General features: G+C 33.4%; 1 protein-coding gene across 2 annotated transcripts; it reads left to right on the forward strand.

The window, feature by feature from the left end:
• Positions 1-655: 655 nt before the first annotated feature.
• Positions 656-48605, forward strand: PGRP-LA (Peptidoglycan recognition protein LA). 2 transcript variants are annotated; one of them, XM_075305144.1, is made up of 5 exons: positions 656-1166; positions 47439-47633; positions 47694-47929; positions 48052-48258; positions 48332-48605. In XM_075305144.1, the coding sequence occupies exons 1-5, from the start codon at positions 866-868 to the stop codon at positions 48470-48472; spliced, it is 1080 nt and encodes a 359-aa protein (XP_075161259.1). In that variant the 5' UTR covers positions 656-865; the 3' UTR covers positions 48473-48605. The 2 variants fall into 2 exon arrangements, with proteins under 2 accessions (XP_075161259.1, XP_075161260.1); XM_075305145.1 differs by lacking the exon at positions 656-1166 and adding an exon at positions 20610-21357.
• The last annotated feature ends 23484 nt before the right edge of the window (positions 48606-72089 follow it).

Raw genomic sequence — 72089 nt, forward strand, 5'->3', positions numbered from 1 at the left:
GATGACAGTCTTTCGTAGAAGTTTCTACGCAATCCATGGTGGAGGGTACATAAGATTCGGCCTGACCGAACTTACGGCCGTATATACTTGTTTTTATTTCGTTTTGTTACATAGTAATGCAACAACACGAAATTTTATTTTTAGAAAGCTAATTTGTTAGAATTCACCTAAGTACTGTTCAAATTGAAAAAAGGCACCAAAGGCACTAAATGAAAACGCCAGAAAGCCCCCAAGTTGGTGCTTTTTTTTAAGAAAATTTGGTGATTTTTGGAAATCAAAAAGCACTATATTTGGTGCTAAAAGCACCAAATTGCCATCACTTTAATGTGTGTGTCGGAAATATGATCACTATTTGCAAATGCCATTTCAGTAGACCCTAATATATTCTTAGCACTTGCTAAAAGAGCGGAAGCAAACACACGATTCTACACGAAATAAGCTTAGATAAATACGTAGATATTGATTTTATTAATTTGCGCTGGCTGTTTGTTTCTTTGTACCAGAGACGTAACAACGTTTTAACACTCCAATGTATAGGCTTCATTCGCATCATATCTTCGTTAGGGGACGAATGCAAGAGAAATGAGCATTTACTCTCGCAGCGGAATTCGTGTTAAAATTGCAAACGCAGTTGGCCTGAAATACGAAATGCATTTTTAGTAGAAATTGTGATCACTTTCAAGCCGGTTGGTGTGAGGCGAGTTATCGGTTGTCTCCGTCAAATTAAGGGAACATTTTATTGTGTGAATTTGTAATTGTGCTCCAATGTGAAGTTCTACAATAATTGAACTGATTTAGTAGCGATTCTAAATACCATAGTAGAATATATCGGCATTTGGGTAACATTTATAGACTGTTGTGGACAATGTACGAGCAACGGAATAGCTCCGAGTCAAATGTCTATGGAAATAATCCAGCAAACACTGCACTTTGGAATCTAACCGGCCGTCCTGGTACACACCAGAGTTCAAATGCTGCAGCCTTGCCCACATCCATACCTCACAGCATATTCTCAAATCCCAGTGTACAGCCATCATCTGTGGTCAATCTTTCGAACTCCAGCGATGTGGTTATAGGGCCAATGACCCAATATCAGGGACCCGTGACAATTTACCAGTATATGGATGCAACAGTTGAAGCGCGATCGATGCAAGCAAATGGTGGTGGTATGTTCCAAGTTATCATAAATGCACACATCAATCTTCGATTCTAAGAATATTCATTTACAAATAATTACAACAAAAGCAAATAATACATCGGGATATTTTGTTTGTTGTGTATAGAACGCGATGAAGCATGTCGAGTGCTACAATGACAAACAATGATAGCTATTTACCTGGAAGAAGATAAATAAAGACGAAGTACATATGTGATTATTTGTAGACTTACCTTTCTGTTTCTGTTTCTTCTACAATTGCCTTCGTTGATTTGCTCAAAAGCTTTCGTAAAGCTCTTACACATTTCATTATAAAATTTTACAAAATCTCAAAAAAAAAACAAGTAAGGAAAGCCTAAAGTCGGGCGGGGCCGACTATATTGTACCCTGCACCACTTTGTAGATATACATTTTCGATACCATATCACATCCGTCAAATGTGTTGGGGGCTATATATAAAAGTTTGTCCAAATACATACATTTAAATATCACTCGATCTGGACAGAATTTTATAGACTTCTACAAAATCTATAGACTCAAAATTTAAGTCGGCTAATGCACTAGGGTGGAACACAATGTTAGTACAAAAATATGGGAAACATTTAAATCTGAAACAAAAGTTTATTTATGATTTATCGCTCGATATGTATGTATTAGAAGTTTAGGAAAATTAGAGTCATTTTTACAACTTTTCGACTAAGCAGTGGCGATTTAACAAGGAAAATGTTGGTATTTTGACCATTTTTGTCGAAATCAGAAAAACATATATATAGGAGCTATATCTAAATCTGAATCGATGTCAACCAAATTTGGCACGCATAGCTACAATGCTAATTCTACTCCCTGTGCAAAATTTCAAATAAATTGGAGTTAATAATTGGCCTCTGTGGTCATATGAGTGTACATCGGGCGAAAGCTATATATGGGAGATATATCCAAATCTGAACCGATTTCAACCAAAGTTGAAAGATTTCAATCAAATTTTGCACACTTGACTATACGACTAAGTTTTATGTTTGTACAAAATTTCAAGCAAATCGGTACAAAACTCTGGCTGCTGGGTCCATATTAGTGCATATCGGGCGAAAGATATATATGGGAGCTATATCTAAATCTGAACCGATTTCTTCCAAAATCAATAGGGTTCTATTCTGACCCAAACTAGGAACATGTGCCAAATTTGAAGGCGATTGGACTTAAATTGCGACCTAGACTTTGATCACAAAAATGTGTTCACAGACAGACGGATTCACAGGACGGACGGACAGACGGACATGGTTATATCGACTCAGGGACCCACCCTGAGCATTATTGCCAAAGACACAATGTGTCTATCTCGTCTCCTTCTGGGTGTTACAAACATATGCACTAACTTATAATACCCTGTTCTTCGCAAAAGTTTATTTATGATTTATCGCTCGATATATATGTATTAGAAGTTTAGGAAAATTAGAGTTATTTTTACAACTTTTCGACTAAGCAGTGGCGATTTTACAAGGAAAATGTTGGTATTTTGACCATTTTTGTCGAAGTCGGAAAAACATATATATATATGGGTGCTATATCTAAATCTGAACCGATTTCAACCAAATTTGGCATGCATAGTTACAATGCTAATTCTACTCCCTGTGCAAAATTTCAATTAAATCGGAGTAAAAGATTGGCCACTGTGGTCATATGAGTGTAAATCGGGCGAACGATATATATGGGAGCTATATCTAAATCTGAACCGATTTCAATAAAATTTGGCACACTTGACTACACTACTAATTGTACTCCTAGCGCAAATTTTCAACTAAATTGGGGGTAAAACTCTGGCTTCTGGGACGGTATTAGTCCATATCGGGGGAAAGATTTATATGGGAGCTCTATCTAAATCTGAACCGATTTCAATCAAATTTACCAAAGATTGGTAGAATGTCAATTCTACTCTTTATGCAAAATTTCACGAAAATCGGTAGTAAACTTTGGCCTCTGTGGTCATATGAGTCTAAATCGGACGAAAGATATATATGGGAGCTATATCTAAATCTGAACCGATTTAGCTGATATTTTGCAAGTTTTTCGAGACTCATAAAATATTCCGATGTACTGAATTTGAAGAACTTCGGTTGATAAACACGCCAATTATGATCAGATCGGGGATAAATAATATGGCAGCTATATCTAAATCTGAACCGATTTCAAAATCAATAGCGATTGTCTTTGTCCCAAAAAACGACCCTATGCCAAATTTGAGGACGATCGAACTTAAACTGCGACCTGTACTTTGCGCACAAAAATACATGAACATAATCTAATTCTAAGACGATCGGTATACTAAGCGATGGGTCTCAGACTTTTCCTTGTTGGGGTTACATACAAATGCACAAACTTATTATACCCTGTACCACAGTAGTGGTGAAGGGTATAAAAACAAAATGAGTTAGGCCAGGCAAGAGGGTCGATACATGCGATACATTACTTATACACGAAACAAAATCGGCATCGGAAATGTTACAAATTTACGTAGTTTATTAATTTACATCTCAAAGAAATTGTTTTATTACAAAAGTGTACATTTTTGCCGTAAATATTTCTATATCCAACACGGATTGTTTTACCCAGCAAAAAGTCACATTACAAAATCATGTTGGTAACTTAGTTCAAATGGAAATTTGGCTTACTTTCGCAAGGACATGTCCTTTGGAGAAGTACAGTAGTTTTCGCTTATAGTCCATCGCACATATATTAATATCATATACGTATTTTCACACATAGTCCAAATATCATCCTTCTAGTATCATTATGACATAAATTTCACACATGTACTTTGCTGAATAATAAATTTCACTTATAGACCGATTTTGCATATATTCCATATTTTATTGTGCTGATAAAAAGAAATCCACATAGACTATTTAAGATATAGTCCACAATAAAATAAAATGTGGGAAGCATTATGAAAAAAATTGCAGATCTGGTTGTTAACCATATATATATTATAATTTAATTCATTCTGCTTTCGTGAAAATGTATCTCATCGATTTAAATATACTTTAATGAGAACATAAATCGTCTTTTACTTATTTTTCCTTTTATAGTCATTTTCCTGGTAATGTGCGAACGCAGTTATATACCAAAACAAGTGAGTAAAGAAGAAAGTCGGGCGGGACCTACTATATCATACCCTTAACCACCCATACTGAATTAGTAAACATAAGCATTTGTTGGGTATCATTGAAATAGGGTTCCACATTGAATAGGGTTCCCTGCTCCACACTGTGGAACAGGGTATAATAAGTTAGTGCATATGTTTGCAACACCCAGAAGGAGACGAGATAGACACATGGTGTCTTTGGCAAATATGCTCAGGGTGGGCTCTTGAGTCGATATAGCGATGTCCGTCTGTCCGTGAACACATTTTTGTAATCAAAGTCTAGGTCGCAGTTTTAGTCCAATCGACCTCAAATTTGGCACAAGTATGTGTTTTGGCTCAGAATAGATCCCTATTGATTTTGGAAGAAATCGGTTCAGATTTAGATATAGCTCCCATATATATATATATTTCGCCCGATATGGACTTATATGGCCCCAGAAGCAAGAGTTTTACCCTAATTTACTTAAAATTTTGCACAAGAAGAACAATTAGTACTATAGTCAAGTGTGCCAAATTTTATTGAAATCGGTTCAGATTTAGATATAGCTCCCATATATATCTTTCGCCCGATATGGACTAATACGGTCCCAGAAGCCAGAGTTTTACCCCAATTTGGTTGAAATTTTGCGCAGGGAGTAGAATTAGCATTGTAGCTACGCGCGCCAAATTTGGTTGAAATCGATTCAGATTTAGATATAGCTCCCATATATAGCTTTCGCCCGATTTACACTCATATGACCACAGAGGCCAATTTTTAACTCCGATTTAGTTGAAATTTTGTACAGGGATTAGAATAAGCTTTGTAGCTATGCGTGCCAAATTTGGTTGAAGTCGGTTCAGATTTAGATATAGGTCCCATATATATGTTTTCTGATGTCGACAAAAAATGGTCAAAATACCAACATTTTCCCTGTAAAATCGCCACTGCTTAGTCGAAAAGTTTTAAACATGACTCTAATTTTCCTAAACTTCTAATACATATATATTGAGCGATAAATCATAAATAAACTTTTGCGAAGTTTCCTTAAAACTGCTTCAGATTTAAATGTTTCCCCTATTTATACCCTGCGCCACACTGTGGAACAGGGTATTATAAGTTAGTGCATATGTTTGTAACACCCAGAAGGAGATAAGATATACACATGGTGTCTTTGGCAATAATGCTCAGGGTGGGTCCCTGAGTCGATATAACCATGTCCGTCTGTCCGTCCGTCCGTCCGTCTGTCTGTGAACACATTTTTGTGATCAAAGTCTAGGTCGCAATTTAAGTCCAATCGCCTTCAAATTTGGCACATGTTCCTAATTTGGGTCAGAATAGAACCCTATTGATTTTGGAAGAAATCGGTTCAGATTTAGATATAGCTCCCATATATATCTTTCGCCCGATATGCACTAATATGGACCCAGCAGCCACAGCTTTATACCGATTTGCTTGAAATTTTGTACAAACATAACACTTAGTTGTATAGTTAAGTGTGCAAAATTTTATTGAAATCGGTTCAGATTTAGATATAGCTCCCATATATATCTTTCGCCCGATATGGACTAATATGGTCCTAAAAACCAGAGTTTTGGCCCAATTTGGTTGAAATTTTGCACATGAAGTAGATTTAGCATTATAGCTATGCGTGCCAAATTTGATTGAAATCTGTTCAGATTTAGATATAGCTTCCATATATATTTTTCGTCCGATATGGACTTATATGGCCCCAGAAGCCAGAGTTTTGGCCCAATTTGGTTGAAATTTTGCAGCAGGAGTACAATTAGTAATATAGTCATGTGTGCCAAATCTGATTGAAATCGGTTCAGATTTAGATACAGCTCCCATATATATCTTTCGCCCGATATGGACTAATGTGGTCCTAAAAGCCAGAGTTTTGGCCCAATTTGGTTCAAATTTTGCACAGGGAGTAGATTTAGCATTGTAGCTATGCGTGCCAAATTTGATTGAAATCGGTTCAGATTTAGATATATATCCCATATATATGTTTTTCTGATTTCGACAAAAATGGTCAAAATACCAACATTTTCCTTGTTAAATCGCCACTGCTTAGTCGAAAAGTTGTAAAAATGACTCTAATTTTCCTAAACTTATAATACATATATATAGAGTGATAAATCATAAATAACTTTTTGCGAAGTTTCCTTAAAATTGCTTCAGATTTAAATGTTTCCCATATTTTTTTACTAAAATTTTGTTCCACCCTAGTGCATTAGCCAACATAAAGTTTGAGTCTATAGATTTTGTAAAAGTCTATCAAATTCTGTCCAAATCGAGTGATATTTAAATGTATGTATTTGGGACAAACCTTTATATATAGCCCCCAACACATTTGACGGATGTGATATGGTATCGAAAATTTAGATCTACAAAGTGGTGCAGGGTATAATATAGTCGGCCCCGCCCGACTTTAGACTTTCCTTACCTGTTTCATTATTAATTTATTTATTCAGAAGTAGCATGTAGTTTGATTACTTATTATTGAAATGGAATGATTACGTATTGTTGAAATTGTACCATAATAGAGTGTGTAAAATATGTAATGTTTGCTTGCACAACATTATAACTATAAATAAACAATGAATTGGTTTATAAATAAATAAATAAAGTTAATTTTGTGTTATCTTTTCCTAAGTGGCGTCCTTTTTATACCCTCCACCATAGGATGGGGGTATATTAACTGTGTCATTCCGTTTGTAACACATCGAAATATATTAGTATATGGTCTCTAGCATCCATGCAAAAATTAGTCCATATCGGTCCAAAATTACATATAGCCCCCATATAAACCGATCCCCCGAGTTGGCTTGAGGAGCCTCTAAGAGAACCAAATTTCATCCGATCCGGCTGAAATTTGGTACATGGTGTTAGTATATGGTCTCTAAAAACCATGCAAAAATTTGTCCACATCGGTCCATAATTATATATAGCCCCCATATAAACCGATCCCCCGATTTGGCTTGCGGAGCCTCTAAGAAACGAAAAGTTCATCCGATCCGGCTGAAATTTGGAAGATGGTGTTAGAATGTGGTCTCTAACAAACACGCAAACACGCAAACACCCATATCGGTCCATAATTATATATAGCCCCCATATAAACCATTCCCCAGATTTGATCTCCGGAGCCTCTTGGAGGAGCAAAATTCATCCGATCCGGTTGAAATTTGCAACGTGGTGTTAGTATAAGGCCGCTAATATCCATGCCAAAATTGGTCCATATCGGTCTATATTTATATATAGCCGATCCCCAATCACACAAAAATTGGTCCATATCGGTTCATATTCATGGTTGCCACTCGAGCCAAAAATAATCTACCAAAATTTTATTTTTATGGAAAACATTGTCAAAATGTTATTTCTATAGAAAATTTTGTCAAAATTTTATTTCTATAGAAAATTTTGTCAAAATTTTATTTCTATAGAAAATTTTTTCCAAATTTTACTTCTATAGAAAATGTTGTCAAAATTTGATTTTGTCAAAATTTTATTTCTATAGAAACTTTATATATACTACGTATGGACTACCTTGTAATTTAGAAGACAGTGTTAGGAAGTTTTAAGATACCTTGCCATCGGCAACTGTTACCGCAACCCAATCTTCAGTAGAAGTTTCTACGCAATCCATGGTGGAGGGTACATAAGCTTCGGCCTGGCCGAACTTAAGGCCGTATATACTTGTTTTTATTAAGAAAACAGTTTTTTACATAAAGATCAAAACATTTTAGGTTGTGACCATGTTATCTTAACTGGAAGAAAAACATTTTTGACGAATACCATAAAATTTTAGATCGTGACCATTGTCTTTTGATTCACACAAAATTCTTTTTATCAATATAATAACATTTTAGATGAGGACAATTTTATGTTCCTTAGAGCTATGTTCACTGAGCCAACATGGTTGCAGGTGAAAATGTTACATGGCCGCCGTAAAAATCATGTTTCTTCTCTACGTGTGGGTGTGGACTATAAGCGAAAACTACTGTATTTTTTTGCAGCATTACCACGAGTTCAATTGTAAGCGTAGACGAGATGAGAGCAATCTAAGTGCTTTATGTGAAATAAACAATAACTGTATGTGCAACGTCGCACAGTGGTTGCAAATCGTTTTACGGGCTGACATGTAGGCGTTGAAAGTTGGTTATCTCGGGGGTATGCTATTTTGTTTTAGCTGTCAACTCCGCAATTATGCACCGATTTCGATGATTTTTTCTTTGCTGGATAGAACGTGACTTTAGGTCTCCATATGTTTTGCTCTCTCTCGCTCAGATATATCTAGACATATGTATATGTATGTCTGTACGATATTTGTAAATTAATATATGTTTAATATTTGTTTTTAAATAATTTGCACTATTTTATTACCCAGCAAAAAAATTTGGAAGATATTCCAAAGGCACAACTTTAAAAGCACTTCCAGAAGATGCACTCCCAATGATGTTCTTTATTTTAACTACCCAGGAAGTTCTTTTAATTCAATTTTTTATAACTTGGTTTTTTCATACTTTTAATAGGTAATTTAAAATTTTTTGTTTCAAAGAGGTTAAAAACAGGGTAAGAATTCATAAAATGGTTCAAATCATTTCAATTTTGTCGATAAAAATGATAAATCTAATCTGAAAAAATTGTGAATTTTGAAAATATTTGAGGTCAAACGTTTCCGACAAGCGTTTGAATCCATTAAAAATTATAAAAAATTATAAAAATTATTTATTTGACAAAATCTCACAAAATTTTTTAATTTACATCCAAAACATTGAATTCGGATCACAACTAAAGAAGTGATGCAAATTCAGTGCATCGGCTGTTGAAATGGAGGACTTCCGTCCTATGACAAGCCCATGTTAAATTCATCGCTTCTGCGTCAATTTGGCACCACTTCCGGATCCAAAAAGAACATTTTCATTACTTTTTTGGCGACGCTTTTTTGCTGGGTAATTCTTAATCTGTTTTCAAATGGGTTAAAACAATAAAATTTTAAATTTCCCATTAAAAATATGAAAAAAGCGAGTTATAAACAAGTAAGTACATTCTAAAGTCGGGCGGGGCCGACTATATTATACCCTTCACCCCTATGTAGGCCAAAATTTGTATTACATCTCAACTACTTCACATTTGCTGGAAGCTATATAAAGGAGACAATTTTTTACTTCTACAAAATCTATAGAATTAAAATTTAAATCGGCTAACGCTATCCAGTTAATTGGAGGAAACTTCCATTGAAAATGGGTCTAAAATGTGTAAGTCTACCATATTTCCCCAACTCTGATGCACGTATATATGGGAGCTATATATAATCTGAACCGATTTTGACTAAATTTGATATGTATAGTTAGAATAATAATTCTGCTATCTATGCGAAATTTCACGTAAATGGGAGTATATCTTTGCCCCCCTGGTCATATGAGTGCAAATCGGACGGAAGATATATATGGGAGTCACATCTAAATCTGAACCGATTTAAACCAAAGTTGGCACAATTACCGATACTACTAAACGTACTCCTTGTGCGAAATTTGAAGCAAATCACGGCAAAACCATGGATTTTGAGGCCATATAGGTTCAAATCGGACGAGAGATATATATGGGAGCTATATCTAAATCTGAATCGATTTTAACCATATTTGGCACATACAATAGTATCGTTAAAAGTACCGCTTGTTCAAAATTTGAAGTAAGTCAGGGCAAAACTCTGGCTTTTGAGACCATATAAGTCCAAGTCGGGCGAAAGATATATATGTGAGCTATATCTAAATCTGAACCGATTTTAACAAAATTTGACACACCTAACGATACTATTAAACGTACCCCTTGTACAAAATTTGAAGCAAATCACGGCAAAACACTGGCTTTTGTGGCCATATAAGTTCAAATCGGACGAAAGATATATGGGAGCTATATCTAACTTTGAACCGATTTCAATTAAATTTACCAAGCATTGGTAGAAGGTCAATTCTATCCTCTCTGCAAAATTTCACGAAGATCGGTAGTAAACTTTGGCCTCTGTGGTCATATGAGTCTAAATCGGACGAAAGATATATATGGGAGCTATATCTAAATCTGAACCGATTTGGCTGATATTTTGCAAGATTTTCGAGATTCATAATATATTTGGATGTACGGCATTTCAAGAAAATCGGTTGATAAAAACGCTAACTATGACCAAAACCAATAGCGATTGTCTCTGTCCCAAGAAACGATTTTCTTGTGAAGAATATTGGCGTGTCTGCTGTGAGCACATTCATATGATTTGGGTGCCGATCACGGCAATCAGTATTTGCACGAGCATTTTGTATTGAAATACGTTCTTCAACAAATCAAAACACCTTGGGTTAATTTATTAAAATGTATATAATATTTGATTTAAATGATTTTGATTGAGTCGGTGTCGAGATTGAGTCGGCTTATTAAGCACTCAACGCCTTCAGCGAAACATAACATAGGCTTATCTCACAAATAGGATTTAAAAACATATAAATTGTTTTCTTTAGTTAAAGATTTTAGGTGAGTCTGTATCGGGCTAATTAACATCACTATAAACTGATCAATGACTCCACGCATTCAGCGAAACGAAGCATAGGCTTATCGCGCTAATCTCCATTGAACAAACCCCAAAAAACATATTTTGCTATGGTTCAAAAGCAAAAATACAAAATAAGTAAGTATTGCGCCATCTGTCGGACGAACTCCTAAGTACACAGAAACACTTCTCACGGCCCAAGGAGCATGCACATGCGGTTACGATGCAAGAACACAAAAATATTGCCCCGTCTGTCGGAAAAACTTCAAACTACACAGGAACACTCCTCACGCCCCATAGAAATTGGATATGAAATTTCATTCAAATCGGTTCAGTAGTTTTTGAGTCTATCGGTCCCGAACATACACCCCATGTTTACTTATATACACGCACAAAACACTTTCTGAAAACGTGTACCGAAAACGGTTTTCTTTTGTTAGAATTTTTGATTTTCTTCGAAATTTTCAAACTTCTATCACCAGCAGAATGTTTTTGTCTAAAATTTTTATTTTTGAAATAAAAAAATAATTTTTGATCCAAAAAACAAAGTCCATTTTGTTTACATCATGCACTGCTCTTTTCTGACTTTAATAACACCCATTTTGCAGTTTCATTGTAAACATTTCTAGTAAAAATTTTGTATAGTAGTATGGAATGTCGAACATCTTTTCGGAATCTTCCGAACAATTTGGGAATATATGTAAAAATAAAAAAAAAATTGGTGTTTGATCGAAGGAGGAAATGAATCCACGACTCTTTGTTTGGCGAGCAGGCTAACCATTGCTCCACGGTGGCCATTTGTGTTTAACAGAATGTCTGACTACATTATAGTTTTACTACACCCTCACAAAAAATCGCTTCTGTAACATATACTCCCAAACATATTTTGCTTCAAGCATATACATTTTTGGGTATTGCCCAAACATTTATATGTTTGATCTCTTCCAATATATAATATGTTTGAAAGCATATTGGTCTAAACAATATATGTTTGGGTAGTCTAAGTTCAAAACATTTTGTATTTTTGCATCCAAATTCAATAATGTTGTCTTCCAAAAAACAATATGTTATTATGTGAACATATAATATGTTTGGAAGCAGTTTGCACCCAAAAATATTATATGCTTAAAAAAAATTCTCCCAAACAGTATTGTGCTCAAAATTTTATTTATTTATTTATATATTTACAATCATAATGAATTATGAAAATAAACAGGTAATATAGGTGCTAACAACATAGGTTTTCGACCTGAATGCTCAAAATTTTGTTTCTGCCCAATTGTATATTCCCCGACATCTTTCCCACTTCCACGACATTTTTTAGTTATTAGCACCTTTTTCTGTAATACAAACATTGTAGAAGAAATTATTCAATTGTATGATTTTTTTATTTTAATTTTACCTTTTGCCGGACGGGGATTCGAACAGCGGACCACACAGTTTGTAAGGATCAAAGAAATAGCTGATCATTTGCCCAAGGAAAAATAAAATGTTAATTTTGTAATAACAAGCAACAACCACCAACTTAATTCAATATCGCTCCCTGTTAAATAGCGCTCCAAGCTACTAAACACATATATGTTTATAGGCTATTTCTAAATTAATATATGTTTGCATCCAAGCATATTATATTTACAAACATTTTATGTCCCAAACATAATATGTTCTAACATATTAACATATATGTCCCAAACATGTTATGCTAGTTTATGAACATTATATGTTTGCACTCAAAAATATTGTGTTTAAAAATTTGTGTTCCAAACATATACTGTTTATAGCCAAACATATGAAAAACAGTCTTTTTCAACCGTGTATGAAACTTCAAAATGTGTCTTATTAAAGTCTTAAAGTCAGAAAACAACAGTGCTTGATATAAACCAAATGGCCTATGTTTTTCGTTAAAAACTTAAATTTTTTTATTGCTAGAATAAACCTTTTGTAACGAAAAAAATTGTTTGGTGATAAAAGTTCAAAATTTTCGAATTCAAAAAACTCTAACAAAAGATAAACCTTTTGCGGTACGCGTTTTTAAACCCTTATTTTCTTTGCGTGTAGTTAGCGAAGGATATTACTTTCCTACTTTTTAAAGTACATCGGTAACGTACTAGTATTTTTTTTTTGTCAGTTGTACATGGTCTCCAAAAGTCCGTAACAATAGACTTTACAGTGCTTCGACGAATACTTTTATGTCATGATAATTTTTTAGTTTGAGCCAGCGCGTGTCGAACGTAGTAGAAAACGTTCAACGTGAATGACTTAAATCCATAGGGAAAGAACAAAGAAAATATCTATGAGGTATATTCGGTGCGGTTTAAATGACTGTGCCATAATTTGTATCAAAAGTATTGTTCATCGATTTAAGCAGATATAAAACCACAGTTTTGGATTGGAGAACAACTGAAACTGGTTGGCAAGAAAGAGTTCAAAGTTTCCATTCTCCAAATAAAGAGAACTTGCGGTTTATTAAAATTGTTCATGTTTATTAAATTTGTTCATGTCTAGGTATGGCTTTCACTGATCGTCATGTGTTTGCAAATAAGAAAAATCCTTGAACGCGCACATTTATATTTTTAGGCCAGATTTAGCTGACCTAAAAATGTTTATAATTTTTTTTCGGTAATTTTAAGACTTATAAAGATAGCTTGCCGTAGTGTGGAATCTCTTGCGGTTAAGCTCAATGCGTGAACTCGCACTTTCATTTCCGTATGATTCCACACTTCCATATTAAAAGGTAGGGCTTGAATCACATAAAGTTAAATTCGCGGTACAATTCATGTCATTTTTATGACAGTAGTTCAAAGATTATTGTAAGTAAGCAGACTAAGTGGTAATATGGCCTATGAAGATTGAAGGAACTGTGTGGGTCCCAGATTATTCCGGTAGCGTATATGGCGCAGGGTACCAAAACAAAATAGATAATACCCCAAAACTGCAAACGAAAAAGAGAGTTTTTTCTAAGTTTCTGTGTAAACATATTATGTTTCACTTTAGGCATATATATTCTTAATGTGCCAATTGGTTACTTCCATTTTGGTACTTGCAGCAAAATGCAATAAACATACTTGTGTTGGATTAAAAAAAAATATGTTTATAATTTATTTGAATGTTATACTTTTATATTTGAATGTTATATTAAGAATAAACCAACAATAACAAAACAAAAATACTAAATATTTATTTATAAACAAAATATAATTCGACAGGCAAACACGAACACTTAAGTTTTAGATATTCCTTAATGTTGGACATTTAACCTCACTGTGTTGTGTTGATGATGGCGAATGAGAGAGATATTTGCCATCTTCAGTTTTCCTTTGAACTCTCTCGGTCTTTCTTTCTAATCACATACACGCAAAGAAGAAAAAAGTTTGGAAAACTTGTGCCGAAAACTTTTTTTTGGTAGAGTATTTTGAATTGCTTCGAAAATGTTAAACTTGTATCACCAAACAAAAAAAACAAAATAGTTTGTTACAAAATTTTTATTTTTTCAAAAAATATTTTTGAACCAAAAACACAGTCCATCGTCTATATCAAACACTGTTCTTTTCTAACTTTAAGTCTTTAATAAAACACATTTTACAGTAAAGTTTAATATAGGAGTATGTTATGTTGAACATGTAAAAAAAAAAACAAAACAAAAAAACTTTTTGTTGTTCGGTCGAAGCAGGGATCGAACCCACGACCCTTGGCATGCAAGGCGGACCACTGCTCCACGGTGCCCAACTAAATGTATGTTTGTGTTAAATAAGGATAGTTTAAACGGCTCGTGGACGCCGCAAGCTACGCTATATAAATATAACTTATATGGATAATCTTCTATTGATGACAATAACAGCTACATAGCTCAGTGGATAGTGTGTTGGCTTACAAATTGCATGGTCCGCGGTTCGATTTTCCGTTCAGGCGAAAGGTAAAAAAAAAAATTTTTAATTTATAAAATCGTATCATTTCTTCTACATTGTCTGTATTGCAGAAAAAGGTGCTAAGAGCTAAAAAACCTCGTGGAAGTGAGAAAAATGTGAGGGAAAATGGAATTAGCTAGAAAAAAAAATTTTTTGAGGTAGTCTTTATGAAATTGTTTTTACATCCTGGAAAAGAATAAACGTTTATCACAAAAAGTATAGACTTTTCTTCCAAATACACTTCCTTTCAACGAAAAGCAAATGAGAAACGAACTTTGTTTGTCAAAAATTTCGTTTGGGAGGAAAGAATTATTTTTTTGCGTGCAGTACACTTCCCGAAGATAAATTCAAAGATTTTACCTACACCCTCACAAAAAATCGCTTCTGTAACATATACTGCCAAACATATTTTGCTTCAAGCATATACATTTTTGGGTATTGCCCAAACATTTATATGTTTGATCTCTACCAATATATAATATGTTTGAAAGCATATTGGTCCAAACAATATATGTTTGGGTAGTCTAAGTTCCAAACATTTTGTATTTTTGCATCCAAATTCAATAATGTTGTCTTCCAAAAAACAATGTGTTATTATGTGACCATATAATATGTTTGGAAGTATTTTGCACCCAAAAATATTATATGCTTAAAAAAAATTCTCCCAAACAATATTGTGCTCAAAATTTTATTTATTTATTTATATATTTACAATCATAATGAATTATGAAAATAAACAGGTAATATAGGTGCTAACAACATAGGTTTTCGACCTGAATGCTCAAAATTTTGTTTCTGCCCAATTGTATATTCCCCGACATCTTTCTCTCTTCCACGAGATTTTTTAGTTCTTACACGGATGAAAAAGACTGTTTTTCATATGTTTGGCTATAAACATTATATGTTTGGAACACAAATTTTTAAACACAATATTTTTGAGTGCAAGCATATAATGTTCATAAACTAGCATAACATGTTTGGGGCATATATGTTAATATATTAGAACATATTATGTTTGGGACATAAAATGTTTGTAAATATAATATGCTTGGATGCAAACATATATTAATTTAGAAATAGCCTATAAACATATATGTGTTTAGTAGCTTGGAGCGCTATTTAACAGGGAGCGATATTGAATTAAGTTGGTGGTTGTTGCTTGTTATTACAAAATTAACATTTTATTTTTCCTTGGGCAATTGATTAGCTACTTCTTTGATCCTTACAAACTGTGTGGTCCGCTGTTCGAATCCCCGTCCGGCAAAAGGTAAATTTAAAATAAAAAAAATCATAAAATTGAATAATTTCTTCTACAATGTTTGTATTGCAGAAAAAGGTGCTAAGAACTAAAAAATCTCGTGGAAGTGAGAAAGATGTGGGGGAATATACAATTAGGCAGAAACAACATTTTGAGCATTCAGGTCGAAAACCTATGTTGTTAGCACCTATATTACCTGTTTATTTTCATAATTCATTATGATTGTAAATATATAAATAAATAAATAAAATTTTGAGCACAATATTGTTTAGGAGATTTTTTTTAAGCATATAATATTTTTGGGTGCAAAATGCTTCCGAACATATTATATGTTCACATAATAACATATTGTTTTTTGGAAGACAACATTATTGAATTTGGATGCAAAAATACAAAATGTTTGGAACTTAGCCTACCCAAACATATATTGTTTAGACCAATATGCTTTCAAACATATTATATATTGGAAGAGATCAAACATATAAATGTTTGGGCAATACCCAAAAATATATATGCTTGAAGCAAAATATGTTTGGGAGTATATGTTACAAAAGCGATTTTTTGTGAGCGTGTAGCACCTTTTTCTGTAATACAAACGTTGTAGAAGAAATTATTCAATTTTATGATTTTTTTTTTTAAATCTTTAAAATAATTTTACCTTTTGCCGGACGGGAATTCGAACAGCGGACCACACAGTTTGTAAGGATCAAAGAAGTAGCTGATCAATTGTCCAAGGAAAAATAAAATGTTAATTTTGTAATAACAAGCAACAACCACCAACTTAATTCAATATCGCTCCCTGTTAAATAGGGCTCCAAGCTACTAAACACATATATGTTTATAGGCTATTTCTAAATTAATATATGTTTGCATCCAAGCATATTATATTTACAAACATTTTATGTCCCAAACATAATATGTTCTAACATATTAACATATATGTCCCAAACATGTTATGCTAGTTTATGAACATTATATGCTTGCACTCAAAAATATTGTGTTTAAAAATTTGTGTTCCAAACATATAATGTTTATAGCCAAACATATGAAAAACAGTCTTTTTCATCCGTGTATGAAGCCTAGATCAGCTTCTGGATTTATAAGAACCATATTTGTTTGAGTTTTAGAGGAATCATAAACATCGTGTGCAAGTGTCCAAGAAAATGAAATGAAAATGAAATAACGCCTTGGTTTAAAATCTAACACCTGTAGATTTTTACCTTCATTATTTAAATGATTACCAGAAGTAAAATCTGGAAACTATTATTCAGTTTCAAGCAATTTTCATTATCAGTGCACATGGACCTATATTCACCATTTTCGGTACACCTCTTTATGCTCCTAAAATACTTCTAGATTTAAAATTTCATGCAAATTTAATAAAAACTATGGTTTCTAAAAGCCCAAGAAGTAAAATCGGGAGATCGGTCTATTTGGGTGATAAACCAAAACATGGACCAATACACGCCATTTTCGGCTGTCATATTTAAGGTTCTAAAATACTTGTAGATTTCTCATTTCAGGCAAATTGGTTAAAAACTACGGATTCTAGAAGTCTAAAAAATAAAATCATTTCTTGCACACCTATATGTATTCCTAAAAACCTCCAGATTTTCGATTTCAGGCAACGGTTACGGTTTCTAGAAGCCCAAAAAGTAATATCGGGAGATCGGTCTATCTGATGGCTATGTCAAAACATGGATCTATACTCACCATTTTCGGCATACCTTTTTATGGTCCTAAAATACCTCTAGATTTCCAATTTGAGGCAAGTTGGATAAAAACTATGGTTTCTATAAGCCCAAGAAAAAATCTGGAGATCGGTCTATATGGGGGCTATATAAAAACATTGTCCGGTACTTATCATTTTCAGCACACCTCTTTAGGGTTTTAAAATACCTCTAGATTTCTAATTTCAGGTACATTGGATAAAAACTACGGATTTTGGACGCCCAATAAATAAAAACTGGAGATCGGTCTATATGGGGGCTATACCAAAACATGGACCGATACTCACCATTTTCGGCACACCTCTTTATTGTTCTAAAATACCTCTAGATTTCAAATTTCCACCAAATTGGATAATAACTACGGATTCTAAAAGCCCAAGAAGTAAAATCGGGAAATAGGTCTATATGGGGGCTATACCCAAACATCAACCGACAATCACCATTTTTGGCACACCTCTTTATGGTGCTAAAATACCTCTAGATTTCCAATTTCAGCGAAGTGGAAAGAAACTATCGATTCTAAAAGCCCTAGAACTATAATCGGGAGATCGGTCTATACGGGGGCTATACCAAAACATGGACCGATACTCACCATTTTTGGCACACCTCTTTGTGGTCATAAAATACCTCTAGATTTCCAATTTCAGGCAAATTGGATAGAAACTAAGGTTTTTATAAGCCCAAGCCCCAAATCGGGAGGTCGGTTTATATGGGGGACTATATCAAAACTTGGACCGATATAGCCCATCTTCGAACTTGACCTGCCTGCAAACAAAAGACGAGTTTGTGCGAAATTTCAGCACGATTGCTTTATTATTGAAGACTGTAGCGTGATTACAACAGACAGCCAGACAGACGGACATGGCTATATCGTCTTAGAATTTCTCCCTGATCATGAATATATATACTTTATATAGTCGGAAATCGATATTTAGATGTGTTACAAACGGAATGACAAAGTTACCATACAAACACCATTCTATGGTGGTGGGTATAACAAAAGCTGAAAAAAACGAAAAATTAAAATTTGCTTCCTAGAAGCAAATACACAAAACCCAAATTTAAAAGAGAATTGTGTCTTAAAAGTATCCTTACTTGTATTTTCCGCTTCTTTGGCTCGGCGTCAATACCAAAATTGTTAAAGTAAAGACAAAATCTTTGGAACCGGGCATGCTTTTTTTCAGTGAGTTAACAATTTAAATTTCCAAATTCATGGTTGACTTCAAATAGAAATTATGCTATGTTTCAAGTATAAAACAGCTTTAAAATTAAGTATTGAAAAACATCTCCTATTTTTGATAATTTTTATGCGAAGATCTTTGAAATCTTTGACATCACGACTATATTTTTTACAGTACATGATTATCAACAGCTAAGTTGACTTAGCTGTCCATAGTTCCATTAAATGATCAATTTTGAAAATAGCGATAAGATTTCGGTTCCAGCATTCATGTTTTATTCGAAAGACACATTTTGGTCCGATCGGACCAAAGTGGCAATGCTGAATACAGCATTTTTCAGAAAATATGAGAGTAGTAATCAATTCCTAAATTTTTATATTTATATATCAAATTATTTTTGTGACGTAGTCTACATATTGTAGTAAGATATATACTTAGTATTAAGTTGTAATTACACTGTTAGAAAAATATGTTTTTCATATGTTCCGATATAAACAAAATGTGTTTCGGGCACAATTTTTAAACACAATATATTTAAGTGCAAACATGTAATGTTCCTAAACTAACACAAAATGTTTGGGACACATATGTTAATATGTTACAATATATTATGTTTGGGGCATGAATGTTTCATAAAAATAATATGTGTGAATGTATACATATATAAATTTACACATTTCGAGTAAAAATATATATGTTGTGATACTTTATTCAGAGAGCGACAGAGAGAGAGAGAGAGAGAGAGAGTTAGTATAGAGAAAGGAATAGAGATGGAAACCGGGAGGGTTGAATAAAAAGATATCAACATAACACAGCGAGAATGAAATGAGAGCAATTTCTGTGAAACCGCTTATATGTTGTTTCGGAAAACTGTTTCATGATAAGGCCAACAATTTAATATGCTTAAGTCTAAATATTATTTAATTTGAATATTAGAATGAGTATTCGGAATAAAGAGAATAGACATTCGGAACCAAGAGAATAGACATTTGAAAAAAAAAACAGCATATTTGTATTACAGAAAAAGATGCGAAGAACTCAAAAATTTCTTGGAAGTGAAAATTATGTGAGGGAATGAGCACAATCTTCTTTGAGGATTCTTCCAAGCATATACTATTTTTGGACTCAAAATGCTTCCAAACATATAATATGCTCACATAAAACAAACATATTAATGTTTCGCAGTATCCAATAATATGTGCTTCCTGCAAAATATGTTTGGAACATATGTTAGAGAAGCGATTTTTTTTTGAGGGTGTATATGTCAAGTTTTTACAGTCCTTGATTGTAGTCCTAATTATTTTTATAATTTTTTTTTAAGTAAATTTAATGTAATTCTTTATTTTGAGTATCTCTGTAACCGTATATGGCCATTTCGGCTGTGTTGTAAAATGAGTTAAATGAAAAAATAAAAAATACCCCTATAAACCCATAATTAGAAATTATAATATATGTTTGGTGCTTTTTGCCATTCGGAAGTTGACGTCACTGTTGCTATTAGAGGGAGTAAATCGCACCGGAGATACTCTCGGAGAGCCCTCGTAGCGCCATCCATGGTCATCAGAGTCGTCACACAAGAGATGGGTCTTTTGTCGTATGTTATTCGTATTCTGCACTTCATTTCGCAGTTTATTTCGCATGTCCAACGAGCATGAATTTGGCACAACGATTAAGTGACCGGTAGGCGAAAATAAATGCCGTTCCTTTATTGAAGAATAATTGGCAAATATCATTCTCAATTTCGACTCTTGTCTTGGATATGAATACGAAGAGCTTATCAAGTTGAATTGAAATAAAACAAAGTCATTCGTGAGTCAGACGTCAGTTAGCCAGCCCGTTCGCCCGCAATCGGCATGTGTCATCATCATATCATCATCAACTCAATCGCATAATCGGCAGAAAGTTGGTTTAACCCAAACAAAAGATATCAAAAAACAAGAATCCGTCAGCGGTTACACACTCATTGACGTGCATACGCTGTAAAGTGGATGTGGTTGGCGGAGAAACAGGAAAAATAAGCATTATTTTAATTGTTTTTTACAATAAAGTGCAATAGCTTAGCGGCCCATGGCGCTCTCGTCAATCATATTAAATATTCGTAAATTGAAATAAAGAAAGCTGCTTTACGTACAGATACACAATCAGACAAGTTTTTATCTAAAGCGATAGAAGAGCAAATGTCGGTAGCAGTGGACTTCTCCCTCATCCATATTGGCAAACATGCATTCCAGATAGATTTTATACTTAAGTGTTAAATTGATAAAATTGTGTGAATGTGTGCGTGTGTGTTTATCGAAAATTAAATTGAAACTGTGTGAATTCTACATTGATGCGTCCGTCGCCCTATTCAAATAAATTTCTGCCATGAAACTTCTGCTGAAGATCAATTCGGAAAAAACGCGCCAGCGAATCAACAAACCTAGTTCCCATATACCTGTAACTGACTTGCATTCCAAGTCGCATAATAAAAGTAAGTACAGTATGACCTCTCTAGTCCGGAAAGCAAGTTTATTTGTTTGTGTGTCGCGGCAATTATTCGTTATTTTACCGTTAGTTTAGAAACCAAAACATGTAAAGGAGAGGGAATGTCAATTTGAGTGTTGTCATAGTGTTATTAGATCTTATGGATACGTGATATTTGCTCAGGACCAGTTTAGGAGAATGATGACGATATATATATCTCTCTCTCTCTCAGTTAAGAGAGAAATATATTATCTGTCATGACATAAATACCTTTCATACAACCATGCCAACTTTAAATCCTTCTGCCCAAGGCCGTAGCCAGGATTTTAATTCGGGGGGGGGGGTTCAACTTTAAAAAAAATATATTCATATAACCTCATGTGTAGAAAATCTTATTTATGCATAAGTATGTATACAATATTTTTATAATATTAAATTGAGCCGACGGGTTTTTGGGCAGCAAATAAATCAATGACTTCTACAGTCGGCACATTTATTCGGCGATGAACCGACATTAATGCCAATCCATTGAGTCTACTCTCGCTAGTCGAATTTCTAAGATACGTCTTTAATCTCTTCATTGTTGAAAATGAACGTTCGGATGAGCACGTAGTAAATGCAGGGATAGAAAATGCAGTACTACAGTACTTTTTTCAATACCATTTCACCCCGGTCAGTACCGTAGTACCCCCGCGAAGGATTTAGTATCTTTTGTGTAGACATTTTTGAGTCGATATCAGATTTATGGTACAATAGCTTTGACAAAATATTTTAATATTTTGAGAAAGTCTTTATCAACCTTATTTGCTAATAGTCTTTTACAAATATGGCAAAACAGACATGTTCATGTGGGAAGAAAATCTCGATTTTGTAAAAGACATAGTCAAAAACAGGATTTTATTGAACTTCAAGAATGTTTTAGTCGAAAAAAGAATGCGATTCTATATTATCGATTTTTTATTTTGGTAGAAAATGTTGTCCAAATTTTATTTCTATATAGAACTAGCGTAACCCGGCCCGCTTCGCTGCGCCTTCCGAAGCGTATTTGTACAAACATTTTTCGTTAACTTAGTCAACCATATCCTTCGTGCTGAAAACAAATTCGAAAAGATTTGAATTCTTTCAAACAAGTAGTCCGATTTGCCTTTTCGTTTATAGGTACAAATACGGCGGATATGCATATGTAAAACGGTTCGTTTTAAAAAATGTCGAGGAGAGGGTGTACCCTTTCCTCCAAATTTTTTTAAATAATGTTCTGTATTCAAGTAGTTGGACAATCTTCTATATTTCTTCAACATATCTGAAAATTAAGCACTACATTATAATAAAATACAAAGAATTACTGTTTCCCATCCAATAAATCGGAAAAAGCAAAAGTAGTAAAAAATTTTACCACATTAACATTTGCTAAAATGTTGGAAAATGATGCACCCTCTACGTTGGCTGCCAATTTCATGTAAATTTAAGTTCTTTACTAAAAAGAAGTCTGTCAGAAGCCTGTGCAAAAATCATAAAATTATGTACCGAGTTCCCATTTACGGACAACCATCTACTTTCAATTTAAGAATTGAAAGTATATTAATTTCACAACTACTCAATGGTCCCTATAAATTCTATCGAAGTAAATAGACAAAGTTTATTTCAATTTTCCCCTTCCCCAACCAGATATCGAAAAATCATATACTAATTTAAAAATCATTTTTAAATTTAATCACCTCCTCCCACGTTCCCTGTAAATTTCAAGTAGATCGGAGATGTTTAAATTTTGCTCTATTGTTCTAAAGGAACGTCACTTTCCTCGAGACAATATCGACAAACACCGTAGTGAATAGAACCCCTAACCTTCCCTGAAAATTCTTGAAATTCAAGTGTGGGGCAAGGAAGGTTGCCTCTTCGTTCATAACCTGCTTTTGCAAATTTCAAGAAAACTTAAGAATTTTGGTTTTTTTCAGTTTTAGAGGAGGAACCCCGACCAAATATCGAAAAGTGATGTAGCGTATGTTTTGTAAACGTCCCAGAAAATGTCAAGCAAATTATAAGCCTAAAGAGGCGGATTCTCTTCCTCCAAATATCACAAAATCAGGTATCAACTATTAATATCGTAACCTCTCCCCAGTCCTCTGTAAATTTCAAGTAACTCGGTAAAGTTTAATTGTTTCTCTGTATGTACTTAAGAGAAGCGGATGTCTCCATATGCCCTTTTATTTTTATTAAAAAATCGGGAACCTGATATAAATTTCATAACCTCACCCATTTTTTCCGTAAAATTTCAGTCGGGGGAGTTTAGTTTTGTTTTCATTGTACTTAAAAAAAAGTCGGGCAAAGGGGTGGTCCCCCCCCGACCAAATATCGAAAAATAATGTAGCGGATTTTTGTCTAGATGCCAACACCAACATTCTATGAAAATTTCAAGCAAATCGCATAATTTTGTTCCAAGTTTCAAAAAGTAGGGCAAGGGGGAGGTCCCCCTCCCCGTCCACATATGAAATCATCAGGTAGCCCATATTATTCCATAACCTCACCGCTTGTTCTCTGTAAATCTCAGATAATTTAGAGAATTTTAGTTTTTTCACTGTACTTTAAAAAAAGTCGAACAAAGGGGAGGTCTCCATCCGCCACCAACCTCAACCTTCAATGCCAACCCCAACCTTCAATGAAAATTTAAAGCAAATAGGTCAACTTTGGTCCAATTTTCAAAAAGGCCGACAAAGGGGAGGTCCCCCTCCGCGATCAGGTGTCAAAAAACGAGGTACCCTATTTTCACCACATGAACGCCCCCTACGATCTCTGAAAGTTTCAAGTAAATTGGTTCAGCCGTTTCGGAGCCAACTCGGAACATACAAACAAACAAACAAACAAATAAACAAACATAGATTGAATTTTATATTTTTATAAAAAATTTTGTCAAAATTTTATTGAAAATTTTGTAAACATTTTATTTCTATAGGAAATTTTTGCAAAATTTTATTTCTATAGAAAAAATTTTTCAAATTTTTTTTCTGTAGATTTTTTTTGCAAAATTTTATTTCTATAGAAAATTTTTGCAAAATTTTATTTCTATAGAAAATTTTTGCAAAATTTTATTTATATAGAAAATTTTTCAAAAAATTTTATTTTCTTTAAAATTCAGTCTCTTGACAATAATCTTCCAGTGAAATTTTTGTTGAAATTTAGTAAAACGTACCTTTCCGCTCAAAAAAATACCTTTTTTGTACTTCCTTAAAATTTGTATTTTCCATCCCTGAGTAACTGGCAAAGTGACCAAACTTTTTAAAAGAATATGCACGTTTGGAAATATCTCTTTATTGCACTCTCCAAGTGCTTCCATCGCTGAATTAGGCAGGTTCTTTTCGCAGTTTTGCGCCATTTCATTTGTTTGGCTGTTTCATTGTTGTTGCTATGGCCAAACAAAGCGAGTCATGTTCACAAAAAGAACAACAAACGCACATAAAAAGCAGAAAGACATTTTCCAAAAATGAAATTTGTGGTACGAGAACAAAAACAATTAGTTTTTTTCGACCGTCGTTTGACGGGCTTTTCAACTAGTATTCTAGGATTTGTGCAAGTTTTATAGGTAAGCTTTTTTCAAAATAAAACCTTCAGCTTTTCTTCAACATCTTCGATAAGATTTTTCTATGCAGCTAAAAATATATATTTATTTATCTAAAAACATTCATTCATTTCGGGGGGGGTTTGATCCCCCTCATCCCCCCCCCCCCCTGAATACGGCCTTGCTTCTGCCAACTTAAGCAGTTCGGAAATGAAGAAAATATGGACTCCCCCAGTAGTAGTAAGCAAATCGACCAAGTAGAAGTTAAAGTATCACATATTGGGAGCCACCGTGGTGCAATGGTTAGCATGCCCGCCTTGCATACACAAGGTCGTGGGTTCGATTCCTGCTTCGACCGAACACCAAAAAGTTTTTCAGCGGTGGATTATCCCACCTCAGTAATGCTGGTGACATTTCTGAGGGTTTCAAAACTTCTCTAAGTGGTTTCACTGCAAAGTGGAACGCCGTTCGGACTCGGCTATAAAAAGGAGGTCCCTTGTCATTGAGCTTAACAAGGGATCGGGCAGCACTCAGTGATAAGAGAGAAGTTCACCAATGTGGTATCACAATGGACTGAATAGTCTAAGTGAGCCTGATACATCGGGATGCCACCTAACCTAACCTAACCATCACATAGGTACACGGTAGAGCTATTCCGTGTACTGGTCATACAAATGCGAAATTAAGAAAGTCTAAAGTCTGGCGGGGCCGACTATATTATACCCTGCACCACTTTGTAGATCTAAATTTTCGATACCATATCACATCCGTCAAATGTGTTGGGGGCTATATATATAAAGGTTTGTCCCAAATACATACATTTAAATATCACTCGATCTGGACAGAATTTGATAGACTTCTACAAAATCTATAGACTCAAAATTTAAGTCGGCTAATGCACTAGGATGGAACACAATGTTAGTAAAAAAATATGGGAAACATTTAAATCTGAAGCAATTTTAAGGAAACTTCGCAAAAGTTTATTTATGATTTATCGCTCGATATATATGTATTAGAAGTTTAGGGAAATTAGAGTCATTTTTACAACTATTCGACTAAGCAGTGACGATTTTACAAGGAAAATATTGGTATTTTGACCATTTTTGTCGAAATCAGAAAAACATATATATGGGAGCTATATCTAAATCTGAACCGATTTCAACCAAATTTGGCACGCATAGTTACAATGCTAATTCTAGTCCCTGTGCAAAATTTCAACTAAATCGGAGTTAAAAATTGGCCTCTGAGGTCATATGAGTTTAAATCGGGCGAAAGCTATATATGGGAGCTATATCTAAATCTGAACCGATTTCAACCAAATTTGGCACACATAGCTAAAATGCTAATTCTACTTTCTGTGCAAACTTTCAACCAAATTGGGGTAAAACTCTGGCTTCTGGGACCTTATTAGTCCATATCGGGCGAAAGATATATATGGGGGCTATATCTAAATCTGAACCGATATCTTCCCAAATCAATAGGGATCTATTCTGAGCCAAAACACATACTTGTGCCAAATTTGAAGTCGATTGGACTAAAACTGCGACCTAGACTTTGATTACAAAAATGTGTTCACGGACAGACGGACATCGCTATATCGACTCAAGAGCCCACGCTGAGCATTTTTTCCAAAGACACCATGTGTCTATCTCGTCTCCTTCTGGGTGTTACAAACATATGCACTAACTTATAATACCCTGTTCCACAGTGTGGCGCAGAGTATAACAATGTAGAAGACATTATTTGATTTTATAATTTTTTTTTTAAATTTTACCTTTCGCCTGGACGGATAACACTTGGTAAAAGACCGAAAAGTTTTGGTCTTTTCGGTCTTTTACCAAAAAAATATAAGTCCGCTATTTGTTGTAAGATTTTGTTAAGTAAGGACTGGGAGCCACCGTGGTGCAGTGGTTAGCATGCCCGCCTTGCATACACAAGGTCGTGGGTTCGATTCCTGCTTCGACCGAACACCAAAAAGTTTTTCAGCGGTGGATTATCCCACCTCAGTAATGCTGGTGACATTTCTGAGGGTTTCAAAGCTTCTCTAAGTGGTTTCACTGCAATGTGGAACGCCGTTCGGACTCGGCTATAAAAAGGAGGTCCCTTGTCATTGAGCTTAACATGGAATCGGGCAGCACTCAGTGATAAGAGAGAAGTTCACCAATGTGGTATCACAATGGACTGAATAGTCTAAGTGAGCCTGATACATCGGGCTGCCACCTAACCTAACCTAACCTAAGTAAGGACTTATATTCTTTGTAAAAATTTCAGCTATACGTAAAAAACAAAATTGCTGTTAGCATCGTGAGCTATGTAGCTGTTATTGTCATCAATAGATAATTGAGCCGATTGAACAAACTTTATTTAACAGAAACAAACATTTGGCGACCGGACATATCCCCCAACGGACATATCGCCCACGGTCACATTACCCAATTTTAGTTTGGGCTTTATGTCCTCCCTCATCGCGGTCATAAGCCCCATAAAAAATGTGGGTGTTATGACCGTTTGAATATAATTGAATATAAAGAATATTTTAAAAGCTATATATGATTACTTCATCTATCCATTATTTTTTTAAATATTTAATAGATAGATATGGCTCTTATTGACAAATATTGAATCCTGTTTTTATTTCATAATCTGGAAGAAGAGGTAAAACTAGCATATCTTGGCTTCATCGTTTGTTTTAATTGTTTTTGGCTGAATCAGAATTTTTGACCATTTTTCTTCTCAGCGTACGACAGAAATGGAAAAGCGGCTAAAATGGCACTACGAAGACCTATTTCGCCCGTGAAATAGGTCGGTTTAAGCTCAAAGACATGTGAATTTATATGTTGAAACATGAAAATGCGGAAAATGACAATTTTTTCCTTTTGAACAAACCAGAAAAATGCTGAATTGAAAATTATGTATTTTAAACTGAAAATTGGAAAGAGGTGAGATGATGATCGATGTGCTGCTGATGGGTACGTGAAAAAAAAAAACGCGCGCGATTTATTTCAAGTACTAATCAGCAGCACATCGATCATCTCATCTCTTTCCAATTTTAATGTTTAGAACAAGATAATAAAATGGAAGTTGATAGGATTTGAGGACGAACTGAACCATAATAGCGGTTTGCTAAAATATCTTTTCCGGCACACTTTCGCACATTCAATATTGACTCATATATTCCGATTTGGCAAATAGTGCTATGGGTTCTTGGGTGCTTTGTGGAGTGTTTGGCACCATTTTCTCTTTAATTGTCTTAGCATTTTCTTATAGACCACGAGATCTGCACTGTCTTTCTAGTTACGGTTCTAGTTGCGTATTTAGTTAACCAAAATTGGGGATCAAAACTACTTCATTTAGAACAGTTTTTGATTGTATTCCGACATTAATTTTCCCCATAAAATATTGGGCGTTTTGACCGCCTATTTTTTGGGACATATGACCGCGAGGACATAAAGCCCAATGGAGGTCATAGCATCCAAAAATCATTTTGGGCGATATGTCCGTTGGGGGATATGTCCGGTCGCCCTGTTCGAATACTCTCGCAGTAAAAGTAGCAAGTGTATGCAACAAATATCATAGTAGCCACAAATTTAATTTCTAGAGCAATCTAAGGCCACAGTTTTTACCCAAGAAATATGATCCCGATCCAAACAAATTTCAGCGTGACTTTAGTATCAATCGCTTAAATACTAAGTGTTCCATATCGGTTAATTTCACTAGTTTCCAAAAAAAAATTCATACACACTTGATGAAAATCAACTTTTCTTATGTATTTTGAGCCGCTGAATTCGAAAAAAAAGTTAAGTGGTTCAAAAAATATCAATGCGATAAGTCAACTTTGTCATTTTTCGGTCGTTTTTCTACTAGTTGATCTTATTACTTACGTTAGAGTATCGCCTATACGAGCATGAAGAGAAAAAAAATTTAAATGGTTTATACTTTTCTGGCGGAAAAGTTCCATTATAAAATATTATCTTTTTGAAAATTTTGATTTTTCGCATTGATATTTTTTGAACCACTTAACCTATCACAGATCCAATTACACATGATTATTTGTCATCTTATTACCTTTCATGTAAGTGCCAACAACGTTATAATCGGACATTTCTAACTCGAGATATATTGTGTTTAGTGAAAAAAGAGTGAAAACTTAAAAGTAACGTGATATCTCAAAAACTGTTCCATATAAAAATTTTTTCGAACTCAGCAGCTCAAACTACATATGAAAAGTTGATTTTCATCAAGTGTACATTTTGAATGTAACCTAGTGTTATTATTTAAAGTAAAGTTATAAATCTTTTACCAGATATGATTGTTTATCGAATTGGGGGCACTTGATTCATTTAACATTTGATTAGTTTTAAGTAGAGGTGTGCGCGTGACACGAAATTCTCGTGACAAGTGTGATTCACACGTGAATCACGTGAGTTGTGAACAAAGTCTAAAGTAAGTCTCGTGAATGTGCGTGAATGGGACTAAAATAAATATGTCGTGCGTGCACCCTCAAAAAAAATCGCCTCTTTAACATATGTTCCAAACATATTTTGCAGGAAGCACATATATTATTGCATACTGCCGAAACATTAATATGTTTGTTTTATGTGAACATATTATATGTTTGGAAGCATTTTGAGCCAAAAATATTATATGCTTGGAAGACTTTTTCCCAAACACGATTGTGCTCATTCCCTAACATACTCGTAATTTTCACTTCCACGAAATTTTTTAGTTATTGGCACCTTTCTCTGTAATACAAATAATGTTGAAGAAATTATTCACTTTTATAAATTTTTTAAATTTTACCTTTCGCCTGCACGGAGAATCGAACCGAGGACCATACAGTTTGTAAGCCAACACACTATCCACTGGGCTACGTAGCTGTTATAGTCACCAGTAGATAATTATCGTTTTAAGTTACATTTATATAGCATAGTTTGCAGCGCCCACGAGCCTATGCAAACATAACATTATTTAACAGAAACATACATTTGTTTGCCACGTGGAGCAGTGGTTAGCATGTCTGCCTTGCATGCAAAGGGTCGTGGGTTCAATTCCTGCTCCGACCGAACATTTTTTTGTTTTTTTAATTTAACATTTATATTTATACTATATTATTTTTTTTTTAATGAAACTTCGAAATGTGCGTTATTAAAGATTTATAGTCAGTAACAGTGCTTGATATAAACGAAATTGACTGATTTTTGGATAAAATATTATTTTTTATTGCAAAAATAACAATCTTGTAATAAAAAACTGTTTTTGTACAAAACTTTAAAATTTGGAAGGAATTCAAAAACTAACAAAAGAAGAACGTGGAGTCGAGTATAAACATACATACATAATTTTATAATATAAACATAAATTTATTTAGGAGTGAACAGTTTTTTACTAGCATTTAACACCATCGCTCTAAAATTCCTTTTATTTTTCTTTAATAATTCATTTTAAAGAAAATAAACTTTTTAAATTGTTTTAGCTGTAAAACTCGAACTTAATGCCCGCTTTTATATTTGATGGTGTCCGTCAACTCCTCGTGGACTACTTTTCATTAAAGAGGAACTAAAGTTTGTTTTTTTTACATTTTACTGTGTAATTTTTCACTATTTCCTCCTTATTTCATTTTACTGTCCCAACTCTAAAAAGAGTATACTGCCCTTTCGTTATTTTTATGAAGACCCCTGATTTCTTTTAACGAACCAAGAAAAAATTGTGCCCATAATGCCAAAATGATAAACAAAACACATGTCCACACATACATAAAATGCTGCTCTCAAGGCGAAAACATAAGCTGTTTGTTTTTCAAATGTCTATTCTCTTGGTTCAGAATGTACATTCTCTTTATTCAAATTAAATAATATTTAGACTTAAACATATCAAATTTTTGGCCTTATCATAAAACAGTTTTCCGAAACAACTTACAAGCGGTTTCACAGAAATTGTTCTCTTTTGACTCTTTTGCTGTGTTATATTGATATCTTTCGTCAACTCTCCCGGTTTCCATCTCTATTTCTCTCTATACTCTCTCTGTCGCTTTGAATAAAATATCACAACATATGTATGTTTAGTCGAAATTTGTAAATTTATATATGTTTGTATTCACACATATGATTTTTATGAAACATTCATGCCCCAAACATAATATTTTCTAACATATTAACATAGATGTCCCAAACATTTAGTGTTAGTTTAGGAACATTACATGTTCGCACTTAAATATATTGTGGTTTAAAATCGTGCCCGAAACACATTTCGTTTATATCGGAACATATGAAAAACATATTTTTATAACAGTGTGAGCGTGCGTGGGAAATAATATCGGTTCGTGAATGTGCGTGAATAAAATTTCTGCAAAATCACGCTTGCGAAAAAATTAAGATTTAATTCATACTCGTGGTTTAACTGAAATTAATTTAGCTCTCGAACTATATTCTATTTTTGAAGTTTGTTAGCTTTGCTGATTTCCGTTTGGAAAATGTCGTGAGGTTCGTGAATTTGTCGTGAATCACGAGAACTGTCGTGAATGGTGCGTGAACGCGAGTCTTTAAAAGTAGGTCGTGCGTTAGTACTGGTTTTTATTTCGTGAATGTGCGTGAGTGGGATTGGCTACATCACGCATCGTGCGTGAGCGTGCGTGACTAAACATTTTGTTTCGTGAATGTGCGTGAGTGTGAGTGAAATTTCAGTCACGCACACATCTCTAGTTTTAAGCTCAATAATTTATGTAAGGTTTACCCAGAGTGGGACTCAAATCGTCCATCAGCTTAGTCCAATTTTGGCATACCCTTTGTAAATATTTCGTCCTATATCTCACGAATAAATGCTTCAATGTTGTCTTCCAAAGCCGTACTTGAAGCGGGATTGTTTGTATAGATATGTGCTGTCTCATAGCCCCATAAAACATAAAGGCGTTAATCGCACAATGTAGGTGGCCAACTGACCGGTTGCGATACGATTTGCACCATCTATGAAGAAGTACGGTCCAATGATGCCACCAGCCTATAAACCGCTTGCAACAGTGACTTTTTCTGGATGAATTGGTAGCTTTTGAAATGCAAAGGCAATGGCTGATCTTCACTCAGAAAAGGGGGGCGCTAATGCCAATTTAACTTTATTTTAGTTCATGAAAATTTGTTGATTTTAGTTAAATTTTGCCCAATGTGTGTAAACGTTCCTTATTTGAATAATTTTTTGCTTATTTTAATGACTTCAACTAAAAATAAGAAAAAAAGTTGTATACAATTGTACTAAAAATAAAAGAGTTCATATTTTCCTAAAAAGAGAGAAGTTTGCTTAAATTGAGTTCATAGGTCGCTCAAATGAGTAAATTTTACTAAAATTGTACCTGTCATGAACTTCGTATGGCGTAAAAGATATTTTAAAAATTTTTTAATCCAATTTTTTCCTTCCAACTGAAAAAAATTTATAATTTTTAATGTTTTTTTTTTTCAATCGTTATTGTTGTTTTTTTGATCTCAGCTTAAAGCCATGCATTGACTAAACTACAAGTGTAGCTTAACCAACAGAGGAAAAGTACGCTTGTCAAATTTATTTGGGCAAAGCCCTATAGACTGCAAGATGGTTGGATGTACAGCTGTTTCGGAATTACCACATTCCGCATCAGCATCCTCTACTTGCAGCAAAACTATCAACCAATTATCAGAATAAATTCGGGTAATTCACTCAACCCAAAGTGAACTACACTTGAACCTCCCGAAAAAGGGTTTGATAGTCGGCTACTGCCTAAACAAATTTGCCAGCATATCTCTTTTCCTTTGCCAAACTCAAATCATCGATTTGAATGTATTTGGCTGGGTTTGTTTTTGAGCGTGCTTCCTCTATCTTCATTCGTTTTGTTTGTTATTGTTGGCTTCTCTTCAATCGTTATTGTTGTTTTTTGATATCAGCTTAAAGCCATGCATTGACTAAACTACAAGTGTAACTTAATTTATTTATGACAAGTTGCAATTAGAAAACTATTTTAGTTAACATTTTCTAAAATAAACCTACATTTCATGTTGGGTTCACTTTCTTTTGGAGTTTACGTACCCATTGAGATAAAAATGAGCTTCTTCGCTGAAGAAGCTGGAAATAACAAATACTTTTTATACAAAACATGCGCCGATCAAAAATAACAATAGAAATTAAGAAAATATTTTTTGCTTTTGTAATGTAGAATTTTTATAATGAAATTTAGATGTACATGAATAGCTTTGTTAATGTATCGCAAAACGAGAGTAAAATTCCGATAAATGAAATCTGTATCTTATTTTTAGTTTTATAGAGCCTAGATTAAAGATGATAGTCTTTATATTAAAGAAGTGGCATCTTTGCCTCGGCTCAATACCAAAAGGAAGGTTAAGATCTTTGGATCTCCTCGTAAGTAAACTTTTGTTTCGAGTTTGTTGTTTATGTTATAATCATTTGAGATTTGATCTTCCGTTAAATCGGATACCATGGATTTTGTGGCTACTTTTCCGTTCTATTATGGTGTCAACTCACGGTCAGAACGAAAAAGTTTTTGAAATTTTAAAAATCAGATAGAAAGAAATTTATATTGTAATTAAAGAAAATTTATGGCATAAAAAAGCAACGAATATTTTTCCATTTTTTAAATTTTCCACTCCAAACCAAATGTACAATTCTACCAATTTTCCAAAAACTCAATGAGAACAATCTTTTGTCTCCATTTCAATCTGGATTCCGAGAAGCGCACAGCTGTCCTTGAGGATTTATGATGTGAATACGATCAACTCACAATGACAAGTTGAGGGTATTTTCAGTACTACACTGTTAGAAAAATATGTTTTTCATATGTTCCGATATAAACAAAATGTGTTTCTGGCACAATTTTTAAGCACAATATATTTAAGTGCAAAGATGTAATGTTCCTTAACTAACACTAATTGTTTGGGACACATATGTTAATATGTTAGATTATATTATGTTTGGGGCATGGATGTTTCATAAAAATAATATGTGTGAATGTAAACATATATAAATTTACAAATTTCGAGTAAACATATATATGTTGGGATATTTAATTCACAGGGCGACAGAGAGAGAGAGAATGGAGAAAGAAATAGAGATGGAAATCGGCAGGGTTGACGAAAGATGAAAAAGGAGGAAACAGTGAAAAGTTAAACAGTAAAATGTATAAAAACAAAGTTTAGTTCCTCTTTATTAATAAGTAGTCCAAGAGGAGTTGACGGACATCTTCAAATATAAAAGCAGGCATTAAGTTCGAGTTTTGCAGCTAAAACAATTGAAAAAGTTTATTTTCTTTAAAATGAATGATATTAAGTACAAAACACGATAAGTTTTAAATGCAATTAAAATGGTGTTAAATGCTAGTAAAAAACTGTTCACGCCTAAATAAATGTATGTGTATATTATAAAATTATTTATGTATGTTTATACTCGACTCCACGTTCTTCTTTCGTTAGAGCTTTTGAATTCCTTCCAAAATTTCAGACTTTTAGGTTATACCAAAAACAGTTTTTTGTTACAAAATTGTTATTTTTTTCAATAAAAAAATAATATGTTATCCAAAAGCTCAGTCCATTTCGTTTATATCAAGCACTGTTTCTGACTGTAAATCTTTAATAACACACATTTCGAAGTTTCATTGTAAAAATGTAATATAGTAATGTAAATATAAATATATAAATTTAAAAAAAAAATGCGTGTTTGGTCGGAGCAGGGATTGAACCCAAGACCCTTTGCATGCAAGGCGGACATGCTAACCATTGCTCCACGTGGCTAACAAATGTATGTTTCTGTTGAATAATGTTTTGTTTGCATCGGCTCGTGGGCGCTGCAAACTATGCTATATAAATATAACTTATAACGATAATTGTCTATCGGCGACTATAACAGTGTGTTGGCTTACAAACGGTATGGTCCTCGGTTCGATTCTCCGTCCAGGAGACCAAATTTATAAAATTGAATAATTTCTTCAGCATTGTTGTATTACAGAAAAAGGTCCTAAGAACAAAAAAATCTCGTGGAAATGAGAGAGATGTGAGGGAATATGCAATTAGGCAGAAATATTTTTTTTAGCACAATCTTCTTTGGGAGAAAATTGTATGTGCTTCCTGCAAAATATATTTGGAGCATATGTTAGAGAAGCAATTTTCTTTTGAGGGTGTACATCGGTATAATTTTTTATTCTTGTGGCGTCGAAACAAAACAAGACAAGACGCCCGAGTCATAATTTTCCGACAAATAAATTAAAAAATAAATCAGTGAAGAAGTGATTTTAATAAAAACTAAGGAAATTACAACAATGGTGAATAATAATATGATAGTGCATAATAAAATTAAATATTTAGAAAAAAATTATGGCTTGAAAGTCGCATTTATCTAGGTATATTTTTCATCTTCAACGGTTTTTTTGTGGCACCAAATCAAGTCGAGATTGTACAAATAAAAAATTTTAAAAAGGGTGAGAAATGTTAGCATTTTTTATTTTGAAAGCCGTCATAATGGTGTTTATATGAGAGTAAATAATGAAATAATGATTCACTCCTAAATAAATTTAAATGGGGTTTGAAAAAATTATTGTTTGGATTTAATTTTTTTAATGTTGATATTGTACTTTTTAATTTGAATAAGAACACAAATCTTTTTATGGGGAAGATGTCTCCAAATATATTATATTGTTTGGAACAAAGTGCTTCCAAACATATAATATGTTCATATAAAATAAATAACATTATGTTTCGGCGGTATTCAAATATATGGATATACATATTTAAAAAAATATTTTTCAAGTTGCCACCAATTGCGCCGAAATAAGAACTCACCGTAAATTTAAAGTTTAACAATTTAAGAAAAATAATTTATGGCAGTATTTAAAATTTAACATTCACAATTTTAACATCACACAGCAAGAATATAATCAAACCGGTATTGCATCAAACGAGGCGTAACCAAGACTGCTAAGACCAACAACAATAAACTTTAGAAGATTGGAAATTGGCTTGCGTCCTACCAAACGTTGCATTGACGGCGCTAGTTCCATACACGTTTTTGTAATTTCTTTTATTTGTATGCTTTGTAATGAAGAACTTAATTTTTTTAAATTGAACAATGGTTAGGTTAGGTTAAAGTGGCAGCCCGATTAAGATTCAGGCTCACTTAGACTATTCAGTCCATTGTGATACCACGTTAACTAAAAGTACCTATTACATATGGGCACTTCTAGTTTTAACCGCTGAACCTTCTTCATTATTTTTCTTTGTTGAACCAACCAGATTGTTCCAAAAACATTAGCAGCATAGCACTGCTTAAGTTAACGTTTTCCAGATCCGCCAGTAATCTGAAGCTATACGCTCCTAAAAGTTGCTTGCGCTTTACACAAAATGCAGGACACTCACACAAGAGGTGTTTAATTGATTCCTTTTCCTCCGCATCATGACAGCTCATACAATAGTCATTATACTTCGCACCAATAGTTTTTGCAAAATCGCCTATCAGGCAGCGACCCGTCATAGCAGATATCAGGAATGATATCTGACTTCTCAAGAACACTAGCATATCTAGTGTACGGTTTAAGTTTAAATGGGGCCATATTTGCTTGGTGTCGTTACAGCCCTTGCAATTCTCCCATCGAACATTTGCCATCATAAAAGCCTTCTCACGCAGCATGAGCTTGCAGGTAGCCAGGGGCATACCAACAGATTCTAGTTCCCCTGGAATATGTATGGTAGTCCCTAGCCTTGCCAACTCATCCGCTTCGCAGTTCCCCGGTATGTTCCTATGGTCAGGCACCCATATTAGGTGAATATTGTACTGCTCAGCCATCTCATTGAGAGATTTGCGGCAGTTGATGGCCGTTTTGTAAATTTGTGCACTGGTAAATTTTGTGCACTAAATAAACAATTAAATTTTCTCACTTATTCCAAGTGATTTCCTACTCTTAATTTCTTTTTATTTGTATTTTAATGTGTAGAACCAAACGCGTAAACGACAAGTAGGGACCTAGCGCCGTAAATGGTTTGATGTTCTCAGCAATCAATTTTCCATCTTCTTCTCTTCTATTGTCTTTGGCTAAGACTACCCGTTTTGCATTCGCTGGTAAACTATTGGCTGCATTGGCTGGTAAAAGCCCTAAGATCAGTTTCAACCAGTGTGACCAGATCTAAAAAAATTTGCAGCTACATCATCATTAAAATAATGCTTAAAAAAATATAAAAATTACAAAAATCTAAAAAAGGTTTTTGTTAGTGAAAAGATCACTTTAATTCCTAACCACTATATTTCATTAGAATAAAATATTGTCATGTAACAATTCAACCATAAATTGTTGAGCCATGGAAAACGACAATTAAAGAAAGTCTAAGGTCGCAACCGACTCTAGTATACCACACTCCAAGCCAACGACTACTTTTCTCTCTCAAACGGCGGGCATGCTAACCATTGCACCACGGCGGCTCCCAATACCTTGTATTAAGTACTAACAACGATATAATCGGACGTTTCTTGCTCGAGATATAATTTGTTTAGTGAGAAAAGGCCGAAAAACTAAAAATAACGATATATCTCAAAAACCGTTCCATAAAAAAATCGTTTACCTTCATTTTCGAATTCAGAAGATCAAAATATACATAAGAAAAGTGACCTCTCATCAAATGTACATGGCAAAAAACCAGTTTAAGTTCAATCATCTGTGATCGTAGCCATAAGGAAAAGGCTCTGTGATATTTTAATTTAGTTTTTATTTATTTATTTTTGAAATTATTTTAAATTTGTGTTTAATGTTATGGTGTTCATGTGCCGTCACTTTTTACCTTTAATTATATCTCAGAAGAAGTTGGAAATTACCAACGAAACGTCGGATAAAAATATGAAGTAAAGCCTTTTTATTTGCATATTTAGAGACCTTAAAAGCCCGATTTAGAATTAATCTAAAAGAATCGAAAAATAAAAAAACAAAATTATTTTGTAAAACTAGTGTAATTAAATACAAGCAATAAAACTACGACAAATGAATAAAATACAGAAAATAAAATACTATATTTTTAAAACTAAACGAATATATGACACTGACAGCAAGAGCAGGAACAGTTGAAGTTATAGACGAGGAATACAGCAAACATTAAGAGGATCAGCAACCGGATGAAGAGACAGGATCACAGCAAAAGGATGAGAAAAACAAGAACAGTAGGAGCAGGAATAGTAGAAGTTAAGGATGACGAACACAGTAAACATTAGGAGGAATAACGCATCATTGCAACATATTTGTGACAGAAGAGAAGCTATTGTTTTGAGCGTGTAGCTAAAAGTAGGTACCTTATTTGTACAAATAAAATATTTCAACATGGCGTAAAATGGTTCTTTGTATTGATTTGAAGGATTATTTGTTCTATAGTAAAGAAATATAGGAAAATTTCGTGTATTCTAACAAGGGGGTTTCCTTAAGTTTTGAAAGGATTGAATACTTCTTAGTACGAGTGAACTAAAATATTTTTCTATGCTATGTCGTATCCATATAACGATGTCTTCATTCCAGAGTACGCTAAGTCGACTTAGCATGTTTTTATGGAGTTCGTTTTTTTATATTCGGACTGATGTGACTTGAGTCCTGTCAAAAGTTCGAATTTATCGGACACTTCTATTAAAAGTTATGGTAAAAGTTTTACTTATCCAACCACTAAAGTTTAAAAAAAATGTCCATTTCAAAAAGGATTATGTGTAGTTAGTACTGTTTAGAACAGAACTGTAATATATATGTTTCAAAACTAAGTAAACATAGCATTCTTTAGAATGGACATTTATTTTTGAGATGCTTTCTAAGTCTAAGTTACTTAGCAGTAGACATTTATTTTTTTGTTGTAAATTTATAGAAATTTGATACGTTTGAGTATTGATACATTTGTGGAATTGACTTTAATAAATCTAAAATTATTCTCCTCAAAAATCTAAAGCTTAAAAATTAATTAAAATTTAACACCAATTAGTAAATGAAAAGTTACTACGCAAATCTTTGGTGAGTAATTTAAGAAATGCTATTAAACGCAAAGACAAAAAAAACGTTTGGAGAACGTGTATCGAAAACGTTTTTCTTTTGTTAGGGTTTTTTTAATTTCTTCGAAAATTTCAAACTTTAATTTCCAAATAAAATCAAATATTATAGGTTAGGTTAGGTTAGGTTATTTGGCAGCCCGATGTATCAGGCTCACTTAGACTATTCACATTCCAGTGAAACCACTTAGAGAAGCTTCCAGTGAAACCACTTAGAGAAGAATCAAATATTATAGTTTCCTGTGAAAATTTCTGGGGGATTTGGTGACAAGCAGATCAGTTCAACCACACGCAAAGAAAAAAAAAACGTTTGGAAAACGTGTACCGAAAACATTTTTCTTTTGTTAGAGTTTTTTGAATTGCTTCGAAAATACACTTTTACCACCAACAAAAATCGTTTGTTACAAAATTTTTATTTTTTCAATAAAAAAAGTTATTTTTGAACCAACAACACAGTCCATTTCGTTTATATCAAACACTGTTCTTTTCCGACTTTAGGTCTTTAATAACACACATTTTACAGTTCATAGTAAAAATTTAATATAGTAGAATGTAACGTTGAACATTTTTTCGGAATCTTCCGCCCATATCTGGAATATATGTACAAAAAAAAAAAAAAACTTTGGTCGAATCAGGGATCGAACCCACGACCCTTGGCATGCACGTCGGACGTAGCAACCACTGCTCCACGGTGCCCAACTAAATGTATTTTTCTGTTAAATAAACTTTGTTTAATCGGCTCGTGGGCGCCGCAAGCTATGCTATATAAATATAACTTATATGGGTAATTGTCTATTGATGACAATAACGGCTACATAGCTCAGTGGATAGTGCGTTGGCTTACAAATTGCATGGTCCGCGGTTCGTCCAGGCGTAAGGTAAAAAAAAATTAAATTTATAAAATCGTATCATTTCTTCTACATTGTTTGTATTACAGAAAAAGGTGCTAATAACTAAACAATTTCGTGGAAGTAAGAAAGATGCGAGGGAAAATGCAATTAGTTAGAAATTTGTTTTTGAGGTAGTCTTTATGAAATTGTTTTTACATCCTAGAAAAGAATAAACGTTTATCACAAAAAGTATATACTTTTCTTACAAATACACTTCCTTTCAACGAAAAGCAAATGAGAAACGAACTTTGTTTGTCTAAAATTTCGTTTGGGAGGAAAGAATTATTTTTTTGCGTGCAGTACACTTCCCAAAGATAAATTCAAAGATTTTGCCTATGGAGCCTTGATCAGCTTCTGGATTTATAAGAACCATATTTGTTTGAGTTTTAGAGGAATCATAAACATCGTGTGCAAGTGCGCAAGAAAATTAAATGAAAATGAAATAACGCCTTGATTTAAAATCTAACATCTGTAGATTTTTACCTCTATTATTTAAATGATTACCAGAAGTAAAATCTGGAAACTATAACTCAGTTTCAAGCAATTTTCATTATCAGTGCACATGACCCGATATTCACCATTTTCGGCACACCTCTTTATGCTCCTAAAATACTTCTAGATTTAAAATTTCATGCAAATTTGATAAAAAAAATTTGGTTTCTAAAAGCCCAAGAAGTAAAATCGGGAGATCGGTCTATTTGGGAGATAAACCAAAACATGGACCAATAGACGCCATTTTCGGCTCTCATATTTAGGGTCCTAAAATACCTGTAGATTTCTCATTTCAGGCAAATTGGATAAAAACTACGGATTAAAAAATAAAATCATTTCTTGCACACCTATTTGTATTCCTAAAAACCTCCAGATTTTCGATTTCAGGCAAAGTGGACAACAATTACGGTTTCTAGAAGCCCAAAAAGTAATATCGGGAGATCGGTCTATCTGATGGCTATATCAAAACATGGATCTATACTCACCATTTTCGGCATACCTAAAATACCTCTAGATTTCCAATTTGAGGCAAGTTGGATAAAAACTACGGATTCTAGAAGTCGAAGAAGTAAAATCTGGAGATCGGTCTATATGGGGGCTATATAAAAACATTGTCCGATACTCATCATTGTCAGCATACCTCTTTAGGATTTTAAAATACCTCTAGATTTCTAATTTCAGGTAAATTGGATAAAAACTACGGATTTTAGACGCCCAAGAAGTAAAAACTGGAGATCGGTCTATATGAGGGCTATACCAAAACATGGACCAATACTCACCATTTTCGGCACACCTCTTTATTGTTCTAAAATACCTATAGATTTCCAATTTCAGGCGAATTGGATAGAAACTATCGATTCTAGAAGCCTTAGAAATATAATCGGGAGATCGGTCTATATGGGGGCTATACCAAAACATGGACCGATACTCACCATTTTTAGCACACCTCTTTGTGGTCATAAAATACCTCTAGATTTCCAAGTTCTGGCAAATTTGATAGAAACTAAGGTTTTTATAAGCCCAAGACCCCAAATCGGGAGGTTGGTTTACTTGGACCGATATAGCTCATCTTCGAACTTGACCTGCCTGCAAACAAAAGACGAGTTTGTGCGAAATTTCAGCACGATTGCTTTATTATTGAAGACTGTAGCGTGATTACAACAGACGGACATGGCTATATAGAATTTCTGCCTGACCAAGAATATATATATATACTTTATATAGTCGGAAATCGATATTTAGATATGTTACAAACGGAATGACAAACTTATTAACATATACTCCCGTCACCATTCTATGGTGGTGGGTATAAAAAAAATTTGGTATTCGGTTGACTTCTTCACGATTGAACGCACGAGGCGGTCATGCTAACCATTGCACAACGGTGGCCATCTAAGGTATATTTCTGTCAATTCTTTACATCGGCTCGTGGGCGCCGCAAACTATGCTTTATAAATATAACTGCTTCACTGCGTTGCTTGTGCGTTGATGGCTATAGCGATAATTGTCGGTTGATGACAATAACAACTTCGTAGCCCAGTGGATAGTGTGTCGGCTTACAAACTGTATGGTCCGAAAAAATTTCCAATAAAAGGATGCTAAGTCCACTTAGATGAACAACGCAATACGCTTTGTACATTCTAAAGTGGTTTAAATCATTTTTAGCCATGATCTATTATCACTATTTGGAATTCGTACATTCTAAAAAAAAATCTACAATAAATATGACTTTAACACTGAAAAAATGAATTTCTATCTTATACAGTTTTTGAGAAATTTCAACTAAACTTTGAATTACACGCAAAAAAAATAATTCTTTCCTCCGAAACGAAATTTTAGACAAACAAAGTTCGTTTCTCATTTGCTTTAAGGGAGTTTATTTGGAAGAAAAGTATATACTTTTTGTGATAAACGTTATTCTTTTCCAGGATGTAAAAACAATTTCATAAAGACTAACTCAAAAAAAAAAACAATCTTTTCCGGCTAATTGTATTTTGCCTCCCATCTTTCTCACTTTGTAAATTTTTTTAAATTTTACCTTTCGTCTGGACCGAGAATCGAACCGCGGACCATGCAATTTGTAAGCAAACACACTGTCCACTGAGCTATGTAGCTCTTAATTTTATCAATAGACAATACAAACAATACGTCGTTACGACGTACATCGAGGGATTACTGTGACAATTATCCATATAAGTTATATTTATATAGCATAGCTTGCGGCGCCCACGAGCCGAGTAAACAAACTTGATTTAACGGAAACATACATTTAGTTGGGCACCGTGGAGCAGTGGTTGCTACGTTCGCCTTGCTTGATAAGGGTCGTGGGTTCGATCCCTGCTTCGACTGAACAACTAAAAGTTTTTTTGTTTTTTTTTTTTACATATATTCCAGATATGTTCGGAAGATTCCGAAAAGATGTTCAACATTTTATTATATTAAATTTAAATATTATTATATTAAATTTTTACTATGAACTGTAAAATGTGTCTTATTAAAGACTTAAGTCAGAAAAGAACAGCGGTTGGTTCAAAAATGATTTTTTTTATTGAAAAAATAAAAATTTTGTAACAAACGAATTTTTTTTGGTGATAAAGGTTTAAAATTTTCGAAGCAATTCAAAAAACTCTAACAAAAGAAAAACGTTTTCGGTACACGTTTTCCAAACGTTTTTTTTTGCGTGCAGTCTCCTGTAAAATTCAATTTTTAGACTTAGCGTACTCTGACATCGATATGTGATAAGTATTCTGTAATAAGAATTTTTACTAAATTCGGAAACTCGGGTTTAGTTCGGTTTTTGTTCATTTTTATCAATGCGTTGTTATCAGTGAATAAAACTTTCATGTTCAGTTATAAATTCGTAAACCCTGAGAAGAAATCTGGATTAGTAAAATTCCATGCTTTTCTAGTTAATGAACTATTTCAAACTGCTTTCTGTTTAGGATTTTTTTTACTGAAACAAGTAAATTTTATTATATTACACAGCAATTCAACGTAATGGAAATAAGATGGCTAAACTAAATTGATGAACATTTTTTCCTTTAGTTTCGAAGGCACTTTTTTCTGGGTGTATAAACCGTCCTCCAGGACGAGCACCGGATCGGATGAAATTTGGCCCACTAATCATCACGCAAAAATTGGTTCATATCAGTTATAGACTCCTCTTTATAAAATGATCAAGATTTGAGGAGGCGTATATAGGTATTAAATCTGCCTCTAACTGAGCCCCCATACACCCAGAAAAACGTGCCTTCGAAACTAAAGTAAAAAATGTTTATCAATTTAGTTTAGCCATTTTATTTCCATCATGTTAAGTAAAATTTTTGTGTGAAATAATAAAATTTACTTGTTTCAGTAAAAAAGTCCTAAACTGAAAGCAATTAGGAATAGTTCATTAACTAGAATAAGGCATGGACTTTTACTAATACTGTTTTCTTCGCTGGGTATACGAATTTACTACTGAACAAGAAAATTTTATTCACTGATAACAAAGCATTCGTAAAAATAAACAAAAACCGAACTAACACCAAGTTTTCTCAAATTTAGTAAAATTTCTTATAAAACGATAATTCTGACTTCCTTTATTATAGAAAGCTTATGATACATACGGGAGCCACCGTGGTGCAATGGTTAGCATGCCCGCCTTGCATATACAAGGTCGTGGGTTCGATTCCTGCTTCGACCGAACACCAAAAAGTTTTTCAGCGGTGGATTATCCCACCTCAGTAATGCTGGTGACATTTCTGAGGGTTTCAAAGCTTCTCTAAGTGGTTTCACTGCAATGTTCGGACTCGGCTATAAAAAGGAGGTCCCTTGTCATTGAGCTAAACATGGAATCGGGCAGCACTCAGTATAAGAGAGAAGTTCACCAATGTGGTATTACAATGGACTGAATAGTCTAAGTGAGCCTGATACATCGGGCTGCCACCTAACCTAACCTACATACGAATAACACTAGGCATAGAAAAATATTTTAGTTCATTCGTACTAAGAAGTATTCAATCCTTTCAAAACTTAAGGAAACACACTTGTTAGAATATAGGAAATTTTCCTATATTTCTTTTATCTACCTGCACCCAGAAAAAAGTGCCTTCGAAACTAAAGGAAAAAAATTTCATCAATATAGTTTATCCATTTTGTTTCCATTAAGGTAAATTTTTGTGAAAAATAATAAAATTTACTCGTTTCAGTAAAAAAAATCCTAAACTGTAAGCAGTTAGGAATAGTTCATTAACTAGAATAAGGCATGGAATTTTACTCATACTATTTTCTTCGCTGAGTATAAGAATTTACTACTGAAAAAGAAAATTTTATTCACCGATAACAAAGCATTCGTAAAAATAAACAAAAACCGAACTAAAACCAAGTTTCCTCAAAATTAGTAAAATTTCTTATAAAATGATAATTGCGACTTCCTTTATAATAGAAACTTTTTCATACATACGAACAACACTTGGCATAGAAAAATATTTTAGTTCATTCGTACTAAGAAGTATGCAATCCTTTCAAAACTTAAGGAAACACACTTGTTAGAATATAGGAAATTTTCCTAAATTTCTATTGTCTATCTGTAATCGATACCTGTCATCGTAATCGATGTGTTTGCGCGTGGGTGTAATCGATATATTTGCGCGTCGGTTGTTTTTTTAGTTGGAATCGCGTTGTTTTGGTATACGGAGAGATTGTTAAAAAATAATATGGTAAAATAATATAATAAATAACAAATAAAATATATAAAATATTTGTTATTTTAAATTAGTGAGAAAAATTTTCGTTTTTTTAAATAAATCTATCAATGTTCGTGATAGTGTATAAAGAAAGAAAACACCAGCAGAATAACAACCCTTTCATTTGTCTTCATTTTGGAATCTTCAATTATCAGGTAATATTCAGTGACGCTAACCTTTTGCAACAAAAATGTTTTATGATTTTTTGTATTTGTAGGTATTGAAATTGTAAAAGGAGGACAAAATCGTTAGGCAGCAACTTATTAAAAGTGAAAAGTACAAGAAGAAGAAAAAGTGCGTTTTACAGTTGGTAATATCACACGGAAATTGGAAATAGTGGAATAATAAAATAATATTTCAAAGAGATTCGATGCTGTTGATTCTTAATAAATATATTCAATATATTAATAAAACATGTCTTTTATTGAAGATAAAATTGCTTATAGAAATAAATAAAATTGTATTTAAAAACGAAGGTAAGCGGTTCTAATTATGAAGTAAAAGTTTTACCACAAATGTGTAAGATTTGTCGAAATGAATGAAAAAATTTCAATAAAATCATTCCATATATGAATTCAAATTAGTTAAATTTTTTCATTCTGTAGTATAGTGGTATATAAATATAGGAAAATGTTAACTAATATATGGAATGCATTATTCCTAATTTCTACGAAAATCACATCGTTCAAACAAATAAAAATGTCTTTGGCGCTATACGAAGTTCAACTTTCTTCACAATGAGTTCATTTTAACTTAAAGAAGGGGTCACTTTTTTCTGGGTGTGTAATCGATACCGGTCATCGATATAAACGATATGTTTGCGCGTGGGTTGTTTTTTTAGTTGGAATCGTGTTGTTATGGTATACGGAGAGATTGTTAAAAAATAATATAGTAAAATAATATAATAAATAACAAATAAAATACATATTTATTATTTTAAATTAGTGAGAAAATTCTTGTAAAAGGAGGACAAAATCGTTACGCATCATCTTATTAAAAGTAAAAGAAACAAGAAGAAGAAAAGCATTACGTTTTACAGTTGGTAACTTTACATGGAAATTGAAAATAGTGGAATAATAAACTAGTATTTCAAGGCCAGTCGATGCTGTTAATTCTTAATAAATATATTTAATATATTAATAATTTTTTATTGAATTTCCTCAATAAAAAATTATTACTGCCTATATAAATAAATAAAACTGTATTTAAAAACGTAGGTAAGCAGTTCTAATTTTGAAATAAAAGGTTTACCACAAATATGTAAGATTTGTCCAAATGAATGAAGGTTAGGTGGCAGCCCGATGTATCAGGCTCACTTAGACTATTCAGTCCATTGTGATACCACATTGGTGAACTTCTCTCTTATCACAGAGTGCTGCCCTATTCCATGTTAAGCTCAATGACAATGGACCTCCTTTTTATAGCCGAGTCCGAATGGCGTTCCACATTGCAGTAAAACCACTTAGAGAAGCTTTGAAATCCTCAGAAATGTCACCAGCATTACTGAGGTGGGATAATCCACCGCTGAAAAACTTTTTGGTGTTCGGTCGAAGCAGGAATCGAACCCACGACCTTGTGTATGCAAGGCGGACATGCTAACCATTGCACCACGGTGGCTCCCTGAATGAATGAAAAACGTTCAATAAATTCACTCCATATATGAATTCAATTCAGTTAAATTTTTTTCATTCTGTAGTATAGTGCTACATAAATATAGGAAAATGTTAACTAATATATGGAATGCATTCTACCTAATTTCTACGAAAATCACATCGTTCAAATAAATAAAAATGTCTTTGGCGCTATACGAAGTTCTACTTTCTTCACAATGAGTTCATTTTAACTTAAAGAAGTGGTCACTTTTTTCTGGGTGTATGGACTAACATCCAATATAGAAGACAATGTTAAGGAATAAAACTATACTTTTCCATTGGCAATTTTTACCAAAACCCAAGTAATTCGATTTTGGTGACAGTCTCTAGGAGAACTTTGTACGCATAAGATTGGGTTGGCTGAACTTTCGACTGCATTTAATTGTTTTCGTAAACGAGATCAGATTGTGGAATTCATTTAATATGTTAACAAGAAACAACAGTTTTAAAATTGAAGAATTAATTTTTTTTTAAATGGTTGATTTATTTTCTTCTTACTTACTTGCATGATACTTTAAATTAGTTTAAGTCCGCAAGATTTAACGACCAAGACTAAATAAACAACTATTTCCTTATTGTTCACATGTGATAAATAAATAAACACTAAATTCGAATAATACTTCCCAAGAACTCCCAAGGCATTATTTCTGTTAGGATGTGAAATGGAGTACTTCCATCATATTAGAAATATGAATATTAACTTTAAACTATAATGTGATACTTAAAGTGCAACTCGATTTCGTCTTTCATTTCAGGAATTAATCAGAGCAGAAACAGCACATCTAATAACGTGTCACAAAAAGTAACTACAACGTCCAAATTGCTAATGCTGCTCATTAGCCTAGTATTGATTGTAGCCTGTGTTATTGTATATGTCGAACTAACGAGAGCACCCCCCGAAATCCCACGGGATCCCATTTACTTTAGCAATAATTATGAGCATGATACATGTAAGTGAACCACACATCAAGGGGAATACTGCATAACTAAATTTATTTAGAGTGATATAGTTCCAAATTTAGGAAACGGGCATTTGGTGGTGGACCGGCAACAATGGGGGGCCTCCGAATTGGCCAATAAACTAACAGTGCCCTTGAAACATCCCATACCGTATGTATTGATAACCCACATTGGAGTCCAGTCGGTGCCGTGCTTCAACATTTACAAATGTTCCATAAAAATGCGTACGATTCAAGACTCAGCTATAGCCGAAAAAGGTCTCGCTGATATACAATCGAATTTCTATGTAAGTCGCTTGCCCCATTGTCACGTAAAGTCTTGACCAATGTGGCTATGGCAACGAACGCAAAAACCTTTGATCGAATTAATGAGACCTCAGTGATATTTGTTTGTATTGTGCTTCTACAGGTGGGCTCCGATGGCTATGTGTACGTTGGTCGCGGCTGGAAATGGGCCAATACCTATGCGAATAGCTCATTGGCGATTACATTCATGGGTGATTATGGCCGCTATGAGCCCAATGAGAAACAGCTGGAGGCAACCCAGTATCTTTTGGCACACGGTCTGACCAATAAATTTATTGACTTGAATTATAAATTAGTCGCTCAAAATCAGGTAAGTCTGTCTATGGGATGATGCTTCGTTAGCGAAATGCTGATATGGAGAGACTTCAATTTCTTCTCTATAGACCAAATCTTCGAAAAGCCCTGGTGCCAATGTTTACCGCATCATCAAAAATTGGCCCCACTTTTATCCATGCGGTATGGATGACAATCCCCAATGTGGCAGTGAACTGGGTCTACCATATCCCTGGAATGCAAATATGTAACTACTTCACACCCTATATCCTTTAGACACTTGGAAGTTTAAGTTAATTTTAAGGAGTCACGTTTTGTTATTATTCGTATTTTATTACTTTGTAAATAAATAAATGATAAGAAATTCTCAAAAAAAAACATAAATGAAGTTGTTCTTATTTCAAATATGGATAATTTGATATTAGTAAGTTGGAAGAATTTTCATCAATAGTATATAGATAAATTTTCCATTTGGATGACCATTCATAACGCACAATGACTTTTCTTCATATTTTGGAATTAAACAAAGATCCGATAGAAACCAAGGTTAAATTCTAAACTATCCCAGCAACAAAAATTGGAAGTTGTTCCACAAACGCTTCTTTTTAAGACCAACACGGTATTCCCCATCATTTTTTCCACTGATTTTTCAGTTTTGAACAATTAATTGTACACTGGTAGAAAAAGTTTCGTTAATACGATGAATTTATACGTTGTATTAACGAAATTCTTCATTAAAAGTCAGCCAACGTAGCATTTCGTTATAACAACGTAATTTAAATGAAAACCCAAAAAATATCGTACTCGGACTATCCCATACTTGTATTGTGTGATGTCTCTATATCTTCTTCATTCATTCCTGTTCTTATATTTGTTACCACAATATAAATATAAAAATTATATGAAATACATTATTTACATATTATTACCAAAATTTTAATACAAGCTAATTGGACATGAAGATTAAGTAATTGATTGATTATGAAGCTATTGAACAGAAAACGCTAGCTACCAATCCCACAAGCTTAACTAGACATATGTTTCTACACTGAAAAAACAGTGAACCCACCAGGAAAGATAACTTTCGATTAATTTTAGAAAATTTGGAACTTTTTTAGAAAATTTTAACTAAACGGTATTACAAGCGCTGGCATCACTCCGATATGGCAAAAATAAGTAAATATTTTTCGACAAATTCAAGAAAATTTATTAGACATAACTAAATTTTTTCAGTAGTTAAAGAAAATTTTGTAGTTTTAAGAGAAATCTTGGAGTTCAAAATTGCAAGAATGTCTTTAGTGACATACGAAGTTCACGATGGACACATTTTTGGTAAAATTTACAAATTTAAAGAAATAATGAACTATTTTGTAAGAAATACGAAATTAGGAAATCTTTATGCTTTATTTTGTGTGTAACCTTTTCCCGTTTTTTAGTTCATTTAACTAACATACGCAAACAATTATTTGACTAAAATAAACTTTTTCCAAACATAATGATTCTATGAACTAATATAAAGTTAATATGGCTTTAGTGAAATAGAGAGTTCATTTTTTTTGAGTGTATGTTTCTGGCGGCGTGAGATGATTTAATTTGGGTCTTATATGTTAATTTTCTACGAAAATTTTACACCACCATTGTGCATTTTCTTCCCTCATAGCTACAATTCTAGTGTACACCGAAAAAAGTAAACTGAATAAACTAACTCGTACGAAAATTGAACTAAATTTTGCTACATATTTTGAGATTTATGTGTAGCAAAATTTCTTATTAGCCTCGACTCCGACTCCGGAGTCGACTCCAGGTGGTGTACCTAAATCTAATTTTAACCATATTCCAATTGTAATTTTAAGGTGTAGTGTTCCAAAAAAAGACCGAACATAGTGTACAAATTTAAATATTTTGTTATCTATTATAGTAAGTAATTTACAAATGCAAAACAAAATTATATACTACAAGTTAAATTGTGTTGAACCACTAACACCAACATTATAAGAATTTAGTTTCTTAAAGTGTTAGACTTTACAAATAAATAAATAAAATAAATAAAAAATAAGTATTATATTTTGCAATATGTGTTTAAAGGGTGATACGGTCAAAATTTGGTCAATATAAACTTGACGTATTTCTTTCAATTTTGCATTTAAAAAACCTGAACACCCCTCATTTTGAAGGTGTGTGTGTGTGTGTAGAATGTTGCTCCTATTTTGATTTTGGAATTCACTCTTCAGTTGTCAAAATGCCGTCCAAGCAAGAAGAGCAGCGTATCAAAATTTTGCTCGCGCATCGCGAAAATCCGTGCTACTCGCACGCAAAGCTGGCAAAATCGACGAAACCTACGTCAAAGCCGACTACAAGCAGCTTCCGGGACAGGAGTTTTATACGGCAAAAGGAAGGGGAAAGGTAGCAGATATTTTCAAGCACATAAAACTGTCAAAGTTCGCAAAGAAATATCTGGTTTGGCAAGCCATCTGTACCTGTGGCTTGAAAAGCAGCATTTTCATAGCTTCCGGGAGTGTCAACCAAGAAATTTACGTGAAAGAGTATTTGAATAAACGTTTGCTGCCTTTCCTGAAGAAACACGGTTGTTCCGTACTGTTTTGGATTTGGCATCTTGCCATTGCGGTAAAAAGGCCATGGAGTGGTACGCCGCCAACAACGTGCAGGTGGTTCCCAAGGACAAGAACCCTCCCAACACGCCAGAGCTCCGCCCAATTGAGAAATACTGGGCTATTGCCAAGCGGAACCTAAAGAAGACCAAAAAAACTGCTAAGGACGAGCAGCAGTTCAAGGCAAACTGGCTTTCTGCGGCGAAGAAGGTGGACAAGGTGGCTGTACAAAATCTGATGGTGTCTGGCAGGTGTCAAGCGTGAGGCCCGGCAATTCGGATTTGGAAAAGCGAAAGCCTAAATGAATATTTTCCCTGAATTTTATACTAATTGAACCTGAAAAAGAAATTTAATTTGATTTTTTAAATAAACGATTTCACCGATTTACACGCGTTTTCCCTTGACCAAATTTTGACCGTATCACCCTTTATATGTCTAAAAGAACTCTAATTTTTGATAAAACTCGACGACAAATCTCAGAATTTTAGGGATGTAAAGAACTTTACATTTTAATGTTAGCCCAATATAACATCAAAGTATGGGTAGATAACAACAATCTTCAGAATATGAATTTATAAAAACACAAAATTTCAAAAAATAATTAGGCTTCCAGAAGTTTAAGAACTAAAATTCTGGTATTAATCTATATAAGCATTTTATAAAAAATAAATCTATATAAAAAAGAAAAATACACAAACATCAAAATGTCGGGCTAATCAGACAGAAAGTATAGATGTTAAAAAATATAATGTGTCAGATATTTATATAAAACAAACATAAACTGCCATAAATTACGACGGGCGGAATTTTAAATAACCACTACCATAAAACAGATGACAGGAATAGCTGGACAGTTACGAATATTGTTTCTATAGAAGTACAATGGTGAAACATCGATTTATAAATGGTCTATCAGTTATGGACATTAGAGGCCAATAATTTAATGTAAAGAATTTCGAGTGGCTTTGATGAAACAAATTTTCTCCCACAAGATCGGCTCAGATGGCACGTTGGCAGAGGTTTAATTTAAAATTACAGATTCCAAGGACATCGGGTGTATATGGAGATTTCTCAAGTAATTATCTCCATATACAAATCTAGGCCGACGGAAAATGTATGCGTGTATTTATGGAAATCAAATAACTCTAAATTCAAAATTTCTGACAAATCTTATGAAAATTTTAGACTGGGAGAAATTTCTTAAAACAAATCGAAAGATGGGTTTATATGTGCGATATCACAACATTGTTCCGTAGAGGTGTGCACGTGACACGAAATTGTCGTAACTCACGCGTGAGTCACGCTGGTGGCAACGGCGTGAGTGTGTGTGAGCGTGATTAACAAACCAAATGTCATGCGTGAGTCTCGACATTAATTTCTTCGATAGTGTGCGTGAGTAACGAATTTCGGAAAAATGCATTCACGAAAAAATTCCGCTCACGGACATAAAACGCTTACGAGTTGAATTCATTTACAATTTTAGTGACACCTGGGATGTAAAGAATTTTATAATGCTCTCGATTTTTATCATGCTCATGTTTTCATACACGTCCCTAAGGTAAATTACTCAAAATATTATTCGTGTCACGACATTTTTCGTGAGCCACGATATTTTTCGTGAGTCACAGTATTTTTTGGGAGTCACAACATTTTTGTGCGTGAGCGTGAATCCTACCAAATAATATCGTGCGTGAGTGTGCGTTGGTAAGATTTTTCCGGCGTGAGTGTACGTGAGTAAAATATTACTCACGTGCATACCTCTATTGTCCGGATTGACCCATCTTCGAACTCGACATGCCTGCCAAAAAAAAGAACGTTAGGTTCTACTGATATATTGCCTTAAAATTGCCAAAAACCTTTGTTGTTAGCACCTATTTTTTTATACCCTGCGCCACACTGTGGAACAGGGTATTATAAGTTAGTGCATATGTTTGCAACACCCAGAAGGAGACGAAATAGACACATGGTGTCTTTGGCAAAAATGCTCAGGGTGGGCTCCTGAGTCAATATAGCCATGTCCGTCTGACCGTGAACACATTTTTGTAATCAAAGTCTAGGTCGCAGTTTTAGTCCAATCGACCTCAAATTTGGCACAAGTATGTGTTTTGGCTCAGAATAGATCCCTATTGATTTTGGAAGAAATCGGTTCAAATTTAGATATAGCTCCCATATATATCTTTCACCCGATATGGACTAATACAGTCCCACAAGTCAGAGTTTTACCCCAATTTGGTTGAAATTTTGCACTAGGAGTACAACTAGTAGTGTAGTCATGTGTGCCAAATTTTATTGAAATCGGTTCAGATTTAGATATAGCTCCCATATATATCGTTCGCCCGATTTACACTCATATCACCACAGTGGCCAATCTTTTACTCCGATTTAATTGAAATTTTGCACAGGGAGTAGAATTAGCATTGTAGCTATGCGTGCCAAATTTAATTGAAATCGGTTCAGATTTAGATATAGCTCCCGTATATAGCTTTCGCCCGATTTACACTCATATGACCACAGAGGCCAATCTTTTGCTCCGATTTAGTTGAAATTTTGCACAGGGAGTAGAATTAGCATTGTAGCTATGCGTGCCAAATTTGGTAGAAATCGATTCAGATTTAGATATATCTCCCATATATAGCTTTCGCCCGATTTACACTCATATGACCACAGAGGCCAATTTTTTGCTCCGATTTAGTTGAAATTTTGCACAGGGAGTAAAGTTAGCATTGTAGCTATGCGTGCCAAATTTGGTTGAAATCGGTTCAGATTTAGATATAGCTCCCATATATATGTTTTTCTGATTTCGAAAAAATGGTCAAAATACCAACATTTTCCTTGTAACATCGCCACTGCTTAGTCGAAAAGTTGTAAAAATGACTCTAATTTTCCTAAACTTCTAATACATATATATCGAGCGATAAATCATAAATAAACTTTTGCGAAGTTTCCTTAAAATTGCTTCAGATTTAAATGTTTCCCATATTTATACCCTGCGCCACACTGTGGTATTATAAGTTAGTGCATATGTTTGTAACAACCAGAAGGAGACGAGATACACACATGGTGTCTTTGGCAATAATGCTCAGGGTGGGTCCCTGAGTCGATATAAAAATGTCCGTCAGTCCGTCTGTCCGTCCGTCCGTCCGTCCGACCGTCTGTCTGTGAACACATTTTTGTGATTAAAGTCTAGGTCGCAATTTAAGTCCAATCGCCTTCAAATTTGGCACATGTTCCTAATTTGGGTCAGAATAGAACCCAGATTTTTATACCGATTTGCTTGAAATTTTGTACGAACATAACACTTACTCGTATAGTCAAGTGTGCAAAATTTGATCGAAATCGGTTCAGATTTAGATATAGCTCCCATATATATCTTTCGCCCGATATGGACTTATATGGCCCCAGAAGCCAGATTTTTGGCCGAATTTGGTTGAAATTTTGCACTAGGAGTACAATTAGTAGTATAGTCAAGTATGCAAAATTTGATTGAAATCGGTTCAGATTTAGATATAGCTCCCATATATATCTTTCGCCCGATATGGACTGATATGGTCCTAAAAACCAGAGGTTTGGCCCAATTTGGTTGAAATTTTGCACAGGGAGTAGATTTAGCATTGTAGCTATGCGTGCCAAATTTGGTTGAAATCGATTCAGATTTAGATATAGCTTCTATATATATCTTTCGCCCGATATGCACTTATATGGATCCAGAAGCCAGAGTTTTATACCAATTAGCTTAAAATTTTGCACAAGGAGTACAATTGGTAGCATAGTCATGTGTGCCAAATTTGATTGAAATCGGTTCAGATTTAGATATAGCTTCCATATATATTTTTCGCCCGATATTAACTTATATGGCCCCAGAAGCCAGAATTTTGGTCCAATTTGGTTGAAATTTTGCACTAGGAGTACAACTAGTAATATAGTCATATGTACCAAATTTGATTGAAATCGGTTCAGATTTAGATATAGCTCCCATATATATGTTTTTTTTTTATTTCGACAAAAATGGTCAAAATACCAACATTTTCCTTGTTAAATCGCCACTGCTTAGTCGAAAAGTTGTAAAAATTACTCTAATTTTCCTAAACTTCTAATACATATATATCGAGCGATAAATCATAAATAAACTTTTGCGAAGTTTCCTTAAAATTGCTTCAGATTTATATGTTTCCCATATTTATACCCTGCGCCACACTGTGGAACAGGGTATTATTTTTTACTAAAATTGTGTTCCACCCTAGTGCATTAGCCAACTTAAATTTTGAGTCTATAGATTTTGTAAATGTCTATCAAATTCTGTCCAAATCGAGTGATATTTAAATGTTTGGATTTGGGACAAACCTTTATATATAGCCCCCAACACATTTGACGGATGTGATATGGTATCGAAAATTTAGTTCTACAAAGTGGTGCAGGGTATAATATAGTCGGCACCGCCCGACTTTAGACTTTCCTTACTTGTTTTTTACTAACATTGTGTTCCACCCTAGTGCATTAGCCGACTTAAATTTTGAGTCTATAGATTTTGCAGAAGCCTATCAAATTCTGTCCACATCGAGTGATATTTAAATGTATGTATTTGGGACAAACTTTTATATATAGCCCTCAACACATTTGACGGATGTGATATGGTATCGAAAATTTAGATCTACAAAGTGGTGCAGGGTATAATATTGTCGGCCCCGCCCGACTTTAGACTTTCCTTACTTGTTTATATTTATGATTGTAAATCTTGTAATAAATTAATATCATCATGAAATTTCACTCATATAAATACACTTTGAGTGGCCTGAAATCCAGTACTTCGTTTTTCGTTGTTCGATTAAAAGCCCTAATGGAATCTAATTTGTCGAAATATTTCTTTAGTTACAAGGAGTGAAGTGGTTTTCAAATTTTGATTCGCTAGGGTCGGAGTCGAGCAAAATTTCTACGACTCCGGCTCCGACTCCAGCAAAATCTTCAGACTCCGACACCACAGCCCTGGTTAAAACCAGGAAAATTTAATGCCCTGTTGTACTTTTTAACTACAGTTCACGAAATTACACCCTCTAATAAAAGAAAATATTAACTAAAATTAAGAAGAAAATCATTGGCGCCAAATCATGACCATTTTAGCCATACAGTAGTTCATTCTTACTATTTTAGGGAATCGTACGAAAATTTTCATTTGCTTTAGTTCATATTGAACTTAAGTGTACGGTCGTCGAACTTTATACTCACGCTTAGTTCATAAAATATTTGAGACATACTTAAAAAAACGAAAATTTCATTGGGCTGTGGAAAATTTCGCAAAACGTAATAAAATTTAACTACTAACAAATATTTTTTTTACAATAAAAATAAGTTAAATTTAGCGTTAGTTTAACTACGGAAATTTTTTTCTGTGTAGTCGTTGAAAAATCACAATGAATAGTTGCCGTCTCATAACTAAATTTTCTTATAGAATTGTCATCTAACGTGATTGTTCTTATAAACGTTTCTCTTTTAACATAAATTTTTCGTACCAATAAACAAAACAAAAATAAAAAAATTGTTACATCCGTCTTTTCTTATATGAAATATGCTCATATCCATTACCTGCTGTACATGACATTTCATTCTAATGATCCTTATTTCTTATGGTGATTTCGTTTGGGGAAAAAGTGTTGTATACAAATGGTACAACATTTTATGGTGTTACCACCAGGGCTGTGGAGTCGGAGTCGGAGTCTTGGAGTCGGAGTCTGAAGATTTTGCTGGAGTCGGAGTCGTAAAAATTTTGCTCGACTCCGACTCCGGCTAAACCAAATTTTTTAAAATACTTCACATTTTTGTAACTAAGCAAGTTTTCAAATTAGTTTCCATTGCGTTATTCATTCGATCAATGTACAGCATGATTGTAAATGAAAATCAACTTCCAATTACGGCTATCTTTTTATGTTTCTTAGAATGCTAGACTAGCAGATGGGCTGGATCGATCCATTTTAATGCCCATATAAATTTATTTGAAATATTTCGAACAATCGAAATTATTTTGTTTCATTTTATCTTAAGGCCATATACATATGTGGAATATTGACAGAAAATTTTTTTAAAGTTGTTTTTTATAGAAAAATTGTCAAAATGTTATTTCTATAAAAAGTTTTGTCAAAATTTTATTTCTATAGCAAATTTTGTCAAAATTTTATTTCTATAAAAAATTTATTCAAAATTTTATTACTATAGAAATATTTTTTCTATGGGAAATTTAGTCAAAATTTTATTTCTATAGAAAATTGAGTCAAAATTTTGTTTCTATAGAAAATTTTGCAAAATTTAGTTTGTTACACAATTTTTTTTTTCAAAATTTTATTTCTATTGAAAATTTTGCCAAAATTTTATAATAATAGATTTTTTTATTAGAAAATTTGGTCATATATATATATATATATATATATATATATATATATATATATATATATATATATATATATATATATATATATATATATATATATATATATATATATATATATATATATATATATATATATATATATATATATATATATATATATATATATATATATATATATATATATATATATATATATATATTGAGTATTGCCCAAACATTTATATGTTTGATCTCTTCCAATAGATATTATGTTTGAAAGCATATTGGTCTAAACAATATATGTTTGGATATTCTAAGTTCCACACATTTTGTATGTTTGCATCCAAATTCAATAATGTTATCTTCCAAAAAACAATATGTTATTATGTGAACATATAATATCTTTTGAAGCATTTTGCACCCAAAAATATTATATGCTAAAAAAATTCTCCCAAACAATATTGTGCTCAAAATTTTATTTATTTATATATATATATTTACAATCATAATGAATTATCAAAATAAACAGGTAATATAGGTGCTAACAACATAGGTTTTCGACCTGAATGCTCAAAATTTTGTTTCTGCCTAATTGTATATTCCCCCACATCTTTCTCACTTCCACGACATTTTTTAGTTCTTAGCACCTTTTTCTGTAATACAAACATTGTAGAAGAAATTATTCAATTGTATGATTTTTTTTATTTTAATTTTACCTTTTGCCGGACGGGGATTCGAACAGCGGACCACACAGTTTGTAAGGATCAAAGAAGTAGCTGATCAATTGCCCAAGGAAAAATAAAATGTTAATTTTGTAATAACAAGCAACAACCACCAACTTAATTCAATATCGCTCCCTGTTAAATAGCGCTCCAAGCTACTAAACACATATATGTTTATAGGCTATTTCTAAATTAATATATGTTTGCATCCAAGCATATTATATTTACAAACATTTTATGTCCCAAACATAATATGTTCTAACATATTAACATATATGTCCCAAACATGTTATGCTAGTTTATGAACATTATATGCTTGCACTCAAAAATATTGTGTTTAAAAATTTGTGTTCCAAACATATAATGTTTATAGCCAAACATATGAAAAACAGTCTTTTTCATCCGTGTAGTTCGCAACAAATTTAAAGGATTTGAGATAGTATCAAAATTTTGGTCTACAAATACATATACTGTTGTTATCTTCTCATATTATGATGGGTATTTATATCATTATTTTATTTATTAAACATTGCCCTAAATTTGAAATATAGAGTTCAATTGGCATCTAAAGTGAAATTAAGACCTTTTTTGCACACATAAATAAATACGATACTTTATATCGATCCACTTACGGCACCCCCACAATAGAACTACAAATTTGTGGTATTATAATGAGATTTAGTTATATTACCCGGAGTCGACTCCGGAGTCGGAGTCGAGCTGATGAAAAATGCTGGAGTCGGAGTCGAGCAGAATTGGCTCGACTCCACAGCCCTGGTTACCACAGTGTTGCCGAAACCCCTTGCAATGACAACACCGTTTGCGTGTGAAAACGAACAAAAAAATGTGCAACACTGATATAAAATCAAAACAAAAGAAATTTGGCGGAAATATTTCGATTATTATTAACCCTCTAATGCCCCAATTTTTTTGCCAGCTGATTAAATTTTCAATGTTAACGACACGAAAGCAAGAAAAGTAAACAAGAAAAAATTATACGGTAAAATTCAGTATATCCTGCAAAGCCTCTTGAACAGTTTCAACTAAGTTTTCTTTTTATTTTATCCATTTTTGTTGTCTTAAAGTGTGTTTTACTAAAAGCTTCCTTATAAAATGAAGGCTTGGGCATTAGAGGGTTAACAACTATTATTGGAATTAAACATTAAAGAAAAGATAACCTCCAACTATTTTATAATGGATAATGATGAAGCTACATCAATTCTGTCCTATGTGTTACAAACAAGTTAATGGTAAAGTTCATAAAATTACATTATGGAGGCAAAAAGAAGAAACAATGGCTGTTGCAACTCGGGGCAGCCGGAGACATAAGTCTATTGCATAGAATTTAATTTACTCTCGCTATAGAATTCGCTCATTTCGTTCGGATTGCTACCCCAATTGGATATTCAAATGCAACACCAGACCCTTGCATCCGCCTTTTTTCTATAGTCCAACGCTCTAACCTAAAAAAGTAATTTGATTTAATCCTTGTATCTAGTGTGGTCGGAAGGTGAAACAAGAATGCTTTTGGACTTTTATGGGAAGTATTTGCCGCAAACAGGTCCATTAAAACGGTTTAAAAACAAAAATGAGATATGGTACAAAATATCGGAAGACATTCCAAATAAAAGTGCAAAACAATGCCAAGAAAAGTATAAGACCATATTGAGGCGTAATAAATCGGCAGTTGAAAATAACAATACCTCAGGTTCGCAAAGACAAAAAGTAGATTTAGAGGAGGAGATAATGCTAATAAATGCAATAGACGATTCCATCAAGACTGAGATTCAAATAAGCAGCCAGAAATGTGTCAAAAAAGAGCTGAAAGAGAAAGAAATTTTAAGCAAAAGAAAGTCATCCGTGCAGGACGCATTAATAGAAATTGCCAAAATGAAGGAAGAAGCAAGTGAAAGACGACACAAAAAAAAAATGTAAGCAATCAAAGAAATGAAATAGACTATGGAAAAACTTTTTCAAAACAAATGAGTTACTATACCATAGTAACGTGAAGTACAGATATAAATTAATTTTTTATTATAATATTTACTACATCTTTATGCCCTGTTTCGGTATATCGAACGAAAGAAAAGCGGTCTCTCGAATTCGATTCAATTTGGAGTATTCCATTTTTGAATTTTCTTTTCGTTTATACGAGAATACATTGATTATCAACAATGATTGTTTTCAAAGCTTTGGCTTTACAGTTCGTTCAAATTTTAAAAATGTTTTTACTATTTTCATGACACATATTGTATACCTTCGTTTCTTCACGATATGAACTTACTTGCCTTTCGAAATAGAGGAGCCAAAATCATTTTTTTTTTTTCTTTGAAAAAACAGTTTTCATTCGATATACAAGAACATGGTACTAATTTCAAGACAGCAGTTAAGCTTTTCTTGAATTCGCTTTAAAAATCGAAATGTAAAGTACAAATATCAATGAATTATTTTTTAGGTTAAGGTGAGTACTATGTTCGGGGTTTTCACCAAAACACTAAAAGTACAACAAGTAAGTAAAGTAGAAAGTCGGGCGGGGCCGACTATATCATACCCTAAACCACCATTACAGAATTAGTAATCATAAGCATTTGTGGGGTAACATATAGGTCTGGGAGATAAACCGTAGTTGCATATTTAAGAAAATTAAGGGGTACATAACTATGGGTGCTTTGTGTCAATCTGACTATAGCTCATAGTCAATGTTGCCAGGAAAAATGTTCGGTTTACCCTACAAGGACAAAAAAAAGTTCCTTACTTCCTATACATTCCCAAACAATTTTCCCTACTATATTTTTCGTTAAATTTAAAAAATTTACAAAACAAAAAGGGTTCTAAGTACTTTATTATCTTAAAACATGAATATGCAACGTATATAACTTAGAATATAAATTTGTATTACGACCACGGTTGCCACAATTGGTAGAATTCTACCCAAATTAGTATTTTTTATGGAAAAAGTTTCTATAAACAAATTTTTGTGAGAAATTTTTCTATAGAAATAAAATTTCGAGACAAAATTCCACAGAAATAAAATTTTGAGAAATTTTTTTATAGAAATAATATTTTGGAAAAAAATTCTATAGAAATACAATTTTGACAAAACGTTCTATAGAAATAAAATGTTGACAAAATTTTCTACAGGAATAAAGTTTACCACACATTGTTAAAGATCAAGCCTTACCGGCTTCTAATTTCCTCCTCTAGAGCCACCAAAATCTAAAAATTATTACAAATTGTGTTGAGTGAAAATGTCCTACATTCTGGCCCTACGTCCCTACAAGACGCTAGATATTAGAAAAACTCCACACATAGGGAATTTCCCTTACTTCTAGCAACACTGGCTGTGTTGATATTGCACCTACGGAGTTAGTATGCCACTAATATTGACCCCATTATTAAAAAAAGAAAATCGTTAAATTAGTGTGGGTAATAAATACAAGTTTGTAAAAATCGAGCAATATTCTTATGTAAGAGCTACAAGTACGTATAAGTACGATCGGCTAGTACATCAAAATTTGAAATTTGAGTAACATTGGTTAATAAATAAGAGTACTATGACCAAATTTGGGAAAATCGAGCGATGCATATATATGGAAGCTATATCTAAATCTGAACCAATTTGCATAATATTTTGCTGGTTTGATTAATACCACAAAAGGTTACCTTGTGCAAGATTTGAGTAAGATCAGTTAAGAAATGAGGCCTGTATGGTCAAACATAAGGTTATTAGGGGCGAGTTTTTCAAAATCGGGTGATACATATATGGGAGCTATATCTACATCTGAACCGATTTCGATGAAATTTTGCACATATAGTTAGTACTATAGAGGACTGGATCTAGCCAACTTTTAGTAAGATCGGTTAACCCTGGACAGTCATCCTTCGTCAAAATGACGACGCTTAATTTTAGTTTCGACGTAAACGTTGTTTTTGTTGATTGGAAAATGATAAATTTTAGTTATACTAATTCAACCATTATATGAATTGTTGTTTGTCATTAATTAAAAATGAATTGAGTAACAAAGTAAACTAAATTTTGGTTATAATTTTTGTTCACGATGCAATTTATAGGGCCTTGAAATAAGCCGTAGTCAAAATGACGAAGGATGACGTTAGTATACCAAAAACAAGGATGACTTTGCAGGGTTAATAAATAAGGGTTCTATGGCCAAATTTGGGAAAATCGGGCTATACATATATAGCTATATCTAAATCTGAACCGATTTCGATGATTTTTTGCACATATAGTTAGTGCTATAGAAGACTACATTTAGCCAAATTCGAATAAGATCGGTTGATAAATAAGGGTTTTATGGCCAAATTTAGAAAAATCGGGCGGTACATATATATGGCAGCTATAGCTAAATCTGAACCGATTTCGATGATTTTTTGCACATATAGTTAGTGCTATAGAAGACTACATTTAGCCAAATTTGAGTAAGATCGGTTTATAAATAAAGGTTTTATGGCCAAATTTAGAAAAATCGGGCGATACCTATATATGAGAGCTATATCTAAATGTGAACCGATTTGGATGAAATTTTGCAGACTTGAAGGGCGATGGAAAAGATCATCTTTTGCCAAATTTGGTGACGATCCGTTTGAAAAAAAGTGCAACGTGACCCCATTTGTCGAAATCGGGCGATACATATATATGGGAGCTATATCTAAATTTGATCCGATTTTTTCCAAATTCAATAGCGTTCGTTCTTGTGCCCATAATTGCGACCGGAATCCTGTTAACAACAAATACATGGACAGACGGACGGACACCAAGCGCTAGATCGACTCAGGAGGTGATTCTGAGTCGATCGGTATATATTTTATGGGGTCTAAAATCAATATTTCTGGTAGGCAAATTTTTTGGCCGATCAAACTTATTATACCCTGACCACTATGTGGTTTAGGATATAAAAATATTTATGAAGACTATTATATTTTTATCAAGTCTTATCAAATAATGGGTGGAAAAGATCCAATGAATTGATTGATAATCATTTTATATTTGTAAATTTATTAATTAGGTTAGGTTAGGTTAGGTGGCAGCCCGATGTATCAGGCTCACTTAGACTATTCAGTCCATTGTGATACCACATTGGTGAACTTCTCTCTTATCACTGAGTGCTGCCCAATTCCATGTTAAGCTCAATGACAAGGGACCTCCTTTTTATAGCCGAGTCCGAACGGCGTTCCACATTGCAGTGAAACCATTTAGAGAAGCTTTGAAACCCTCAGAAATGTCACCAGCATTACTGAGGTGGGATAATTTATTAATTAAGAAAAGTAACCGTGAAAAAAAGCTGGTTTTCAGCTTGAAAACTGAACATAGTACTCAGCTTTATACACGCACAGAATAAACATGTTTGGACATGGTTGCCGCATCCATTTAATGCTTATCTAGAGTATGTAATTGTCGCGAAAACCATGTATTTTGTCTTTGTAAAAATAATTTTCGAGTGGAGAAAAATATATGTTGGCAATAAGCAGTTAAATGGTTCTTAAATGCCGCAAACATGTTCTATTATTGAAATGATGGAATTTGAGACCATTAAATAGTCGAGAAAATCATGTACATGACCATTCAATTTTTTTTACTTTTTTACAGGGAAAAAAGTATTTTTATAGGTTAAGTATAGACATGTCTAGAACCATTACATGGCCATAAAGACCATGTACATTTTTTTCGTGACCATTTAATTTTTTAACTTTTTTGCAGCGAAAAGAATTTTATAAAAGCATTGAGAAGGTACACACGATTTTCATTTTGCGCGTCAATCGTGTGTTGATTGTTTCTTGGAATGGACGGAGAATACGGAACTACTGTGTTTTGTGTTAATTTATTTATTCAGAAGTGGCTCGTGGTTTTATGTGAACATAAAAAAGGAAAGTGTAATTGAAAAAAATTTACCTGTTTTTTGTTCAGCTTTTTGATATATTGTATAATTTATTTTTATTTGCAGTTACATGATGTCTGCGTTGGTACATTTGATGGGCACGAAGTAAATATAGAATGATTACTTATTGTTGAAATTGAACCAAAATAGAGTGTTTAAAAATATGTGATGTTTGCTTGCACGACATTATAAATACAAATAAACAATGAATTGGTTTATAAATAAATAAAAACAAATAAATAAAGTTAATTTTGTGTTCTCTTTTCTCAAATGACGTCTTTTTCTCGACGACGAAACAAGTTTTTTCATAAAGATCAAAACATTTTAGGTTGTGACCATGTTCTTTTAAATGGAAGAAAAACATTTTTGACCATAACATTTTAGATCCTGACAATTGTCTTTTAATGGAAACAAATTTTTTTTATCAATATAAAAACATTTTAGATGAAGACAATTTTAGTTTTCTTAGAACCATGTTCACTGAGCCATCATGGCTGCAGGTGAAAATGTTACATGGTCGCCGAAAAAATAGCTCCTATCTTATTATTTTGCTCTTCGAATATGATTGTGACAATCATATTTCTTCTCTGCGTGTACTTTATTAAAAAATATTATTAATTTCAAAACAAATAACTTGTTAAAAAAAAAACAAATCATTATTCTAATGTCAAAGTTTTTAAAACGAAATTGGAATAAAATTTAATTTAACGACCTATACAAATAGTCTCTGAGTTCGTTTCTTCTCAATTGTCCTAGTTGTGTTTGTAGTGTATTTCTTGGGTCTCCGCTCAAAGATTCATTGTTTACGATGTAGTCCTCTTCTGAATTTTCTATATAATTTTCGAACAAATCACCTCTATCAATGCAAATATTGTGTAAGGCACAGCACTATATAATAAATTTTGCCATTGTCTCCACTTTGTGAAAGTCCAATCGCATTAACTGCCGAAAGCGACATTTCAAACCCCCAAAAGCATTTTCTATTTTTATGCGGGTTTGACAAAATTTAAAGTTGTAATGTTTTTCCGATTCTCTTAAATTTCGATAGTCTCTATATGGTGTTAATAAATATTCCCTAATGGATAAGCCGAATCTCCAAGTAAATAAAACTTTGCGGAGCACAATGCTGGCAAATTTTTAGAAATAAACGACAATTTCAGTATTCTCGAATCGTGAATTTTGCTTGGTACGCCAGTGTACACATCGAGGAATCGCATATTCCTTGCATTGTTATTGATCATGGCGGTTGGCATAGGTTGATCGAATCTTGTTTTTTGGTGTTCGCACAGATATGTAACTTCCATCTATACAACCCAAAACGTTTGGAATTCCCGATATCTATAATAAATGTAACTTCTTATATATTGATTCGCTTAAAGAAGATTATCAACACAATTTCGAACTTTCTGGCCACTTGTTCCTTTTCTTCGTTTGTTGTTGGAAATCTTATTACGCGAGGCGCCACATCATTGACAAAAAATTCCAATACCCTATTGATACATGAGTGGACAATGTAGTTTTATTGCCATTAAACCTGTGAAAAAATAGTTCATTATATGTTTCTATGAACACAACTATTTTCCAAATCTTACCATAAAATGCCAAAACTGAGTTTTCAGGTGAAACTTGCTGCCTACACCCTTGATTAGTCCTATCTTCTTTCGTTGAATGAAATCTTTCGATAAGATGAACTAAGGGAAATTGTTAAAACTTTTGATTTTATATATTTTTAATGATCTTACTTCTACTTCAGAGTTCAAATTAATTACATCCTCAACAAAGTTTTTAGCTCGCCGTTAGGTTAGGTTGTAACTTCTTCATCGTCGTCAGAAGAACTACTCTCCAATAGCGCACATACAATGGTGTTGGCAACAACAAAAAAAAACGCATTTGCTTTGTGCATTTTGCTATTAATTGTCGAATTTTGTTGTCGCGGCACTAAACAATTGATATGGTTCTTCTTGGTAAATAAATCACCTGTGTTGAACACTGAAAAAGCAGTGAACCCAATAATATGAAAACTTTTGGTTTATTTTAGAAAATTTTGAATATTTTTAGAAAATTTTAACTAAACAGTATTACAAACGCTGACATCACGCCGATATCACAAAAATAAGTAAATATTTTTCGACAAATTCAAGAAAATTTATAAGACATAATTCATTTTTTTTTTCACTTGTTAAAGACAATTTTGTAGTTTGACAGAAAAAATTGGAGTTCAAAATGCAAGAATGTCTTTAGTGACCTATGAAGTTCATAATGGACACATTTTTGGTAAAATGTACAAATTTAAAGAAATAATGAACTATTTTGTGAGAAAAGCGAATTTAGTAAATCTTTTTGCTTAATTTGTGTATAATTTTTTCTCGTTTTTTAGTTCATTTAACTAAAGTGCGCAAAAAATTATTCGAGTAAAGGAAACTTTCTCCAAACATAATAATTCCTTGAACTACAATAAAGTTAAATTGGCTTTAGTGAAATAGAGAGTTCACTTTTGTATTTTCAACAACGTTATTTTTAGGTCGAAGAATAAAAGGGTCTTCAACATCTGATTGAAAGTGTAATCATCTGAACCGTAGACCAGCTACGGTGTAAAATGGTTACACTTTTGCTCTTGCGATGGATAACACCCCGTCAATCGAACGCGCACATGAATTTTCCAATCGAACAAAAATTTTCGATTTATGGGGGGTAAGGTGTAAAATATGCAACATATTTTTTACCAATCGAAATCACCATTAGGTAACATTGAATAGAAAACATTAGAGGGTAAACTCTTTATAGTAATCAACTTATTTAAACAAATGGTTTTAAAATTTAGCATTAGTTTTTGGCTTTTTATTATCTTTTTTGCATATTTTAGCATTATTTTAATGCTGATTTAGATCTGGTTACACTGCAAGTGTCCTTAATTTCGTTTCAGAAAATATGTTCGAGCTTATTTTTGCAATGAGAGGTCCCATTGTGCATAAATGAAACTCTCAGTTTTTTTCGTCTTAATAATTTACTCTTCAATTTGTTCTCCTTTTCAAAACAATCGCTTACTTACTACGCACTCATTGTATGGGTGAGAATCAGGGATGGAAAATACAATTTTTAAGAAAGTACAAAAAAGGTATTTTTTGAGCGGAAAGGTACTTTTTACTAAATTTCAACAAAAATTTCACTGGAAGATTATTGTCAAGAGACTGAATTTTAAATAAAATAAAATTTTGACAAAATTTTCTATAGAAATAAAATTTTGCAAACATTTTCTATAGAAACAAAATTTTGCAAAAAAAATCTACAGAAAAAAAATTTGCAAAATTTTTTCTATAGAAATAAAATTTTGCGAAAATTTCCTATAGAAATAAAATTTTTACAAAATTTTCAATTGAAATAAAATTTTGACAAAATTTTCTATAAAAATAAAATTTTGCAAAAATTCTATATAGAAATAAAATTTTGACAACATTTTCTACCGAAATAAAAAATCGATAATATAGAATCGAATCGATAACATAGAATCGACTAAAACATTCATGAAGTTCAATAAAATCCTGTTTTTATACCCTGCGCCACACTGTGGAACATGGTATTATAAGTTAGTGCTTGTAACACCCAGAAGGAGACGAGATAGACACATGGTGTCTTTGGCAATAATGCTCAGGGTGGGTCCCTGAGTCGATATAACCATGTCCGTCTGTCCGTCCGTCCGTCCGTCCGTCCGTCTGTCTGTGAACACATTTTTGTGATCAAAGTCTAGGTCGCAATTTAAGTCCAATCGCCTTCAAATTTGGCACATGTTCCTAATTTGGGTCAGAATAGAACCCTATTGATTTTGGAAGAAATCGGTTCAGATTTAGATATAGCTCCCATATATATCTTTCGCCCGATATGCACTAATATGGACCCAGCAGCTAGAGTTTTATACCGATTTGCTTGAAATTTTGTACAAACATAACACTTAGTCGTATAGTCAAGTTCGCAAAATTTGATTGAAATCGGTTGAGATTTAGATATAGCTCCCATATATATCCTTCGCCCGATATGGACTTATATGGCCCCAGAAGCCAGATTTTTAGCCGAATTTGGTTGAAATTTTGCACTAGGAGTACAATTAGTAGTATAGTGAAGTGTGCAAAATTTGATTGAAATCGGTTCAGATTTAGATATAGCTCCCATATATATCTTTCGCCCGATATGGACTAATATAGGAGCCAGAGTTTTGGCCCAATTTGGTTGAAATTTTGCACAGGGAGTAGATTTAGCATTGTAGCTATGCGTGCCAAATTTGGTTGAAATCGATTCAGATTTAAATATAGCTCCCATATATATCTTTCGCCCGATATGCACTTATATGGACCCAGAAGCCAGAGTTTTATCTCGATTATCTTGAAATTTTGCACAAGTAGTACAATTGGTAGTATAGGCATGTGTGCCAAATTTGATTGAAATCGGTTCAGATTTAGATATAGCTTCCATATATATTTTTCGCCCGATATTGACTTATATGGCCCTAGAAGCCAGAGTTTTGGCCCAATTTGGTTTAAATTTTGCACTTGGAGTACAATTAGTAATATAGTCATATGTGCCAAATTTGATTGAAATCGGTTCAGATTTAGATATAGCTTCCATATATATTTTTCTCCCGATATGGAGTTATATGGCCCCAGAAGCCAGAGTTTTATCTCGATTATCTTGAAATTTTGCACAAGTAGTACAATTGGTAGTATAGGCATGTGTGCCAAATTTGATTGAAATCGGTTCAGATTTAGATATAGCTTCCATATATATTTTTCGCCCGATATTGACTTATATGGCCCCAGAAGCCAGAGTTTTGGCCCAATTTGGTTGAAATTTTGCACTAGGAGTACAATTAGTAATATAGTCATGTATGCCAATTTGATTGAAATCGGTTCAGATTTAGATATAGCTCCCATATATATGTTTTTCTGATTTCGACAAAAATGGTCAAAATACCAAAATTTTCCTTGTTAAATCGCCACTGCTTAATCGAAAAGTTGTAAAAATGACTCTAATTTTCTTAAACTTCTAATACATATATATCGCGCGATAAATCATAAATAAACTTTTGCGAAGTTTCCTTAAAATTGCTTCAGATTTAAATGTTTCCCATATTTTTTTACTAAAATTGTGTTCCACCCTAGTGCATTAGCCAACTTTAATTTTGAGTCTATAGATTTTGTAAAAGTCTATCAAACTCTGTCCAAATCGAGTGATAGTTAAATGTATGTATTTGGGACAAACCTTTATATATAGCCCCCAACACATTTGACGGATGTGATATGGTATCGATAATTAAGATCTACAAAGTGGTGCAGGGTACAATATAGTCGGCCCCGCCCGACTTTAGACTTTCCTTACTTGTTGACTATGTCTTTTACAAAATCGAGATTTTCTTCCCACATGAACATGTCTGTTTTGCCATATTTGTAAAAGACTATTAGCAAATAAGGATGATAAAGACTTTCTCAAAATATTAAAATATTTTGTCAAAGCTATTGTACCATAAATCTGATATCGACTCAAAAATGTCTACACAAAAGGTACTAAATCCTTCGCGGGGGTACTACGGTACTGACCGGGGTGAAAAAGTATTGAAAAAAGTACTATAGTACTGCATTTTCCATCCCTGGTGAGAATGTAAATAGTTATACATATGTGAGTCGAAATGAGCGGCATATGCGCCAACTTTGTTGTACTGTGTGTGTGTAAAAAAAAAAAAAACAAAGCAAAATAACACACTTAAGTGTGTCGAGTGCATTTTAAAAGCTCGGATTTTCCGTAGATTTGTTTTGAAACAAGTTTGTGGAATTATTGTTGTTATCAGCGGTTTTTGATTTCTGTGGAAGTGTAATATGCTTAGCCAGCAATTCTCTGTTCTCTTTTTCTGTTGTGCTGTGGTTGGTTGTTAATTAACACGAGTGTTTAATTCTAGTTTTTATGAATTGGCGTCAACAATACAGCCACTGAATAAACTGCGGTAGGGGGAGGGTAGAATTTGATGCAGACAAGTTAACATTGAATAGAAAAATGGAATTTTGAATTTTGATTACACCTAGCAAGTTGTAATATGAGAAGAAACGAAAAAGAGTCCAAATTAAATTTTAGTGGATGGAAAATTTTCAAATAATTCAGCATTTAAAAGTTCTTAAGGGATTTGCACAAAAAAAAAGAAATTCTTTACTCCCAAACGAAATTTTAGCAAACAAATATCTATTACGTATGCTATTCGCTGTAAGGAAGACTTGAAAAGAAGAAAGAAAAGTATAGGCTTTTTGGGATAAATAATGACTCTTACAGGATTTAAAAACAATTTAAAAAAGACGAACTCAGAAAAAATTTTTTTAATCAATCCTCATATATTTTTCACTTCCACGTGGTTTGTTCCACTCGGCACTTTTTTTCTGTAATACAAGCAATGTAGAAGAAATTGTTACATTTATAAAATTGTCAAAAAAAAATGGCACGGAGAAACTTTTCACCGTTAACACCGATTTGAGATGTTCTGGTTTCACATTTACAACAAAACCAAGAAATTCCTTTTTAATCAAAATTCTAATACATACGGCGACCGCGAGGAAGCAGTTTTCTAAAAATGTTTTTCTCCTATCCCTAGGTTCTTCAAAGTCTTTGTGTATGTATTGTTTCTATGACATTACTTCAATAATTTGAGAAATATTTTGAAAAGAGATTTGAACTTAGGGTGGTTCACATTCTACAATTGACGTTGATTTTATATGGGGAAAACAAACTCGGAAACATGCATGCCGTATTACAGTACACTAGCGGTAAAGGTGGGTATTAAGTTCGAGTTTAGCCGCTAAAATCGTAATTTTTTCACGATTACTTTTCTTTAATAATCCATTTTAAGGAATACAAACTTTGTGAAAATTTGCTTTGGGATATTCCCCATCAAGTTATAATGAAATCTGCGACGAACATGTAAAATTTTATGACATTTGTTACTCATTTAGTTTTCACTTTAGTGAACATTAGCGGCTAAACTCGAACTTAATACCCACCTTAGGTTAGGTTAGGTGGCAGCCCGATGTATCGGGCTCACTTAGACTATTCAGCCCATTGTGATACCACATTGGTGAACTTCTCTCTTATCACTGAGTGCTGCCCGATTCCATGTTAAGCTCAATGACAAGGGACCTCCTTTTTATAGCTGAGTACGAACGGCGTTCCACATTGCAGTGAAACCACTTAGAGAAGCTTTGAAACCCTCAGATATGTAACCAGCATTACTGGGGTGGGATAATCCACCGCTGGAAAACTTTATGGTGTTCGGTCGAAGCAGGAATCGAACCCACGACCTTGTGTATGCAAGGCGGGCATGCTAACCATTGCACCACGGTGGCTCCCGTGAACACGCCTTAACGTGAACACGCTTTTTCTTACACGAACTACTCCGTAACGCTGAAAAACTTAACGTTAAAGGCAGATTCACAATGCCAAATACAATTTCAAATACACTTTCGAAATTTTTTAATGATCTAGTTTGGTTTTTTTCGTGAATTTTGATTACTAATTTAAATTGCTTTATAACTCTTACCCACCGATATTTTTCCGATCTCTTTTTTTTTTAATTTTTCATTAAATTAAATTAATTACTAATAACAAAAATAAAAGACTATCACGCTACAACGTGCAAAATTCCCGAATATAGCAAATATGAACTTTCTTGGTTTTAATTAGTTCACGTTACCGCAAGTGCACTGTATTGTCATAAACACACAATTATCGTTACATCCATCAACGCACAAGCACCCATCAAAAACTCTCATTACCTGGTAATCTTGTAGGTAATCCCAATCAAAAAGAGATAACCACTTATACATTGAAATCGCTTCGGATTACATTTACATACGCATGTCCTACGAGGAAAGTACTTCACCCCAAGCATACCTTCGGCCATGAAATAAGTAGTGCATTTAGAGCATATGTTCACCTAATATGTAATCACTTATTTGTAGATATACAAAAGTTTGTAAAATAACCACTTATTGACTCTGGTAACCAAATCTCGAAAATAATGACTTCAATCACCGATTACATTGGATCAAAATACGGCGAGTAATGCTGTAAGATGAACAATACTTGAGTAGGAACGAATATTGTAGAAATAGAAAATCAATCAAAATTATATAGTTGTCTTTAATGAGATGTTTAAAATGAAATTGGATTAAAGACCGAGGGTATCTTGTTATTTTCTTATAAGAAAAGTAATTTCTTTCGACTTGCGATTCCGAATATTAGAACAAGGGGTAATATATTCA

This window comes from Haematobia irritans, chromosome 4, assembly GCF_050003625.1.
Source record: "Haematobia irritans isolate KBUSLIRL chromosome 4, ASM5000362v1, whole genome shotgun sequence".
NCBI lineage: Eukaryota > Metazoa > Arthropoda > Insecta > Diptera > Muscidae > Haematobia > Haematobia irritans.

What these genes read in the sequence shown, in the direction of transcription:
- PGRP-LA (XM_075305144.1), top strand. Translation starts at nt 866, where the DNA reads ATGTACGAGCAACGGAATAGCTCCGAGTCAAATGTCTATGGAAATAAT. An exon ending in GATGCAAGCAAATGGTGGTG is followed by an intron (nt 1,167 to 47,438) that starts GTATGTTCCAAG and finishes CTTTCATTTCAG; the next exon opens with GAATTAATCAGAGCAGAAAC. An exon ending in TAATTATGAGCATGATACAT is followed by an intron (nt 47,634 to 47,693) that starts GTAAGTGAACCA and finishes AGAGTGATATAG; the next exon opens with TTCCAAATTTAGGAAACGGG.